Source organism: Phlebotomus argentipes, unplaced genomic scaffold (genome assembly GCF_947086385.1).
Source record: "Phlebotomus argentipes unplaced genomic scaffold, Phlebotomus argentipes genome assembly contig_15, whole genome shotgun sequence".
NCBI lineage: Eukaryota > Metazoa > Arthropoda > Insecta > Diptera > Psychodidae > Phlebotomus > Phlebotomus argentipes.
In genome coordinates, this window is record NW_026776181.1 from 14,709,336 (window position 1) to 14,769,864 (window position 60,529).

Below are 60,529 nucleotides of genomic sequence, written 5' to 3' on the forward strand. Positions count from 1 at the left end.
GAGAGTGTACAGAACTTTCACACCCACCCAATCTGGGGATGGTTCGACGCTCTCGCAGAAAAGGGCTCGTTTATGGCGCTGAGCAAACCTGTGCTAATCCCTCACCCGTTAATATCCACATGCAGATTCTCAAAGCTCTGAGCTTCATACATAATTCACAGTTAATGCCTCTATTTCTTCATTATATGCCACTTGGCATGGGAAAGTGTCATCCGTGCTAAAATTTGGGCGATTGTAAACAATGCCTATTACGTGAATTATTTATCTGTGAACACACAATAAAGGCGAAGGACGAGGGGAAAAAAAGGTGGGAAATGGGGAGAAATTCTGTGTTGGTTTAAGATGGTTTGAGGGCAAAACTTTATCTCGCTTCCAACCCTGTGTGTGGATTTTAAAAGTGTTTGTGTGCTCAACGCACCAACCTTCGTGCATTTTGGGTAAAGATAGTTATGGAAAACCCTCTTCGGATATCGTGTATCCTTAATATCATTTAATTTTATGATCTAAGCCCTAAAAGCTCTTTAATTGGATACTGTTAGAATGTCAAGCTGAATAAGTTATTAGATGTGGTTCCTTCTCATTCGCCTTGCACCACAAAGTCTCTAGTCATGCGAAATGGGGGGTGTATTAAAGTTTTGCATTATAAATATTTTAAAACTTTCACGTCCCTTGACAGTAAAATTCTCTCTCGCTCCCACGAGAATTAACATTGAACTTTCCTCCTTCGCCACAATTGGAGACTCACGATGTTTCTCACCATGCATTCAGAGAAATTTTGCATTATGCGAAGTTTTGACAGTGCATTGACACGCTCTCATAGACAGACGTCAGCATAAACCCACTTCTCCACAACTATTGTTCACTGCCAATTCACATTCGGCAAATACAGTGCAGCACTTCATCTTGTTTATTTATGCCTCCGATGGCAAATTCCTCATATTGCAACAAAAGCATGCCTACTTCTTCGCAACTCGGTTGAATTTATGAACAATTCCTACACAAAGATAATAGAAATGTGTGCATAGTGCAGTTCTCCTAATTCAAAGACACAGCAAATTCGGCATGAAAGCTTCCTCACTATTATTCAAAGTGTTCACTGCCAAGAGACTTAAAAGTTTTTAATTACCCAATACATACAGTGGCGAGAGTTTAAATAGCGCTGCGAATTTTCACGTGAAGCTAGAGGTTTGAAATTTGCCACCAATCTTCCCTCATTAATAAGCAATTATTATGCCAAGTTTGAAGACATTCGGCCTAATTCTTAATCCCTTTGTGATATCAAAACCGAGCTAAAGCAGAAAACAAGCTGAGATTTTCAATAGCGCCGTCTCAGAAATCCTCGATTATTTGCCCATATATATTTGTTTTGGGTTCTTAAAGTGGTTTAAATTAATCCGAAGTGTCTTCAGGATAATTTTCCTGTTGATTTTCATTTTTTATCTGAACTTTTTACATGTTTAATATCAAAATTTGATGAAGTGAATAATACACGATTTCAGAGGATCGTACGGAGATTTTTCGACTGCGCATGAAAGGACATTTAATCAGGAAGATGACCAGAAGGACCTCTTATTCCAGAAAGAGGGTTTTGAGCGCAATTCACCGCGTAAAAACGTTTGATTTCGCGGAATTGATTCCTAACGTCCCTCTAATCCTTTTAATACCACGACGAATAGATTTCATGAATCTAGAACTCACTGCATTTATAAAAATTGATTTGAATTATGCAATTCCAACATTATATGGAGAATTCATTCGAAAAATGCAGAGCAGAATATTTTCCAATGCTTAACTAAAAGTCCATAAAAACAGATTAAAAATCTAGCAGACTTGGCAATTTCCTTTGAACATAAACTTTATTAAATGATTTGACTCTTGAAATTGCTTTTTTTTTATTATTAACATACTTATGAAGTTTCTTGAAATTGCACTGCTTCTTTGAGTGTACAAATTATGGATAATAAAAAAATTATCAATGCACTTTTTTCCTGATTGAAATGTGAAAGAGTTAAAATTCCCTCCTGAATTCAAAGTTCACTCCGGAGTGTCGCCAGTTCGGCATCGCAGGAGGCATCATCAGGGGGATGATGTACAGAATGGCATTGTGGGGCTGAGAAGAGTGGGTGGCATTTGCAATTCATTGTGGAAAATTTTAAAGGAGGTTAATAAGTCGTGCGATCCAACGTACTGTTGTCATCGTATTCATCCCAGTGTAATATCCATTTACCATAACGTATGTAAAATTGGTTGTTCAAATTAATTCATAAAGCTCCATTATATAGGAGTACAAGTGTATTATCTTCAAGTGTACACTCACCACTTTCAAATGCGGCAATATGTGGAGAGAGAGACAGAGAGAATAGGACGAGGAATTATATGGTTGCCATTTAAAAACATTGTGAGAATCCTGCCAAAATGTAAATACATCCCATTTGAGGTTTTGCCCCAGACACATTTCAAACTTTCACCGAAAGTGGTTCTCTATGTTAAGATGAGAGTGGCAATATGAGCTCTTCTCTACTTTAAGGATTAATTGTGTTAAGCTTGCATCCAAATAGCACACATATATAATTAAATTTCCAAACTATTCTCATTCATTTATATTTCGTTGACACTTTTGCTGTTTAATGTTGTTTTTATATGGCGCACTTGACAGCAGTTGGCAAAAAGAGGCGAATATGCACGACTCGCCACTGAATCCATCGTGAAAGTCGCGCAACAAAGGCAAAAGGAGCAAAATTCACATTAAAGAAATTGCAGGGAAAACTTTTTCCGACTTGTTTGTTCATCGTGTCTTGTCACTGTTACGCTTTTTCGCCCGTAAGTCGGATGATAATGATAATGCTATTAACTTCTGTGAAGTCATTGGGTGTATTCATTGGGAATGTCCGCAGATTAATTGGCTAAATTGTGCTGAGGACAGACTTGGATATTGTCACTTCCATCACAAAAACCCAGAGACTTGCTGCAATGCGCTTCTTTCCATCTTCGGGCGGAATGATGGTGGAAAAAACTATGTGGTAAAAGTTTTTGGGATAAATTAACATATGATGAGAAATTCATATGAACGAGACGAGATTGCTCAATGTTATTTCTTCTGGCATTTCTATTTGACTTGACAATTTAATTCAGCACAGCTCGAGATGACTTATACCCTTGTCGCTTCATTCCCAACATGTTTACTTCTTCTGCCACTGGCCATTGGCATTCTTTCATTCGCAGCAAGACATGATGGAGTTTTTATGCATTATAAATCATTAATTTCATCTCAAGTTGCTTCCATACAGCTTCCAGCGGAGCAGACAGACTTCAACTTGCACAAATGCTTGTCTAACTTCTCAGAGAACATTGTCACACAGCACAAGGTGATGAGCTTTTTCCTTGCTCGCGAGCTTTTTTTTTATAACAACAACAACACGAGAACAATGCGAATTAAGAGACTGTGCATTTTCACGGTTGTCTCTTCATTCGGAATTCATTTATTTATGTTGTACGTTTAGCAAAAAGATTTACAATTCAATTTTTCAATAAAGGATCGTTGACTGAAATATGATAGAAAACCCACACAATATTCTTCTTTGCCATTTATTTATACGACTTTGATACATGTTTTCTAGACTGATTTGAAATTTAATAAGGTTTGCTCAAGTAAACTGTTTGCGCAATTCTTTTTTGCGAAGCTTCAGAACATATCTTCTCTGCAATGCAAGTGCAAAAATATTTTTTTTCTTGGCACATTCTGCAAGCTTTGACAGGATGTGGAAGTCGTAGGAAGCACGTTTGTGCTTGTGCCATAAAATTGCCACAATGTAAAAGGGGTAGAATTTTAATGTTTGATGTTAATGAAGTCACTTTTGGTGGTTTTGCGAATGTGTGTAACTTGCACGCGGTGCTGAAAGTCAGTCAAAAGCACACATATGCTGAATCATTTATAAATCGCATGAACTTTCCTAGGAGGATGTCGTGTTCAGGAGCTTGTATGTATACATAATACGCCTTCAGTTTACGTGAAGTGAGAAGTCATACTTTATTGCAGCAACTACCACGAATGCCGTCAAGACGAATGGGCGAGAGTCTTGGGGTGGTGGGCATGTCAAAATCAGTCCAAATTCACCAAATTTTACGATAAGGGAAATACGTTACCATATTTGCTAGAAGATTACAGCTCTGCAAATGCCACCAAGTCACACACCATAGACCCAATTTGCGCTTAGGAATTTATGTGGCAATTAGGCACACTGTGAATTTTCACAGCCTTGCGAATACATGACATGGATTAACAATAGATGCTCATTAGCAAGTTTGATTGCGTGCACTACCTTGCATATTGTATTAGCAAATGCTTATCAACTGAATAATGGCGTATATCGATGCCCATTGATTCATCTTATGCTGACACACTAGATGGAAAGTTAGAAGCTCCTTTAGTTTCAATCAAGGGGGACATAATATGGCTAAACTGTGTACACCACTTTTTGTCACTTCCACAATTTCTGTGAAAAAATCAGAGAAAATTTCCTACACTTTGACAGTGCTTAAACATGCCTATTTCTTATTTTCGTCACACTTTTTTGGAAATTTATTGATTTTCCCAACCGCCCAAGAATCATAACCTCAAAAAAAAACCTATGGAGAAACAGTATTTAAGGAATATTTGTAGTTTCCAGTGGATAGTTTGATGTGATTCTATTTTCAATCGCTCTTTTGGGTGCACTTTGGATCATAACCTCAAAATTATCTTGAGAGATTTACAAGAAACCCTGAAAGAAAATTATTTGGAATGTTTTAAAGGCAACACATGTGTTGAAATTTGCTCTTTTAGAGTAGAAAATCAAACTTAGCAGTTCTTGAAATAGACAATTTTGTAACCTGAAACAGTATTGTTGAGGTTATGATCAATCTTCCCGTAATTAACACATTTTAACATTGAAAGCTTGCGATATTTAGACAAATTTCATTATTATTCTATCAATAAATGCAAATTACACTAGCTTAGGCACAAGAATGAATGAATTTGGAGGTTATCTAGTGACAAAGTGTCTCTCAAAATCATAACATAACCTAGAAAAATGCTAAGAACAATTCTTTTTCTGCAAGTATTGCGTTAATGTCTTTTAAAAGTGACATTTGAACACACCATATTGAAAATATATTGAAACACTTCCACTTGCAATTGCTTCTACTGAGCTGTACACCACCTTTGGCCATATTATCTCCCCCTTGGTCTTAACCACCAAATGACAAGTGAAACTCATAAGTTTTCCGCATAAATTGAAGGAAAAATATCGTTCATCCTTCTCTGCGTCAGGACAATATTGAGGGAGGATGTAAAACGGCTTCCCCTTAAAAAATTTCATCTTTTAAAATCCACTGGGGTTAATTGAATTATTTTACAAACTACGCCGTCGGGTTTTCAGTGTAGTTGAGAAAAGTTTTGCGAAAAAAAAAATTCTCTGAAGAAGTAAATGAAATTTGAAGTGATATGCAGAGGATGGAAGGATGAAATTTTTGAAGCGCCATAAGTCACTCTCGTGTACGACAATTTCCTTAAATGCTGAAGCGGTTTTTATGTTGCCATAAAGGAGCTTTTTCCCCACAAAGTGCATGCGGCACAAACTATTTAATACTCGCATACACTAAAGTGGAATACCTCGTCTCATGTACGAACATTGTGTGAGCTTATAGAAAAATAAACTTTTATTTATTTACGTTGTGAAATGGGCGAGCTTTAGTTTCCCTTCACTTTGCACAACATGAGAAAACCGGGCGTCTTGAGCTTGAAAGTGGCTATTTTTTTTTGCTCCTTTTGCAATTTCCTACTTGTCACTGTGAGAGAAGTTGTAAATAAATTAGAACAATAAGCTGGAATTTCATTCAATGCTAATTGAACTAGAGTCATAGTCTGAGTGTCGACAGCCTTTCACCAATTATTGATGCTCTTCTCCTAGAGATACTTGGAGAATTTTTGAGTCTCATCAAAATTATCTCTCTGCTGTAATGCTAGAGTTTAATGGGAATAACTGAAACTCGACAACACAGTAAAATTAGTATCTTATGAAACATACGCTGGGCTTAATTGGAATTCTCGAGCATTATATTTAGCTCTGGAAGATATTACACACTGTGCTCATAACACTTTTAATCTGCCTGGCTAGAGAACTTGGCTCTCTCAGTCGAGACAGCAATAAAAGTAAATTTAGTGTGAAAAATTGCATTGCGATTTTAATAGGACAGAAAAGCATATTGTCTGCAATTTTACTATTGCATATCTTCGACTACTTCGCATTCTTGCGAAATACTGCGCAATGTAGAATAGCTAGAAATGTGATGAGATGAGAAGCTAAGCAGGAGAATTTGTCCAAGTCAAGCACAACCCATTTTCCTTCGCTTTGACAGATTATAAACATCGTCGTGTGGGTGATTTTCTCAAGACACGCGCGAGTGTGAAAATTTCTCCTGTCTTCATATTTCAGCAAAAAACATAGAGAATTCACCACTTTTCGCGATATAAATCTGGTGGAATTGCAAATAGGTAGTGTTTGGGTGTCTCGCTGGCAAATTTATCTGCCCTCCTGAGCTTCCAGACAGCCTCACCCCTCGCCCAGCAACCCTTAATACGGTGCAATTCATCTGAGTGTCAGTGGAAAATGCCAAATTCGTGTGAATAACGCAAATCGGCCCTGAGATTGCCTCCAGAATTCATCAATATTTCCCTGTGCCGCTGAATAACTCATGGCGTGAACCTTGCGAGCAACAGGATCAGGCTCATCCTTCGCCAATACTTCACGCTGCGTGTCTCCTGTATAATGAACGTAAATTTGCACAAGGGGCTGATAAGTTGATAATTTCACTCAGACTCCTCGTAATTATCCTGGCACTTTATGTCTTTCATAATTAATTGCCGTATTATGCCCAAAAGTGTGCGCATCCTTTCGTTTTAATTAAATGACAATAAGGGAATTATTCAGCTCAATTGCGCACAAGAGTGGACATAAAGTCATGGCGTTTAAAAGCGCAAATTAGAGCTTTTTTTTTACGATCCACTTCGTCTTTACAACTTCATGTTGCAATTCATTTATGATAATCAGTGAGTAATCTAGTACTTATGTTTGTATTTCCTTTTTCGAGCACTTGTCTGGGAATTTTTGGATCAAACCCGCTCAATTAAAATTTTATCACTTTCTCGCATTATTTCTGGTGGTGATTTATTATGCGTGAACCAGAATTAATAATTCCCAGAGCGAAATTACCGACTGAATGCGTGAGAGCATTTATAAAATGTGGGCTCCTCGTCAGAATACATCATATATGAAGTGACGCAAGAAGTTTAAACTATGAGAATGAAACCCAATTGCCCTTGGAACATTCAATATCGCAAGGCGACAGAGCTTTCACCGTGTCGTGCCACATAAACTCATAACTCATCCTTTTTATAGTGGAGGCCGCTTTTCAAGTTATCACAGGCACAGGAGGACCGGATTGTGTGGGATTCCTCCAACGCCCAAGAGTGTCTTTCGCCCCAACATTGGAGCCCGACCCTTACAATTTCACTTTTTGCAACGTAAGACTAATCTTCCAGCATATGTGCGAGTTTATACTGCGGGAGTTTGGGTACTTGTGTCATTTTCCCCTCCTGAGATGGCGCAAAATGTATTTAGGTGTGCCGTTTCATTTTCCTCACAACCCCCAAATGATGCCATAGCGAGACGATTTTGCACTTAAACACCCGACAAATTCACCGTGAGTAGCCCCGAAGGATGGGCCAAGGGGAAGACAATATGCCTTAAATAATGTACACACTACCAGCACTTGAAATTCTTAGACTGTTTCCACGCTTATTCACAAATTATAGTCATTTTTCTAGATTTCTGTCAGATATTTTTGCCAAAAAACCAGTGAAAAATGATATTTTGTGCATCTTTTCCGACCATAACCTAAAAAAAGCTCTAAGAAATCTCTAAAGTCATCGTTTAGAAGCTTTCTAGATTACGAAATCATCTGTTATGATTTTCCAATGAACTTAAAATTGCTAATTCAGAATCGAAACTGCCCCAGGAAGTTCTTTAAATTGGACATTTTCCAAATCCACATTATTCTTTTTGAAGTTATGTTCGATTTTATTGCAATTTGCAAGTGTTTATTGGCATCGACGGTGCTGAATAGGAATGTTTATTGCATTAAAATGCAGAATTTTGCCGATAAACATAAGAATTGATGTGCTAGAATGGGAATTATTTACTAAATCCATGCTTAATTCATTACATAACCTAGAAAAGTATTAATATGCCTATTTTTCTGTAAAAATCAAAAGTAATCCAAAATAATCAGGATAATTAATCAATAAAAAAGCATTCAGGAACACTTTCACTTCTTAAGTACTTCTGCTGAACTGTACACCACTTCTGACCATATTATCTCTCCCTTGGAATGGGCGAGAGGAATAATTGCGCGGAGCTCACTTAAAAACATCCTTGTCATACAAGGAGCAATTCTGTGAAGTGTTTCCTGGCTTCAGTACGAGATGATTAATGGTGAATTTTTCATAAAATTCATCACTATCAAAGCTCAGCAATGACATCATTTCGATGTCCTTATAATATCTATATAAGTTTCAGCATTTTCCCACAGTTCGCTTTTCTTGTGTGTGTGTGTGTCGCGTGAAACAAGAATAACAAATTGTCTAGCCTGTTTTTCCTTTGGATGTCGAACGAGTGTTTTTATCACTGGCACAAAACCAACTCAAATTTCTTGTTGTTAAGCTCCACAAAGTATCTCTGTGAGCAGTGAAAAAAGCTCAACACGTTCCATGCCAATGTATCATGAATATGTGACACTGTGGAAATATGTGAGACTCGCCGTGATAGTGGAAGTGTGCCCGAATGAAACCATGAAAAAGTTGTTTACTTCATTTTACTGATTGTTTAGCTTTCATTGCTTCCAATCTTTGTCTGCATTTCCGCAAATATTGTGTTGGCATCGCCCATATGAATAATACCGCGGCTCTGCATTTGAATTGCACACATCGTTCGAGATTTATTCACCATGTCAGTGAAATCACAACAAAAATCTCATCAATTGCAACGTTGCCAGGATGAAAGGAAGAAAAAAAATGTGAACAAGTAATTTTCATGTGACGCAAAAGTCTATAATTGTTAGTTTCAGTTGCAAAATTGAGCTGCTCGATTTCGACAAAGCTCTTTAGTATTCATGCGAGCTTTCTGAAATTGGTCGGTCATGCATGACATGGAATGAAAATGTATGAATTTACACTATTCGTGTAGAATGGACAAAATCCAATTTCCCTTTAGAAAATTAAGTTTTGCGCAAAAAAGGCTTTATTAAGTTTGTCATTAAAGAGTCGTGAAAATGCAGCCACTTTTCACCGTCCAAATCGCTGCAGCTTTAATTATGGAATACAACAAGAGGGCCTATAAATGAATAATTAAGTCTATCTTATCAGATATTATCGGCAGTGATGAGTTATGACCGAACTCTTGATGATGCTATTCAGTGAGTATTATCTACAGGGATTTGATGCTAATAAATTATTTCCGTATTCAATGCTCGAGAAATCACGATTTTCTCCATGTAATGGAATGTGCTTATACTTGACTAAAGCATAAGTGAACATCCATTAATATCGCTTAATAGTTGTGTGGTGAATTCTTGAGGTTTCAACTGTGCATTGTTATTAAAGTTTAAATATCTGTGGGAAGTGTATAGTTATGCATTCTCTCGAACGTTGCAAACATTTTTAATATATTGATGAAACAAGCACCCTTTCCGAGAATACTCTTGTGTTTTGTGCAGAAATTTCATGGGTTCGCTATCAAATACAGACTTTGACCACTTGAATGTTAAAATGAACTTTCGAACTCACGTTCACACCCTTTTGTTGCCATGATATGAAACCCAAGAACAAACTATTTATGTAATAGTTATTAAGTTGAAAGGAAAACTTGTTTCACAGGTCAAGGGATGTAGCGCCTCTCTTCCCCATCTCTGTCTCTGGCTGTATTAGGGCTGAAGGGGGAGAGAGAGTGGAACTTTCCCAAAAGGTGTGCTGTGTAGATGTGTTGATTATATTTTCAGTGCACGCAGGTGAGGGTTGGGAAATGTCGGGGAAATAAATAAAATTCAATGAAGCGTTATATGTGGTTCTTAATCCGTGGGGGTGGCGAAGAGGAGCCCACTGCCATTGCAGTGGCGGCAGCACTTAAATGAATGGCTCTTTCGGGCCCATGTGAGAATGCGAGAGAAAATATTGGACATCTCCAGAATTGGGTAAGAAGGCGCATATAAAAACTTTCCTCCCACACACAAACACAGAACATAATTATTACAATTCAGAAGATTTACGGAGGACTACTCACTTATACCTAATTACTGCCCTAATTCACACACAGCATGAGAATAAGAAGGATCTTTATGTATAATACTCATCGCTCGGCAAGACACTTGCGCTCTGTGCTCATTATAATTGCCTTATGTATACATATTGCCTCGCTGTTTCGTAAATAACTCAATATGCCGGCGGAGAGCAAACACTTCTTGCGGTGTATGAATTCAAACAGGGAATCATGCATATTTTGATTTCTACTAGACTAATTAACTAGTACTCCATTTCACCCGTTTCCAGCACAGTTCCAAATTAACCACTACTTATAGGCATTGTTCCTGAGCTTCCAATAAGCTTATCAAATTCATATATTACAGTAGCGAAAATTACGTTAAGACACCTATGAAAATTAGGCCAATTTTCAGAATAACTATAAAATTCACTGAACTGAGGACCAATCAATGGTAAATTTCAATGCATTGTTGAGTGAAATTCCTGGACAATTCTGATTGATCAATGAATTTTAGTCATTCGGAATATCTTTGTGTGCAATAATCGCCACAATGCTGGATTTTGTGGCATGGCATGGGCATTATTTACCACATTATGAACCCTTGTATGATATAGACAAAAAGCTAACGAAATTAGAACCATTTTCCTGCCATGCATCAATAGTAAATTACTGATTTTCTTGACTCTATAATAAGAATTTGACTAAAAATCACCCTTTCTAAAGAGCAAAATGCTGTAATTTTCACGGCTACATGATTATTCTTGGACGATTAACTTAGACTCCTGTTTCACACTCCATAGAAATCCTGTGAACGTGACTTGGAACGCGGTTGTACGTAAAAATGAAGATATCGTATAAAAAACATATAAAATGCAATTTGACAAGTCCAAAAATAATGTAAATGTCTTCTCTTCGCCATTTGAAAGACCATTAAATTCTAACCATTTTGATAGGTGTCCTAATGTAATTTTCGCTACTGTATATAACCCGAGTTGAGTACATTTCGTCTTCAATAAATTCACTTTTAATTAATCCACCTACTCACAATAGACTAACTCCTTTTGCGCGCTTACACACAAACTTCACTAGCGTTTCTATAAGAAGAAAAAAGTGCCATTATACATGAACTTTTAATGGAAGTAAAGAGAGCAAGAAGAAAAAAAAAAGAAAAGTTTACGCAAAGTTCCGTTGGAGACAAAATTAGCAAGGAGAATAATAGCAATTAAATTAATTTAAACAGGCAAAACGTGGAGGAAATATGAAGGAATTGCAATTATATTTTCAATTAAAAAGCATAGTTGGGAGAAATTAAGTTTCATGGGCGATGTTATTCTTGGGGAGAAGCTCCACATCACTGTAGCAATTTACATTACATTCTCGTTGCCGTAAAAAAGTTTCGCATCTTTATGGGTTGGGTGTGGGTTTTGTTTTTCATGCGGGTTTGAATGGTGAAGTTGAGCGGGAAGTAACATGTGTAGATATCGCTCCAGCCAAGCAATAAAAATTATTGTGTGTACTTTTCTTGAAAAATCTTGAAGCATTGTTAGCGCATGGTCATAAAATGAGTCCGACTGGCGTCTCACAGTCTAAGGCAATTGGACAATTTATTGGACCCGTGAATGTGACGAAAACGCAACTTTTATCACTTTCCTGAACACTCCCGGAGCCCATTGGCTCTGTCTCTGGGCTTGGGAATGGATAATTTGATTGACACGAAGATTGAATCTTGTAAATGCGTCATTATTGTCGCTTCCGCCAATACAATTTTATTCACATGCCGCGATAAGTGCGCAAAAGCTGAAGAGAGCTTCGAGAAGAGAACTTTGCATATATAGCAATAAATGTGGAAGTTATTTATAACCTTCAGTTTTGCCTATTGGTCGAGAAACTTTCATATTTATTGTATATAATACCTTTATCTCAAATACATTTGTCATGTGTTTCAACTTCCTTATACTTTTGATGGAATTTTTCAAGGAGGAGAAAAGAATTGACTTGCATTTCTGGCACATTTCGAATTCCTCTTATGCAAACTTCGGCACACTCAAAAGTTATTTTAGAGATCAGGAAGCGTGATTTCGTATGTAAATTACCATGAAATGTTTTTTTGGAGATATTTGTGAACATCTCAACAGACGCATTATTATAATTACAATCCCATGCAATAAAATTTAAATAAATTCTGCAGGTTGAGCAAGGAAAATGCAAAAGATATTTGCATAAAACATGAAGTCTTTTGCGAGAAGAATTATATACGTTAAAACAATAAATGAAAGGATCAAATGTAATAAAAGTAGTGAAAATAAAACTTATTCTTTGGTTCAAGGATTGAATCGATAACTATGGGCAAAAATAGCTGAAATATCACTGAAAATATTGCTTCTTATGACTTATGTTCTGCCATGAATCCGTATTTGTAAGAAATGATTGAAATTGTAGAGCATTTCCCACAACAATATTGAGAAGAGCATCTCTGGAGATGCTTTTCCCAAATGAAGAACAAAAAGCTCCCCGTCTTTATTGTTCTACTTTTGACAACAATTTCTCCATTCCCATCTCAGCGCACTCGATTTTTCCGCTTTTCTTTGTGACAATCCCAATGGGATTATAATGTTTCCCTCGTCTTCCTGTCATAAATCGCAAAAGTCCCTTTGTCCATTTAATATTTAGCTTTTGAATTGACAACGATTGTGGTGGAAATACTTTCCTAATAACACTGCGACATCAAATTGCCATAAAGCACAAGCAAACAGGGGAAAAATTGTGCGAATCTCTCGAGAGGAAGAAGCAAATTGTGAGTTTTTCCATCCATTCATGGTAAATAATTGAATTACGAAAGGGAAAAAATCTTTCACATTGAATTTAATGAGTATGAAAAATATATATACTGAATGTCTTCTCAAGTGAGAAAAGCGAAGAAAAGTTGCAGTGACTTTTTAGGGCTGAGAATAGGGAGGGAAAAAAAAGTACATTTTTCCACTCAATAAACTCCCAAAGATAGAACAATAATTTCTTGCCCAGAAGAATGACCAAAGAAGTTGCCGGTATATTTTTCTCTTTCTTCTGTCTCATGTTCAAAAAATGCTCTGGAAAAAATGGGTGGAAAATCTCTCAGTAGAAGTGTGCCGCTTGCGAAGTGAAATGAAACACGCTCTTGTATTTTATTTTACATGAAATTTTATTTATTGTTCTAAGTATTTTTTTTTGTATAGATTTGCATTTATACTCTTTCTCTCTTTCCCTTTCGTTTTACACTTTGGTTTTACATAAAAAAATTAATTTATGAAGTTTGATTTCTGACAGATCTTTCATTTTTTTTTACACAGAGTGACAGTTTTGCTTATCATTTTTCCTGTTAAGAGATAAATGTACAAAAATTTTCGCTAAGAGTAAGTATTTGTTTATTATAGAAACTATTTACTATTACCTTGTTCTTACTGCGCTTCTGATACTTCCTTCAGTTGCAACAATCTCTTAAAACGCATTTCACTCTTGAATAGCTCTGCCCCGATTTTTATCTACATCATTATAGGTCATATTTCTTCCATAAATGTTTTATAGATTTGTTTATGTGTGATGAAAAATAGGCCATCATGATGAATGCGTGAATTACAGTGAATGATTTGGATGCGAATGATTTTAATATTCTCAATACAGTTTTTAATTCACTCTCTGCCAAATTATTTATTCAGCACAGTCCTTCGTCAATTTCACGTGTTAAATGAGATTTTCATAGCGAAGTTATCATGACAAATAAATCAATTTATAATAAACAGAAGCGCTGCGAAATAACTCGCTGAATCTGTTTTTCAACTGTTATTTTAAAGCCAATTTAAATCAACGCGCCAGTTTAAACATTTTTCAGTATATATATTGCGTGTAATTTGCACTGAATTGACAGTTTTTCAAGAGCGTTGATTATCCTGACACTTTTCAAGATTTTATGCAAACAACTAAAATATAACAAGTGTCAATATAACAGCAACTATATACGGTTTATTTAGCAACAATGTGTGTCAAATGGGAATATTTAAAGTGTATAAATAACGAACTGCATTACTGGTGGTTAAATAAATACATAATATGAGATTTTCTGGGTTTGCGTAACAGATTTAATCGCACGATTGTTGCTGTTAAGCCACCAACATTTCCAATATGTCATTAGAGACAAATAATCAACATTTCCTCCAGTGAGAAACTTAATAGGAGAGTTTGGGGAAATAAACACCACTTTGTTTTGCTATTATTTATCTAAGAGAGAAAACTTAACAGTGGATAAAGTTCTTTGTCACCAATAAACGATATTAAAGATGAAACAGAATATTTCTAAGCGCGTAATAGAAAAACTATGATTATTGTTAGACTTATTGATCTGTTTTGAGGCTTTGTCAATTTGATTGCAATTAGCCACGGAAATGGTGCAAGAGTTTAGGCGACAATACTGAATTTGGTCAGCTTTTCCCAACATATTTCCATACCTGTTTGGGGAGGAAAAATAACCCCAAAACGCCATAGAGGAACTGAATTGTGTCAGTGCTTCGTCTGAGTTCGCTAGGAGGCCCCAGCCTCCCCTATGACAGAGCCAATTGTCCTCAATCTCCACCGTCCGCTCGCCTGATATGGTGCCACCCGTGGGCGCGAGGAAGGAAGTATCGGGGCGGTAATTGAATACTGAGCACACACTCACTCCTCGGCCGCCTCGATGATCACTTCCTGCACGCTGTGGCCGATGGGGTAGGAAGCGGCGGGGGTGCCCTGGGCGCCGGGGGCGTGGGCGACTGGGATGGTGGCGACTGCGGAGGTCGTGGGCGCAAAGTGGACCGTCTGCTCGCCCTTCCGCCTCACGGGCACGCTCTCGGGCGGCGTGGCCGTGCGATTGAGCAGGTAGTCGAGGTCGTGCGATATCCTGTCCAGCATGCCCTCCATCGCGGCGTCCTCCTCGTGCGAGGTGACCGTGATGATGGGCAGCGGCGGCTGCGGTGACGAGGGAATAATCACGGCGTCTGGCGCGGCGCGGTGGTGGAAGTGATGTGAGTGATGGTGCTGATGGCCAACACTGTCTGCCGGTATCCGCGCCCTGATGCCCACAATTGTGTCTGTTGGGAGAGATTAGTGCAGCAAATGGGCTTTTTAATGGGCTCCGCCGCGGGCATTAACTGCGTGCAATATTGCATGAATTTCACGCAAAATCGCTACACTTGTGCACACACACAGCTTGGCAACACAGGGCGATTTATGGTTGTGGAAGCATTTCGTCATAATTGTGGGCCATGGGGAGGAATCTTAAATCAAATTCTGCCACACGTGTCTTGTAAACTCTGCGAGAGGTGCCAAGAGCAATTTATGGGAGCGTCTTTGCTGAGAGAGAGAGAGAGTCGACAAAATATATTATCAATGCTTTTGTGTCAATATTTCACGGCTTCCTATTTATGACTCAGTCGTGAATTCTAAATTGATAACACTGGGCTTTTTTTTTGGTGTAATTTATCGACTGTATGTTGATTTACTTGAGAAAATAGCATTCAATTACTTCTATAGAGTACAAATCAACTCGTAAAAGTATTTACAACACCGAAAATTGAAATGTTCGCAACAATACATGATATCTGAGCCGAAATGGGGCGCCTCTTTTGCTAAGTCCAACCACACAAGAGCTGTATTGTTGGCTCTCTCGCAAAGCTTCCCAAAAGTCCTCCAGGAGAGCAACATAAATTTATGAAATATATGGTTTTTCATACACTCACGAGCAACATTAGAGAGAGAGTGTGTTGAAGTGGGAAAGCGTATAATAAAGTGTTATAAATCAGGAAGTAGGTAAGGAGGACAAGGAGTGCTTTTAGCCTTTTTCAATTTAAGGCAAAACAATGAAGCAATTTGTTACACCATCGCCCAGTGCATAAAATAATGAGCGAGGCAATTGGCAAAAATTCATATGTCGGGAAAAATGATTGTTTTTTTTGTCATCCCTGCACAGAATTCATTGTCTGCAGTCGCGAGCACTGCAGATGGTGAATGTGTTGGTCCAAGGGGCAGATATTATGTCTGGAAGTGGTGTACAACTTTACGGAAGTGTTTAGGAATTGGAAGTGGTAAAATATATCGAATATTTACACTGCAAAACCTTCCATTTCAACAAAATGAGGCATTTTCTACACAATTCTGTTTAAAAAATCATTATTATTGCTTTTTCTAGGTTATGTGATTGATTTAAGACAGTTTCGGGTGATAAATCCTCTAAATCATGAAAATTTTGTTAATTCTAGGATTATTTTACTTTTTCTTGGCAAAATTGAGCTTTTCCTGTTTAAAATAACTTCATATCAGGAAAGAAAAAGCTTAAAAGTCAATTATAACCTCAAAAATGACATTTCAGTCTAGAAAATTGTCTGTTTTTGCTTAAAAGTGGTAAATTTATTGTCATTCTCTTGTAGAAATATTGTGTTCCGGTGTAAAAAGGTCAAATTAGGTGAAGAAAGATTTTTAAGTTGCATTCATAACCTCACAATTTGATCAAAATATTTTTAACAGTTTTCCAAAACATAAAACTAGAAAATCAAGACAGAAAATTTGGCATGAACGAATGAAAGAACAATAGAATTAATTTTTACAACCCAAAATCTAAGCATTTGAAGAGCTTAAAATTCTTGAGACGGAAAAACCTGAGTTAGATTTGTGATAAGTCAGAAATTCGTGTGGGAAATAGTTGAAGAAGTGTAAGAAATGCTTTGAAATACGTTTAGAAGTGCCTGGAAGTGGTGTACAGATTTGAGACATATTATCTCTCCCTTGTGTTGGTCCGTAATTCGCAGTGTTTCAGCGTGCGAGAGTCAAATTGGATGTAATTTTCACGTTTGCCGCAGTGCAACACGTGTCACAATGTGTTGCACAGGAGGGGAGGATTGACTCACCTGGTGCAACGCCCTGCAGGATGTCCAGGCCGCCCACACCCACGAACTCCGTTGGCTCCGGGATGAAGCACTTTCCCGGGGAGACTTGGTAGTTGCCGCACGCCTGGGACGAGTGGCTTTGCAGCTCCACCACGGGGAACTTGCCGTCGCTCTGCTCCCTCAGCTTCGGCGACGCGTCGAAGGCGAGCACCTTGCCACCCTCGATGGAGGGCAGTGGCGAAAAACTGCCAGCACTCATGAAAGTCTCTGCACTCTGACCACTCATCGTGGCGAGGCGATCCAGGGGACAGCGCTGCTGTGACTGCGACAGGATCGCCATGGGAACCTTGCCCGACGGTGGCACCCCCTCATTGTCCTGCTCCACGTCTTGATTTGTGAAATCTGCCCGCGAGAGAGAGAGAGAAACACTCGCGCCACATCAGAATCCCATTCATCACTCATTCGTATAAATTTCACAGTCAAACTGGGTCACAAACTTACAGCTCAGTGGACTATTTATGGATCCTGTGTAGTAATTCTCATCCAGGCTGCCGTTTTTCAGCTTCTGCACTGGCTCAAATTTAAGCTTCTCCTCGGCTTTTACAACAAAGCACAGCAAAATTGATGAACCCTGCAAATGCACACAAATCTATAGCCTTATTGGCCCCACTGAATAATCAATACATCGCAAGGTAAGAGCCTCAATATAGGGAGCTTTTGCATTGCAAATCCTCAGTCCTTGAAGGAAATATGAAGGGCTGAGGAGCTCTTGCAGAGTATTTGGAACATTCGGAGCTTAAAAATACTTCACTCACCAATATAAAACAGCTCAGTCCGAAGATGCAACTGTTGATAAATTCGTTATAATTAATGTAGATAAGGAATGAGACAATTGTGAGTAGTTTCACAATGTAGAGGAAGGCCGATCTCACGAGCAGTCCAATTCTGTGGGTGATTCCAAAGGAGAGAAGATGTATTTAACATTTCGCCTTTTGTACAAGGCGCGACGGAAACTTTGCTGACCCCACAATTCATAACTCCAAGTGATATATAGCATTAACTATGGGTCGCTGCATGAGGAGACTTATTAAGGGGTTTTCTCTCTCTTACCTCCGCATAATCGATGAATTATGTTTGTCGCTCTTTCGACTTAAATACACGAGCTTCCTTATCAACGTGAAGAATAAAAGGGCAAACAGTATCACAAATAGGATTTCCGTTCCAACAAAAAGCATAAATCCGAAACTTCCGACTTCTTGCCACCAATTGTTGGGCCACATTTTCACGATGCTGTGTACCAGCGGGACACACATTGCATACAAAATAGGCAGAAGCCAGCTCAGGCCGATGGCACCGCGCAGACCAGAGGAGATGTTCACTGATTGAGCGCGTCGCAGCTGCTGTCCCACCTCGTATTGGACGATGAGAATTATGGCGATAAGAGTTGTGGATCCCATCAGCAGGAGCCCAGCCAGTGTTGAGCTAATCACGCCGGACCAGTCCTGCAAGTGACAGACAAGCTTAAAGCTCCGCTTCTTGCACACATTTAGCTCGCTTTGGTGTTAAAAAGCACGACCATAAGTGCTGAGACAAGATGTATTTGGCTCGCCTTAATGGCTCGCTCGTTTTCAATTGCTCTGCACGTTATACAAATTGATCCTGTTTTGCCACATAACTAATGATTTCGTGGGTGTTGCGCAAACTTGGAGAATTATTCACTTCAAATTGCTCGCAATCAAATTGAGTTCATTCAAGGGGTAAAAATGTGTCACTCTGAATGAACCTGAATTGCGAAGATTGCGTAATTACGCTCAAAGATTGCGTTTTAGCGGTATTCGGATCGTTTCCGGTTATTCAGCATAATTTCGGGTATTAAATGGAATATCACCGGAATTCAGGGTGGTTTTTCTGGGAATTTTGTGAATATTCTACTATTGACAAGTTCTAAAATTATCTAAAGGAACTCAAGTAATTATTTAAAAGAAAAGAGGTTAGATTGTAACAAGAGGATAGATTTTCAGTAAACGGTCGTTAGATTTAATAAGATCCTTAATAATGTGGAAAGATTTGAGCAATTTTTTCTACAAAAATTGCATTTTCTCAAAATTAACCTCAAATATTCTCAAATATATCTTCAGATTTTCTACTAGGGATTGTGAATTACGCTTGAAATTGCTGTGAATCGCGATTGCACCACATATTTACCCCTTGACTTCATTTTTCTCGCATTTCTCTGTGCGGGAATCGCCAATGGTGTGCATTTAGCGAGATGATGGCCAAATGTGCTCATTATTAATCAGCTTGCAACTTGACTTACTTTTGGCAGAAGCTTCACGAGTCCCAGAGTAAAAATGGCCATCACAGTCGATGTGGTTGTACAAAACTGCATCTTCAAAAAAGTTACGCTACATTTACGATGGTACAGCACCGGAAGCAGCACTGCGAACGCCGTACATGATTGAATGAAACAACAGCCACAGCAGAGGATGACAAACATTGGTCGAGTTGTTGTTTGAACAGCGGAAGTCTGTGAGGGAAAATGAAATCACATTCTGAAGATATTTATACAATTTGTACTATTCACACGCCGGAAAAACTTTTTCCACCCTTCCTTCTCACTCTCTCTTTGGCCCAGCGCAAACAGAGCGAAGCGATAAGAAAAGCTTCGAGAGACCATCGAAAAGTTTCCCCTTTTGATTTTCGCCGGGAAGAAAAGTGTTGAGGGAAATAGTGAGTGGCCAAAGGGAGGGAAATCACAGTCGATGACAGTGTTGGTCATGTGAGGTGATGGGCAAAAAAGCTCCCTCGTGTGCTGAAGCACATCGCCATCGACATTGGCAGAGACCTCAGTGGAATTTCCGTGGCAAATTAAATACTGCCATTCCCAGATAAGCGCACAACTCCGCTCTCTCTCTCCCACATTGAATAATTGATGTGCACATTGTGGCGAAAGAAAAACTATCACTTAAGTAAATTCCCAGCGCCAAGGCAAATAATCGAGTTTAATTTTATACAAAACACACACACCACATCTAATGGAATAACTTTGCAGCGATACACAACTTTGATTCGTCGTGACGTGGATGGATTTCGTCATTAGTTTGTATCACATCTCCTCTAACTTTGATCAACATAGCGAAGTGTTTTTTCCCCACACTTGGCATCACCCCATGATGAATTAGTGCCGAAAGCGAGGCTCTTCCCAAGGGGGAGACAGCATGGCCAATCAGTGTACACCACACTTCCTGACACTTTCACAATTTCTCTGAAGAATCACAGACACTTTCACAACATCAGCACTGCTTAAAACATGTGTTTTCCTTGTTTTCTTCACCTTTTTCGAAAATTTATAGATTTTTTCAACAGCCTAAAGACTCATAACCTCAAATTTGGAAGTCTTTCTCTTAAAAAGACCCAATTTTTTACTTGTATGATCTTGAAATCTTAGGGAAAAACAGAATATTTTGATGTGATTCAATCTTAAATCGCTCTCTTGGATGCACTTTGGCACATAACCTAAAAATTACCTTCAGATATCCAAAAGAATCTTTGAGAGAATCCTATTTGGAACGTTTTAAAGGCAAATTTCGAGTAGAAAATCAATCAAAAACCTCTTAAAATAAACTATTTTGTACCTTAAAACAATATTTTAGAGGTTATGATCAATCTAAGCATTATTAACACATTTTAGCATTGAAAACTTATAATCTTTATCAGATATCATTAGTCTGTGGCCAGTAAATAGCAGATCATATCTGCTTAGGCGCAGGAATAATTGATTTAAAAGGGTTTTTAGTGGCAAAGTTTGTCTTAAATTCATAACATAACCTAGAAAGATGTGAAAAATAATTTTTTTTATCCCAGTATTCAAATTATTTTTGTCAAAAGTTACTTTTCAACGCACCATATTGGAATTGGTCAAACACTTCCACTGATCTGTACACCACTTCTGATCGCAATGTCTCCCCCTTGGCTCCTCCCTGGTTTGATTTATCCCTCCAAGTTTCCTCCGGTTGTTCATCTGTGGCATTGCTTGAGTTGTCCTAATCAAGATGCAGAAGAAATCTAAATTGCTTATTGTCGCAATTTCTGAGCTGGGCTTTCCGAGAAATTGGGCACAACGGCAATCTCAAATTTCCCCAGCAACTGCTACATATATTCTTAAGGCTAAGCTCTCTATTTCACCCCCCCTAAGGCCACGACAAGAGATCAGCCACCCCGAAACACTGCCTTCGATCGTATTTCCGACAAGAAATTGAGCTCACAGACTATTAATGACAAGTGGAATAACCTGAGAGTTCCAAGAACTGAATTAATTACATCCACAGCACGATTTGCAATGCATTGTGGCAATTGTCGTACTTGACATTATATCTAAAATGTACACTCTTCACATCCTGCACAGAAATGGATACATAAAAGATGTTTCATATGTGTTTTATGCGCTCTCTTTTCATCGAATGTCTTCTCGTTACTATTTCAATATTCCATTGTTTGGACATACTCTGGAATACACTCAAGTTGCCCAATTTCATGTGAATTGATATCCTCGCAATGAATTACGGCAATTCATAAAACAAAAGTATAATCCTATTTTGCAGTTGAAATAACTTTGAATGGCACTTGAGTGTCCCTTTTTCCCAGAGGCAGAAATCATGCATTCACGAAATTTCGGGGGATCTTCGACCTTAACTTTCCGCCGTGGGTCTGACTTCCACCGTTCTCATGCATCAATATTTTATGACTTTTTTTCGCCCTTCAGCTCTCCTTTATATACATAAAGGATATAATTTTCGGGGAGGGCAGAGGGAGGGAGAAATATGACAATGTCCCTCCAGAAGACAGTGGGAGTGCCAAGAATGGGGGTCTCTCAGGAGAAACGTGAATACGTGTTAATAAATAATACATGAGAAGAGACAGAAGAGTTGATGTTAGACAACACAACTTACATTGTAATTCTGTCGGGCGAGCAGGACGACATATGTCCCGGAAATGGGACAAATGCACCGCGTGATGTTTTCCAGGAGGTTTTCCGTGAGGCACAGGTCAGTGTTCCACGCTTCCTGGTTGTTTGTCGACGAATCGTACCTGAATGTGTGTGTGAGAGAGAGAAAAATGGTGTGGAAGTGTTATTAATCATGAGATTCTTCATTGTCATTGGTGCATTTCAATGAATAAATTACACTGCCTAGGCAGGATGGAGGGACGTGATTGGAAATTCTAAGTGGCCAGACGGAGTGCGGGGGAGGAAGTGGCGGAAAAATCGGTGAGATTTGACTGTTGGGTGTGTGTAATGCAAGGACTCAATTACCCGCAGACGGGCACCCACTCAGGTGTTGGGGCATGACTGTGCTGCAGAATCATCTCCACGCGCGCCGAGTCGAAGCCCATGGGAATGGTCTGCTGGCCGCTGGACTCCTCCACTGATGATGATCGATTGGTCAGAAATAGTCATGAAGAAATGATGCGAGATGCTGGAATGTAATCAATGTCGATGCCTTGGCTGAAAAGATATCACATTATATCGCTCATCATGAGAACTATTAGACAAGGCTGCAAAGGCAGAAGGATATTCCGCAGGAGTGTGTTTTTCACACATTAAACACATTTAATTGCAACATCCAAGGGGAAAGTCACTCGCTGGTTTTCGAGGAATCTTTATGCTTATTTGCCACGTTCAACTGCAAACATTAAGATAATCAAATTATCTGGTCGTTGCAACTTTACAGATTTTGTATTTCAATTTGTATCAATTATGAAACTTGGTTGCAACTTTAAGCTTTTCATAGCTGAAATGTGCACAAATCGTCAGATAAATCCAATCAAATTGTGATAATTTACCTGAAAACACAATTACTGTCAATTTCGATGGGTTTTCTTGTGTTGAAACTGATTCAAACGTTTCAGATCTTGCAAATAATAAATTTCTCACTTTCATAAAAGTTACGAATCGCAATCTTGCAACACAGTTTTACGAAGTGTTGTAACTTTAAGACAGTAAAATTTTCTTTAAATATTTGATAACGATCAAAAGGAGCAAAAAATTCCCAAAATTTGTCACAAGCTGGATTCAAAATGATAAATAAAAGTAGAAATGTCTTTGAGTAATCAAGAAATGACTGAAATTTACAAGGAAATTTGTGTAAAAATGACGAAAAATAAAAATTTTATGGTCTGTAATCACGAGTGATTTTCCCCTTGGCAAAATCTTGTTGAAACATAAATTAAAAACATATTCACAAATATTTTCACCATTACAAACTATACGAGATTATCCGTATTTTTTTTGCTATAAATATGAAGAGAGATTTATTGTATGTATTTAAATTGCATGGCTTGTTTGTGTCTGTCCTTTTTTTTATGCTCCGATGAACCACACAAATGTCAACAATATCCGCCAGAAAGCCGAAATCCAATAGTCAATAGGAAAAAAAGCGTAATTGCACAAAGTCAAAATTTTATCGAATCTGTCATTCACGGGATTAATTGAGTATCTATGGCGAATACTGCCGTCGAATAACCTCCTAAATAAATCCAGTTGTTGAGCAATCAAATTTTCCAATATCTCTCCTCGCTTTTTTCCTTGCGTTTTTCCGTTTCGTGGCGATATGCGGGTTGAAGTAAAAATGGGAAAAATCTAATCTTGTGCAAAATCTCCTCAGCTGCCATCATTTCGCAACCACTCTATCCCATCTTCATTGCGATGGTAGCATCGACTCGCACGCATCTGCTTTAAATATTTATAAGTCGCGGAATATGAAACATCGAAGAATTCTCTAAATGGTAATCTTGTGCCAAAAAAATGAGATTCTGGTGTGAAGAAGGTTTGCGCGCCGCACTTAAAGTTTTTGGGCTGCTTTAAGAAAAACACCATTTTACTTCGGTTGGGATTTTTACCCCGCGATTCTCTCATAAAATAGAAGATAATTGTGTGAAGCCAAGCAAGATTTTGCCTCAAACTCCGCGTGCAAAACCTTGAAATTCAACCTTTTGTCATCTCCATAGCATGGAAATTTGAATATATTGTGTAGCAAGTGAAATTTTCTCATATTGCATAACTTCTCCACACACATTTTGCCTCCAGAGGTTCTGGAGAAAGATAGTTTAAAGTCAAATGTCGTGAAACGAGATGGGAGGAAATCAACATCTGTAAAATTGCTGCCAGAGAAGAGAGAACTATAAAGAAACTAATAAAAGTCTGTTGTGCTTTTCTTTCCCCCCTAAATTGTCTCACTTTTTCCTTTTTTTTTGGGGGAAAGAGAGAGCATTTTTCAGGATCATCGAGATTTTCAATTATATGTTTTCGGGTGTGTCTGAATGAATTTTGGGGGAAATCAATTTTATTGCCCAGCATTCCACGAATATCGCTTCCAATTTGGTTAAAAACACAATTTTGGCACACGATGAGCTGTTTTAGGATCTCTAAAATCTGCATAAAAGTCCTGTGAAATTGGAGAGAATTAATATTCAACTGACCTCTTTCTCTTGGGCTTCTGTCTGAAATTTGTAACAATTCAATCCATTTATGAAAGCAATAAGTGTCAAATTTCATTAAATTTCCCATCACTGTCCGTCTTTTGCATCTTCTCTGCCATATAAAATTGCAATTTTTCTCCTAGAAAATTCATTTCCTCCGCGCGCGCGTCTATTATCTCGCCTTAGTATACAATTTTTCAAAGAAAATACTACCAGAGCATCGCGGAGTGGCTGGAAAAGCCGAATGAGGTGCACTGTGAGGTTCTCTTGCTCGCCTAGGAACAGCCGCAATGTACATTTCACCCATTCTCCTCGGCGCAGAACCGCGGATGTGTGGTTTTTCTGTTAAATAAAGCTCGCCACCCTTTTTTCCCACACCCTCTCCCTCCCTGAGCGCTTTTTCTCATTCACCATCGCAATGGCAACAAAGTGATATGGCAAGTGAATTTTTTTTCCCTCTGCGCGCTGCTCATTCTTTTCACTCTTCAGCCAAATACAAAACCACTCATGGTGCAAATATTTGTTTGTAATAAACGAATAAATAAAGCCTGAAATGGTTTCCAGCATGCCAACGCGCGTCGAGCCGAAGGCCAGCTGGAAGCTGTGGCGGAATTCAAGGGGTTAAGTGCGATGTACATTACCTATTCCGAGTGATGTACATGTGTGGCAGAAAGCTCGTGAGGTTCCTGTATGAGATTACAGTGACGGAGAGGGATGAGTTGCCGATGAAATCGAGAAGGGACGTCGTGCCCTTGTTGATTTCCAAGTACAATTGATCCGAGAACAGCTGATCCCTGTTATCAGGTGGCATTTATGCCAGAGAAGAGATGGAAATGTTGAGTCAGTGCCAAAAAATTGTGAGAGTGAAAATTAAGGCGTCGTTGCAACTTTACGTTTTCATAACTTTATTTAATATGAATTTCAGGTGTCAGAAAGTCACTTTATTGCGGATAGTTTTTAGAAGCGGAAAAGTGCGAGATTTTCTCTTTGAGGGTGTTTTTAGGGTAGAATATTTAAACTTCTGCCCAGTTTCTGCCCATAAGTTTCCATGGAAAGGATGTCTTGAAGGACATAACCTCAATTTGGTGCATTGAAATGTGCACAAATGGCCAGAAAACTGCAATAAATCTTTCCTGATCAACCTAGAAATTCAATTATTGTCTATTTCCTTGATTTTCACGTTAATTTTCCGGCTTATCTTGTCTTTAAGCGATGAAATATATGAATTGACTTCACTTTCAGATCTCGTAAAAGTTATAAATCGTAATCTTGCAACGCCTTTTTTTACGGATTCCTATTTTTAACAGCTTATTTTAAATGCTATGAAAGTAATCTTGCAACGAGGCCTTTGTTAAGTTCTTGGAAAAATGTTATGGATTTCATCAACACAGAGTTGAATAGTCCGCGATAGCAGTTTAATTATCATTTTCCATTCAGTGACTTTGCTATAATTCTCCTTTGAACCATTTCCCGAATCTCATGAATTTCTGGGAAAATGCGCCGGGAATTACTCTCGTCACTGGGAAATGTGTTTATCATGGGTGATTTATGCGTATCCAACTCTGCTCACATGGGTGAAAAATGTGGCTGGGAAAATCGGGAAATTGTGCCATGATCTATGCATGGTTTACCTACCCAGATATTTGCAATTCGAATGGCAAGGCCTTAACGGGCGTGTTGTGCAAACGAAATGAGCTCAATTGGTTGGACGTTGATGCGGCCAATTTCGGTCCTGACGTTGCCACACTTTCCCGATTCGATGCCGCCATGAGGAATAACCTCTGGACATGTTTCACTTGCTGACGTTGTAGGAAAAAAAAGAGAACAGAAAGGGTCAAAATAGATTGGAAAGTGCCACAAGTCAATTATCCGAAGAGTGTCACTGCACAATCTACACACATGCATATGATGAATAATTTGATGAAATTGAGCAAATTAATAATTAAATCATGACTGAAAATCCACATTATATCCATAGCTGAATGGTAATTGAATAAAATATTTAGACATCGGGCATCGGGACAAATTGAATGTTAATTTTTAATGGAAAACGAAGTTCACAATATACATATTTTCGAGCTGCTTCGACAGCAAATTGCTGCGCTCTCACTGAATAATTGTCATTTTCAGTGACATTGGAAAAGGAGTGAAGAGTAACTGACCTGCTGATTGTTGATGGAAAATTCATTTTTCAGTATGATGTCGAGAATTTGAAGAGTCGTATCCGATGCAATGTCACGCTCGCATTGCGATCCAACTTCGTCCAAATAATCGTGAATCTGTGTGGGGAAATATAAATCAAATTTGCATTTTACGACCTTCGCTTTTCTCGCGCAGTTTCATTGCATTGACATGCGAGAGATTGCGAGATTGCTGGATCAATGCAATCATATTAAGGACTCTCTCTCTCTATCTCTCTTTCTCTGGACAAAACACTTTGCAAAATGCCACATAAACTCTGAGCCTGAATACCAGTCTTCGAGTCTATTTTGAGACTTTAGTGCTGAACATAAAGAGTGAATTTTATGAGGACGACCTCAAATTCTTTTTGCAATTTTGTCAACTGTAAATATCTCTCGAAAACACACTCTGTCTCTCGAATTGTCAACAGCAATTCCAGGTGGACATGAGTGGGACTTACCTCTTGTAGCATTTTCAGCAGAAAAGCCGCCTCGCCGGGCAGAAAGTGGATTTTCCTGTTGATGGCATACTCGAGGGTGTTCTGCAGAATGACCGACGTATTCGACCTCTGATAGCCGAACGTCACTTCGAGGAAGTCATTGTAAATCGCCCCCAAATGCTCTGGCACACACTGCGAGAAGTCCGGCTGCAGCCATCGGGGCTTGGCGAAGTCCGTCTGCTCGCAAATCCTCTTCGACTGGCCGGCGGCGTGGTCGGGACAGTCGGCCAGGACGGCCGGCCCAGGGGCGCTGGCGGGCCACTGCACGCCGAACTTCTTGTTGGCCGGACAGAGCTCCACCATGCCCTTGTCTATCACCGTGATGTACACGCTCTTGGACACCGGCGCCACCATGTTGGACACCACGCACGAGTACTCGGCGGACTTCTGGATGTTGCGGATGTTGAGGATGCTGCCGTCCGGATAGAGATCCTCCCAGAACTCCGTCGCGGGGTCGGACTGGAAGAGCTGGCTGTTCTTGGACCAGCTGTAGCCCAGCGGGCCGTATCTGTGATCATTGTTGGGCGACAGACACCGCAGTCTGAGCGACTCGCCTCTGTACAGAGTCACGCTGGGCGGATCGATCCTCAGCTGCGGCGCTGGCAGGACATAGACCAGCGTCGACTGGCACTGCTGCCGCCCCCAATCGCCCACCTACGGATAAGAGCATTACGACGATGGACAATTGTTATTCAGCGTGCGAACGTGCAATGCATTATTCAAGTCGCTCCTCCGTCAGCTCATATAAATACACACCATCTTCTGAGAATGGCTAAACTCGCCCCGCGCATTAAGCAATCCATCAAATATGCATTTTATGCGCCATTCGACGGATTGCATTCGAAATACCACCACGCGATGTGTCGCCAACAAAGTCTATCGGCTCCGCATGAATATGTTTCAATTTACAAGTAATACAACTTTGCGAGCGCGTTCAATGAAAATTTTCTGCCAAAGAGCTTTCACACAGCCACCGGTCAAATTGCATTTGATATTTGACTATATGTCAAATGGCAGGGGAGTGAAATGGCTCTTGCCAAAGCACTTTTGTGGACAGAATTGCATTTAGGAATATTCATCAATCTCACTATGCAAATATTAGAAAGTTTGTATTTCAAACCATCTATATATAGTTCGGTTTGCGCTTCCAGATTTGCTGCACCGCATGCTTTTATAGGGTGTCATATCAATTTTCTGTCTCGAAAGGTTGCTGAAGTTTATTGAAATTGATGAAACAGGATAACATATATTTAATCCTGGCAGAGTGAGAGTTGCAACAGAATTCTCTTGTTCAATTCTGTTTATTCAGAAATTTTGCATCCCTTGTTTTAATTCCTTGATAGTGAGTAAATCCCAAGGGGGAGATAATTGCTCTCAACGTGTTCACCACTTCCAGCACTTCAAATTTTTAGACTGTTTCCGCAAATATCTTAAGGTTTCATGCGATATTTCTGAAAAAATCCACTTAAAACTACTTTTTTCAGCGCATTTCCGACCATAACCTCAAAAATATCACTGAGAGATCTTAAAAGATTTCGATTGGAAGCTGTTTAGATGGCAAAATCGTCTCCTATGAGTTGCCAATTAACTCAAAACGTGCAGAAAATGGCTTAAACAAACAATTTTTAAACCCAAAATATTATTTTTGAGGTTATGTTCAACTGTAACACAATTTGCAGTGTTTCTTGACACCAAACGGTGAGAGTTTCGCATGAGAATTGTGCTAGAATGCGAAATATTCACTTAATCTGTCTGTAATTCGAATAATTCGTTACATAACCTAGAAAAGTATTGTTTCTTCGTACAATTCGAAGGAAATCCCAAGAATCTGGATGATTAGTCAGTATAAGAAGCACGTAGGAAAGGAAGATTGTGAGTTTCTGAACTGTTTCCACTTCTTAAGTACTCCTACTGAGTTGTACACCACTTCTGACTGTATTATCTCCCCCTTGGTAAATTCGAAACTTTATTTCTGCGATCTTGTAGGTGAAAGTTTTGTTGGGAATGCGATATAAAAATTCCTGTTATGCTCGCTTCAATCTCTGGCGGATAAATTTTATGCTTTTAAAACTCTTTTTCATTCCTCCGGTTTCCCATTTGTGTTCCACAACGCAGAGACTGAAGCAGAACAACAATAGTGCCATTTCTTGCAACTAAAATTTATGTACATGTTGCTGGAAAAATTGACTGTTTTCATGGTGTGGATGAGTTGAATTTTTGCCACACCAGCGTCAGAGTGTGTTTCTGTGAAATAATAAATTGTTGTAGTGCGAATAGCGCATAAATTGTCACCTGGCCATTAATAAAGTCACGCTATTAAGCTGTCTTCGGCCGAGAAGCCGGTGAACATATCTCAGGTGTTACTTTTTACTCCCCTTGTAGATGGGGTGAGCTGTCCTGGGGTGGTAAATAATTGTGACTTCACGTCACTCTCACATGTGAAATTGTACAACTAATTTTGACGGTATTAAGCATTTAATTATGTGTTCTCTATTAATTAAGAGATAAAGCACGAGCTATTGACTGAGAGTGAGAGTGAAAAAGTCAAATAAGCGATATCCTCGGGACTTTGCTCGCCTGCATTTGGAGTCTTGAGGTGGCTGTTGAAGATTAAAGTTGCACGATAACTACGTGCCTCGCGCTAGAAATATCTTCCATCACACTTTTGCAGCACAAAAGTTAAAACTGCGAGTCAGTGGAAAAGTTTTCAGTCCATCATTCGGACTTTTGACTGCAACCATGGCGAGAAGATGATTGTACAGAGAGTCCTGGTTTGAATTTATAAGGAGGAAAAGCGAAAATTTCCCTCACTCTCTCTATATATATTTTGTTCAACATAATGAAGTTGCACAAAAGTATTTCTTGTGTCTCATATAATTGCTTTTTCCTCCAACGGTTATCATTCCTCGAATATTCTCAAGATAGTGTCACGGGATATCATTAGTGCTAAAATGAAAATTTATCATCGTGCAGGAACATCTATACGACTTTTCTGCCACTTTCACTCACCCCCAATGCGATATATTCAACCCCTTTGGGTGGATTTTCGTGTGACACGTGTGCAAAATAACAAATTCAAAAGCTCTCGCCATCTTCGCGAGATTTCCCATCAAAACACCCTCAGTTTTTCGCGTGGGTGTCTGAAATGAACATTTCCTCATGGCCCTAAATGGCACGTCGCCATACATTTAATAGTTAGTAAAATTTGCAGAACCAACAACTAAAGTTGCCGACTCGGTAATAAATGTCTACGCAATATGACACATAGAAAAATTAATGGACTCTCTGACATGACCTTCTCGTATTCCCCATACGGACTTGCGAGACGTGAAACGCTATATGGCCGTAGGATTAAGACTCCATCCAGTGGCTATAGTGAGTTAAGCACCATTAATAATAAAGTCACGGACATTTCCAGGGCTTCCTCAAGAACCAGGGCAAAATACTGTCGTTTATAAATTTTCAATGGATCACCATAAATAATGTATGTTATCTGTCGACATAAAGTTAATCGTCTGCGTATGATGTGCGAAGGAATAAAACAGCAGAGACATTCCAATTCTCCATTGCGAATAAAATTCCAATGTGAGCGCGCCAGAAATTCCTCCCAAAATCAACCTTTTTCCGCCCACGCGTCATTCCGTGCATCAAATGGACAAAAAACCGCGCATCGAGAGTTGGTAAACAATGCTTTCAATTCCCTCTTTGCCCGGGTTTAGCGCAAAATCCTATTACGCTAGATACTCATTTAAATGAAGTATGCACATATAAACACCTAACAAGTGATCATTATTTGCCATGAATTACATTCAAATTACCAGAAATTTCCATGCATACATCAGTGAACGCAAGGTTGTTCAGGGATTAATTCATCTGAAGCGAGAGCTTCGAGAGCATTGTGTAAAATGCTTCTGGTTTTCCTGGGAATTGCAATAACTGATTGATTAGCCAATCGAGATATCTTGTTATGCAAGTGTTTTGAAAGGTCAATTTGGTCGAAAATATTGACCAAGGGGAAGATAATACGGCTGAAATCTGTACACAACTTCCTAACACTTCCACAATTTGTATGAAAAAGTCCTTAACATTTTCCAGGACGTCAGACTTCTTGAATTGCTTAATACAAGACTATAATCAACCACTAACTGAAATCTTACAACAATATGACTATAATCTAACCTAAATCTAACCAAAAACTAACTGAAAACTTTAAAAATTACGCTTTTGTACTATATTTTGTTTTTCTTCCACTAAAATTGCACTTTTGCGCATTTTTCTTGATCACAAACGAAAAAGTTAATTAAGAAAAATTGAGGTTATGTTTGATTTTAGCATTTTTTTCCCAAAATCACGATTTTCATTCATTGAGTGAAAATGCGCAATTTTTTTCCTAATGAAGCAAAACACTTTCAGTTTAGGCGCCTGAATTACTACTTTAAAATTTAATTGTGTCTTAAATCAGTCACATAACCTAGAAATATTTGACTAAATAAAGACTTGGACAGAAAATTAATTTCTGAGGGTAAATAGTCAACAGAACTTCAAAATTGTGAATGAAATATGGCATAAATTGAAGCACTTCCACTTCCTAAAATATTTCCTGATCTGTAAACCACTTCTGACCATATTATCTCCCCCTTGATATTGACTCAAGCTCACATTGATTTAATTAATACGGAGCTGTTTGTTTTTAAATCTCCAGGCTTTTCCCTTATTAAGAAAAGGATTCTACGTGAAAAGATTCATATATTATATTTTCCGTGAGCCCGGAATGAAATTTATAGTTTTCATCTGCAAAATATTGTAAAACATTACCATACAAATATTTACACAGACGGATTTGCAAGAAAGCTGGCGCGCTGTTTCAAAACATATCTCATATTCCTTAATTAAAACATCACCCAGAGCGTGGAAAAAAGATATTTCTTTACCTTTTTGCCACTTGGGTAAGAATGGTGCAGCGCAGAATTTGCCAAATCCCCTTGTTATGAAAAGCACAACTTTTAAATTAAAATATGGAATATACATTCTGCTCATGTGTGTGTGTGTTGAGCGTTATGCAGAAAGCAATTTCCATGGAAGTGTGCTGAACAGGAAATTGTTGACCATACATATGTAGCACTGAGGATTTATTCATTAAAAATAATTATAGGGCAACGTGGAAATCATACGAGGAGGTGAATAATTTGGCCAAGTGAAAGCTGCACACACAGAACTTTGTGAAGTGAATGGTTTGTGGCAAAAATTACTGCTCTGTCGCTGCTTTATAGTTTATGGCACCTTAAATGAATATTCCACAGCTCCATCAGCAATCTTCAAGCTGCACTTTAGAGAGCTTTGAGTGTTTAATAAGTCATAGCGGAAAGCCTGAAGATGCACTCAGAGAAATGCGAGGGAGATTGTTTTTAATAAATGAAGAAGTGTTACATTCCAAGGGGAAGGTTAATATGCTTGGAATCTGTTTCTTTCCAGAATATTCAACACTTCAGACATGTCTGAAGGTCTATGAAGGCATTTTGCATCGGGAGTTTAAACATCAGAAAAATTCTGACCGAATTGTGAGGTTATGAATCGGTCGTAAAAGTCATTCTTCAACTAATTTTAATCATTTTAAATCCGGAAATGAATAAATACAGCGAATATTACAATGTTTTTACAGAATAATGAGTTTGAATTTGTCACTTTAAAACGCAAAACACTGAAATAACCAAGAAAAGAAACGTTTTCCGCGACTGAAATGACGTTTTGAGGTTATGGCGGGTTTCCAAGCTGATTTCTACTGTAAATTGACCATTTTTAGAACACAAATGCTCAAATTTCGAGAGAGAAAGTGAAATATTCCCAGATTAAACACTATTTCGGTGATTTTGAGTGTTATTTGAACACCCAAATCTGTTTTAAATCCATCACATAACCTAGAAAATCAATAAAATGGATTTTTCTTAGCGAAATAATTTAGAAAATGCCCCAATTTGTTGAAACAGAAGCTTTTGGAGCGCAAATATTTTACCACTTCTAGTTCCTAACACTTCCATAAAAGCTGTACACCACTTCTGACTATAATATCTGCCCCTTGTTTCAGTCCTCTGTTAGTCCGATTTATTCAAGTGCATACTTTTCGCCAACGTACTTCTCACCCTCCGAATGTACCCCATTTGGCAGTGGTTTTGAGATTCATAGGTGAAATTCATGTGGTTCAGTCATGTCTTTCACTTTTCCGTCCCACCGTGCGAATGATAGTGGCACGTAAGACGCCTTTCAGCGCACATGCCAAAGCGAATATCTCTCTCAAGTCGTCTCGTTTATCTTCATATTCCGGCCACGGAAATGAGCAAAAGCCCTGGTCGCTGTATTTACCTGACAAGTGTAGAGGCCCTCATCCAGGCGACTGGTCTTGGATATTCCCAGTAGGGCTGTGTAATGGTTTTTCGAATCCAGCGGGAGCAGACGTGTCCACATATTCCTGCGAACGATGAAAAAAAAAATGGAAAAATCAGATGGAGTGGAAAAAATCAATTTGGCAAAATATTGTGCCGTTATTAACTTTCATTCTGCTCCAAGCCAAATACTTTTCTTGATTATTTTCCCAAGTATTTTTCCCTTCTTTGTAGTTGACGTGCAGCTATCTGTGTGGGGAGTGGAAATGGGGGTGGTTTTTTGGCTTTTTTTTCTCTCTCTTTCGCCCACTCACAAGCCAAGGTTGCGGTGAAGATATGACCAGAGACTGTAGTCTGAAGCTCTTAGATGAGAGAATTAACCCGAAAAGGCTTTTTTCATCTCTGAAACTTGCCATTTGGATTTTTTTCTAGTGGCTATCAATGATGCTTATCTCCACTTTAGCCCACTCGAGTGGAGCAATATCATGCAAAATTAATTGCATTTGCGCCCCACTGTGACTTTCATGTGAATTATTTCGATGGCGAGGGGGGGGAAATATGAAAAACCTACACAATTAATTGTTTCCAAAAAATGTGGGTTAACATGGGAGAAAAGTTTTGCGCGCCGCCCCGCAAACGCGAAAAGTTCAGTCGGCACCGCAAAAGCTCAAATGCGAGAACATGAGAATGTGCGAGCAAAGCCACAGATATCATTTTTTTTTCTCCCCCGTCTGACTCCGGGAGCTTTTTGGAACTGCGGGCAGCGAAAATCTCTTTTATCATTATCCACCTCTTCATCCCTATTTAAATTATCCGGAGAGTCATTTTTTTTAAACACAAACAACTCTCCACCACTCAAAAGGAGGCCCACTTGTGCTCCTCATTTATTCATAAATATTTGGAAGACCCCCCGAGGCAGTCAATCACTCGTATACATGCCAATAACCTTTTTAACCTTGAGCCACTGATTTTGGGTGGGTTTCAATTTATTTCTGGGGCTGCCAAGTGCCGCGACGCCATCAGAGAAGTCCGAATCATCGCACGTACAGCTTTTGCCTGAGCTTTTTGCCAGCCAATTAAAGCTGCCGATTGGCTGCGGGAGTGGAAAATTTGCATTTAAAAAGCTGTGAAATGAGCAATTTTAGCAAAAATGCTCACAAACACGCACAGAATATGGTATTTATTTGCCTTTCAGTGTCATAAAAAAGTTACATCTGGCAGATTTGTCTGCCAATGGCAGGAAAATTAATTTATATTTACACTCTTTACAGAGAGTCCTTCAGCAGGACCTTTCTCACCAATCTATCACATCCATTGGATGCTCAATAGTGTGTTATACACATAGTTTTATGACTCAATTCTTGAGCGACAATATGTGTTTGATTTGACTATATTGTGAGTGGATTTTGAAAAGGGTGCGAGACTTTTGGTAACTAGAAATTATTTAATTAAATGTAACGCACTTTAGGTGAAAACACCGCCACATAAAGAATATTTAATGGCGCGAAAGGGAATCTATCGTGAGATTATACAGAAAAGAAGGGTCATTAAAATTTATAACATTACACTCTGTATGTGCAATAGAATGTAAATGTATTTAAGCACTTCTGAAGGAGAAGGACGAGAAACTATGCTGTGCGCTTGATTCTTTTGTTGTGAAATATACAAGGCACCACCCTTAATTTATAATTCCATTTAGCGTTCATCAGGACCATTGCAAACACTGTACGGGAGTTTGCTGGAGAGTTAACGCTGCTGGAGAGGTGAAAAAAAAGCCAGAAATTGGGTGTGGGGCAGCACGTAAAACAGTCTAATAAAACATAAAACCCATATTAGAGGAGCAGTGAGTGGTGAGTCCGGGTGGAAATGAAAAGATGTGCAAGTTGTCTTCTTCTGTGCTCCTTCATTCACCCTGAGCGCTTGCCTGGGGTGCAAATTACACCTTTCAACTCACCACTAAATTAGTGCTGTAAAGGACAGGAGAAACCGCAATAAAGTGCTTCTATATATATATAAAGAGGAAGTTATACCCATTCTGGTCATAGCTTTGAGCATTGCATCCCTTTTGTGACTCTCCTCAAGATACACTGGAATTGGATTAGATTTAACAGAGACTGGAGAACTTGGTGGATTTCGACAATTCTGTCCGTATAATGTATGCTATTCACAATTAAGGAATTTTCTATTTTTGCCGAACTTTTATCGTAGAAAGTTTGAAATAACTTTTTAACTGAATATTCCTCGATTTATAGTTCACGTAGAAGGTGTTCCACGGGAGTTTATTTCCCATTTTAACAATGTAAAACTTTTGCAAATTAGCTTTTTTTTCTTGGGAGAAACTGACTCTGTGTGTTTCTTCTTAATTGTTGAAATGTATGCCGAAAATAAGTTTGAAAACTTGGCCGAAAAGGATTAAAGTATTTCCTTAGTTTTTGCAAAACCTAAATAAAGTGTGCATGAAAATGGGTGAATTTTGAGTATTCCACAATATTATGGACTTGCATTATTAAGTGTTTTCCACTCTGCAAGAGCTCCATTTATTCTGCTTATCATTGTCTAGAGGAAAATACTTTAATACCATGCATTCCTCCCAACACTGGCAAAGTCCCACCTTTTGCTATCAGCTCTGGGAAAATCCCCACCGAAACTTTTCCGAGTCGGCTGAGAGTTGAGAACACGAGGCGCTGAATTTTTAATACGGCCACACAATAGGGAATCAGATTGTGTAACTGCGTGAATGAATTTAATTAAACATTTTCGATTTTCCCTAGGAATGTGTGTATAAAGGGTGGTTTTTGACATAATTCGATCTCTTAAGGGTTTATGTACATAGGTGAGTTTTAATTAGTAGATTTTGGCAAAACTCTGTTTACAATTTATACGCAATGTCATGTAATTAGGGATAAACGCTGTAAGCGTGTTATTTACGATCAAATGAATTAACATGTGATTCAAAATTAACGAAGAAATATATCGGGAATATATAGCGCATGCATGGTAATTTGTACACCCAAGCCTGATCAAATAACCTCACCTGCGACACTCTCAAACCGATTAGCTATACAAAATTGCTGCTAAAATTGACTTAATTGAAATAACGCTGAGATATTGTGCGGCACTCGAGAGGCAACGACGGCGAACTAAAGTGTTATCCTACGTGGGAAAAGGGATTTGTCACCAAAGCACTCGCATACGTGATAGCATTATGAAGGTGTCTCACTAAGGCGGTTACGCAAGAGGACTGCACTCTGTGGACATCGTTTTTCAGCGGAGGAATTTGAATTTAAATGGGAATTTATCAACTTTAAGCACAATAGTTGAAAAGCTTTCCCCATTGGTCACTCCATCACGGATATACTGAACCCCATTGGCGCCATACAAGAATGGATACACAATCCAGGGGGTTTCCAATAAAGATTTTGAGTGCCGCAGCATATTTCGTCTTCGCTTCATCGTGATTCCTTTCGTCATTTTGAAGAAAGTTCTATTCAGAATTCAAACATCTTAGAAAATAGGATCACAATGAGGAAAAGGTGAAAAATTAAGGAGAAAAAATATTATTTTTAGTTTTGAATTGTGCAAAGGAAATATATTCTGAGTGACTAATGTGCAAATACTTAAAGAGAAAAATCTAAATCGAAAATTGTGGTAAACTTTAAGAAGAACTTATAAATACTGAACGATCAAAGAACTCTTTGCGATTTTAGCATTTTTACAGATTCTCGTTTTTGCAAAGCTTAGGAAGTTTTTCCAGTGCCACATACGTTTTTAACGTATAACCTTGCATAAAACCGTAAATATTCGATTGAAGATTAACTGTTTAAGCAATGTTGTCTATTCATTGCGGTGTTTGCAAGCTTTTAAGTTGAGAAATTCGTCTTCTACTCTTTCAAAATGTTATACAATAATTTTATAATTACATTTTGAAAAAAATTAAGAAAAAACATCTGTTTTTTTTTTATTGAGAATGCCGAAATCTTTCTTTAAAATAAATACGAAAATAAATGAAGATTTTGACACTGTATATTAGCAACCCCTTGCGACCAATCTGCCACACTCTTGATTAGCAGTGGTTGAAAGGAAATTTCCTTGTAGTCCATTAGTATGATAAATTAAATTAAAATCGCATTATTTGCTGGGACAAGTCTGTGACAACGTCCGCGTAACCCTGTCGCGATGTGAAAATATGATACTCGCAAGTTCGGTGAGGAAATTAATGGAGATGTATTTATTGACTTTGGTGATTTTCCTCCGTTTCGACACTTGAAAATTGTCCGTCAAAAGTTTTGGTAATTGAAAAAGCAACAGATCATTAATCAATTAAGCGCTGTGCTAAAAGCATTTAATGGATTTCTTCGACAACACTTGCGAGTCGAATCATTAATTTGCTTGTTTTTCGCCACACTTCTGTTTTCTTTTCGTTAAACAATTGTATATTAGATGAAGAATCTGTTGCACAGCCTCTGGATGAGTGCGACTTTAAAATGGTGGAGAGAATTTTGCATACAAATTTCACCTTTAAAATTAAATGCAATTTGAAGGGAGAAATTGTTGCAATTTCACAGCTATTTCACATAAAATGTTGTCTACCCAGAAAATTCTCTTCAGCATGACAATGAAGATATATTGTTGATTTGTGGCGACAGAGAAAAGTACCCCCAGTATTTTACATATTAAATTTATTTTCCCACTAAATACCGAGAATCCCCTTTTGGGGCTCTCGTGCACAGTGACTCTTTTCGCTGAGACCCATTGTCATGGAAATGCCGCTCTTTGTGATTTCTTGTCATTTGAGAAACTTGAAATTGTACTTTTGAGACAGTTTCTTCATGCATAGTGAAATTACTTCGGGGATTACATTTCTTTGCTTACAACCCCAAACAACATTACATTTCCGTAAATATTGCAGGATTATAGTCGCTTTATGCAGTACAGTGGCGTAGTGAGGATGGAAAAATGAAGATGGTTTCGATTTGTATATCTTAATTGAATGGATAAGCTGGAAGCCTTTTTGACTGCGCCACTGCCCTAAACGGGGGAGAAAAATCGTTTCACAATGGAAGCTTAACTACCCATTCACGGGAAAATATTTCCGGAAAAAGCACACATTGAAGACGGAGAGCTTTTGGCAATATATAGGGCATGAACTCACCTTGTTGCCCTCGTAATGTTGATGAAGACGCCGTTCTTGTACCAGCGGAAAGTCATCTTGGGCGATCCTTGAGCCACACATGATAAAATAAATTCGGATTTTTCGCGAATTGCAGACTTTTGATTGACCACCACCGACTGGAAATTACACGAAGACAAGAGAGAGAGTGAATTAGTGAATGAAAATCGCATGAAAAGCCTCTCAAATTTCACTCTTTTGCAAGAATACGCTTGATCACATTGAAAATTCCAACCAATTCAAACTCAATTATACCGAATCTGTAATTTTATGCCACTGATAAAACATATTGATAGCGTTGACAAATTCTATGTTCTGTTAATTTGATACCCTTTTTGAGGTTTTCTGCAAATATATTTTGAATGTTTCGCTAAAATTGTGTTGTGAATCTAATGAAAATTTGCTAAAATACGTAAAACATTTTCGCCGAAATTTGCAAATTAGATTCAACTTGCTAAAATTCAGTGGAAATTCTAACATAATTAGAGTGATTAAATGACAGCAAATTCATGTTGCGGTGCACTCTGCATGAATAGAAATTTTATGAGAGAACATCACATTTTACCACAGCAAACTCACCTGCAGTTGTAAGCCGGGTTCTTGACGAAATGATTGATATGTTTGAACCAAAGTGAAGTTCCCGATTCGTCCTCGTTCCACTAAGCGATTGACAGCATCGCGAACTCGCGATCCGTCCATTTCACTCCCGAAGAAATGGAATGTTACATCTGCTCCAGTTGATCTGAAAAGCCGCAGCAAAGACGTGAAATGATGACAAAGAATAGCGGAAAGGCTTCACTTACAATTCCTTGGATATCGCCAAATCAGTGACATTGGTGATGTTGGAATTTCGCAGGAATCGATTAATCTGCAAAGAAATCAACTCTTCAGCTTATAAATGTCAGCAGGATTGACCAAGAAGGCGAATTTGAACTGAAAGGGAACTTGCAGACAAGAGAATCGCTTTGAAGGCCTCAAGGGGGAGATATTATGCCTGGAATCTGTACACTACTTCCAAACACTTCCTCAGAAATGCCTTTGAAGGTATTTTCCATCGCTTTTCTGACTCTTTCAGCTGTTTCATGATATATTTTTGACTGTATATCCTAGATTTGTCTTTGGAAAATGCTTCGAAGAATTCTAACTAAATTGTGAGGTTATGAATTTGGCTTTAAAAAATCCTTCTTGGACTAATTTAAAGTCATTCATGGAAATGAGGATGAATTTCACGCTTTAAAGCACAAACCACGGAAGAAACCTAAGCAAAGAAATATTCTTCTTGGCTGAAGATGATATTTCTGAGGTTATGATTGATTTTTAAGCTTTTTCTCAACCAAAATGGAGTTATTTTGAGCATAAATACTCAAATCTGCAAGGATAATGAGAAATGTTTCCGGTTTTAAACACAAATTTGATGATTTTGATAGGTTTTTGATCATCAAAATCAATCACATAACCTAGAAAAGCAATAATATAATTTAGAAAATGCCTTAATTTGTTGAAACAGAAGCTTTTGCAATGCAAATATTCTAAACATTTTACCATCTCTTCCAATTCCCAACAAAAGCATCTTCCTCAAAAGCTCTACAGCACTTCGGACCATAATAATTGCCCCTTGGGAGGCATCTGATGTGAAAGAAATCCAGGGGAGATTAGGAAGCACCCTTCTCTTTCGGATAAAATCAATATTTAGAGCCGACGGTGGGCGGCTTTCACAGAACTCTTCCACTCTGGGTCGGAAGTTTCAACCTTCCTTTGCTGGTGGAAAATCGGGGACGTATTACAATCCATTCCATTGTAGTGCAAACAAGAAAATCATTACACCCAATTCTCTATGACGCTATATTGTTCGCAAAGTGTGATATGAATCCCAATATTGTGTCAACAATCATAATAAATGAATGTTGATTTTAAATATGGGGGGGATTTGGGCGGGGGACAAAAAGGTATTACACATGGGGCGAGAGTTGATACTATCAGTGGCATGATAATGGGGAAAATGTGATATTTTCGCACTCGTTATTTGTTCAAATGCGCCATAAAACAACATTTCAATAATAAATCACAGGACAATATGGCCACAAACTTCTTCAGCAAATATACATATGGATCTCTTGCCATTGTCACACACCTCCGTGGGTGTTGCTTAATGAAAAATGAACTTTCCACGAAGTTGAGAGACAGCTTTAATGATGAACAAATACAGCCAAGATAGGATTTTCGGGAAAGTTTTCCCCGGGAAAGTGTAAAGCATGAAATCATTAACTTAGAAACTGTCTTCCAGTTTATTTTCAACAGGGATTTAAGAAGTTCCCAAGCAGTGGATAACAAAGAAACCTCGCGCTATGAATTTCCTTTGATTACATCAGCACGGAAAAAAAATCATGTGCAAATTCTTTTGACTATAATGATTATTCTTACACCTTTTATCCGCCTTTGTATAATTACAGGAGTAACTTATATGTTAGTTTGAACTTGTTGCAAAAATTCTTTCTGATAATCTCTCGAGAAACTTAAGAACACATTACACAGAGAAAGTTTCTCAAAATTCTTGAGAATATAAACATTTCAGCATGAATTTTCTAACAACTTTTGAAGACTCTGAGAAATTTCTACGACGAAACTCTCAACTCAATCATATTGCTCGCATTATGGCTCGTCAATGTATTAATTTCAGCTCATCTAATCAAATTTCAATATACAATGATATAGATATATCGGTCGGAAGCCCGCCATCAATCTCCGCCAGCATAACGAGATATCGTCTTGTTTATTCCTCGATGCTCCGCAATGACAGTGCGAATTGTTTTCCGGCCAAGGCGGGCATTGGATTACAGGTAGATTGGGAGAAACAGGTGGCCAGAGGATATTGCTTTAATGTGTTGTGGGTCACAATGAGTAAACTTCCCTAATTGCGAGGCGAAAGTGTGAGATTCAGTGGAGTTTCTCCTAATTTTCAAGGCGCTTGCCAAAAGTTTCCCCTGATTTATAAGTTTGAGCTCTTTGGCTCAGCACCAAAAATAGATGTGAGATTAAAAATTGGTGCTATGTTTCGGAACTTTAGAGAGGTCATTCACCCCAACTCCGGGAGAAGATGGTGGGAAGACATTGTGCGACGCAGAAGTGATAGAAGAGAAGAGATGTCTAATTAAGATTTGGTATTTGTACGACCCAAGGGGGAGATAATATGCATTAGACACTTCCAAATTTGCCTGACACTTCTAGAGCATGAAATTTGTAGTCTGTTTCCACATTAATTAAGGTTCTATTCGAAATTTGTATCAAAATCGACTAAAAACCGCTGTTTTTAGACAACTTTTCCGACCATAACCTCAAAATATCACCAAGAGATCTTTAAAAATTCAGTTTGAAAGGTTTCTAGATCACAAAATCATCTCTTATGATTAGCCAATAATCTTAAAATTGCTGATTCACAGTCAAAATGACCCAGAAAGTTGTCTAAATGGACATTTTCCAAGTCCAAATGACTATTTTTGAGGTTATGTTCAATCTTGGCACAATTTACAGTGTTTCTTAGTATCAAAGGATAAAAAAGCACTGTTAATTGCTTGCAAATTCTCAATTCTGCCAAGGACAATGCGACTTATTCAAAAAATCTGTCTTTAATTCGTTACATAACCTAGAAAAAGATTATTACGTTTGTTTCTGTGTGAAAATCAAAGGAATTTCAGAGAATCTGAAATGATTATTCAGTAAAAGAGGCACTCAGGAAAGGAATATTGTAGGTTTTTCAACACTTTCACTTCTTAAGTACTCTTGCTGAGTTGTACACCACTTCTGACTGTATTATCTCCCCCTTGGCACGACCTATTTAGGACTTTTTCTTATCCAAGGTGGAAATACGATTATAACACCGAATTCTCTGCTGTAATCCTGATTTACCTTCTTAATTGCCAAACACACAGACTTTGTCGGTGAATTCTTTTGGGGTGAAAATTAAAATTCACCGCTACATCGCGGATTTTCTCTTTTGACTTTCACAATCTTCATGTTTGCTGTATCAAGTGTTGAAGTATCTGGAGTTGTTAATGGTGAAATGTGTCGGAGAAATGAACTTTTTAGAGGGCAGTTTGTATTCTCCGATTGAGGGGAGATTTGCGAAAGAAATTGTATAAATATAATAATAAAGGGCGACATAATTAAAGGGAAATAACAATAATGGCAGCTATAAGAATAATTATACGGCCTGGCGAGTCTCTGGGTGGCAAAGTATGGTGATGAATAAGAAAATTGATTATCTTTCAGCTCGTCTAATTGAGAATTCCCCCCTTTTTCTATTTGCCAAGGAAATCAATATGGACGTGGCACCTTCTAAACTCAGCCCCTATCGCATGGTTTGAGGATATTTAATTTAATTAAAATTATCGCGAAGAAAAGTGTTTAATTGGGGAGTCTGAGGAAATTAAATTGAGGCACAGAGCAAAGATTCGCGATGGGAAATTACACTGCGAATGCCCATGAATGGACTTGGATGTTGTCCCTTTTCCGAATGTATATTAGACTGATTTTTTTTCCTCTGCCCAGAAGAAGAGAGAGACACCCTTACGACTGTCTGATCTCGGGGTGGAAGGTTAATTCTTGCAATGCGCCGCGCGCAAAAAAAAGCGTAATCAAGTTGCGAGCGTCATAATTTCATCCCTGAAAAACAGGATAATGTGCTAATTAGGATTGAATGTAATTATCTTCCCTTTTCTGGGTGTGAATTTCCACGGAAAATCGCTTAACACGCATTTACTTTCACAGAGCACACGGAGAAATAAAAAAAAAGTCCACGACGAGACGGAATTCATGTGGAAATTTGCATACGTTGGAACTCAAATTGTATTTCCAGCCAAATGTACCAGTGTCCCTTTTGAGTGGCGGCGCTCAATGGAAACAGGATTAGACGTGAGAGTTGGCAGAAACCGGAATTTTCAGATCTCAGATAGAATTTCAAAGGGATTCTTCAGCTCACGAATGGCTCTGCTAAATGTTTTTCAACTTGAAAGTTTTTTCAAGATATATATATTCATGAAATGATGGTCAAACTTGATGGGGGAAAAAAGTTTCAAATTGAATCAAGTTTTGAATAATGCGCGCACAGGATTAACTATCAGAGGAGTTGATTGGGGGTTTTTCCATTGCGGTGAATTTTAAAAATGCACTCTTCAAGTGTCCTAAATGGCCTGTCTCTCCTCTATCTTTGCAATTCTGCTCACATCTCAAGTCTTCGGGTCATATTATTTCCTCAGCGTTGGGGACAGTCTTTTTGTGCTGGCAAAAAGGAAATTCTCAAGGAAACGTAAAGCACGACAGAGACAATTTTCTTGGAGTCTCTCTTGGCGAAGGGGCAGGAGCTGCACAGAATGCTAAGGCTTCAATATAAATTATACACTCAGTTATGATTTCTCATCCAGCGCCGCAAGTGAAATATAACAATTTCGTCATGAGACATATTTCAACGGGGAGGGAAAAGGTGTATCTTCTGCTCCACGTTGTCATCCAATCGACTCAATTACCAGCCATGGCGGGAGACCATTGAGAAATATCTCTCCCCTGACGATGATGAAACCCGTCCCCAGCGCAATTTGCAGCGCGGTCTCTAAGAAGAATTTCTTCCACCTTTTTTTTTCTTCACCCCCGCGCGCGCACACAATTACTATTATCCCTTACCACGGCAGAAAGCACCACATCTCAATTCTCTCACGAAATTCCGTGTTTCTTCATTTGCACGTGACGAATTCTGCCGGAGCGTCTTTTCACATCAGCCCCCCAATTGGCATGGAGGGGATCTTGAGGTTTTCAAATTTCATATGCAGACCTAATTTAGCAGGCAGGTGCTTTCCGGAATATAAATTTATGCACAATCGAGCTCACCTCCGAACACAATCAAATGCTGACCCCTTGTGAGTTTCCACTCAATCAAACCTACCCTCAAAGCGAACCCCAGAGCCTGTGTACAGAGATAATGTTATGTTAGCAATACAATAATAATACCAAAGAGCTAATATCAATTTATAAGATAAGCAATCTTTACCAATAGTCCCCATTACATGAATGTTATATTTTGATTATGGCCTTATTTGCTTTCTTTACGGCTCTTTGACGGCGATGGGGACAGAGATGTTGTTTTTCTTGCACATGATTTTTCTATTGACATTTCTCAGCTTTTGATGAACTCAACATAAACATTTGCCCCTTATCGCTATGCAAATTCCTACTTCTTTACTGTTTTTGTTGATTTAAAATTACTTCAAAAAGACTCTCTCTCTCTCTTGACTTCTCTTCTGGCATTCAACGAAGAGGTAGAATAAAAAATCGACCAAATTTGATGGATTTTTGAGCATAAAATCAACCTATAAATTCTTATTAACATACGGATTAGGCAAATGTGTGTTTATTCTGGAATTTAATTGCTCTTGAAAGTGACCAATGAGATGGAAACTGTACACGTGAGAGCTTATTAGATTATTAACACATCTTGTGCGGACGATAAAATATCTTGAGGTATGAGTGTAAGATTCAATGGCATTAAGACAAGCTCAAGACACTCGAAATAGTGATTAATTCTACAGTCTATAGAAAGTTCCCAAAGCATCTTCTCTGAATTCTGTATTTAATCTATTTGCCTGACGACAGGAGAGATTATATAAATCAGGCACAAGTGCTAAATCTATTCTATTTGGAGGAAAATGAAGATTTATTTGCTGGTTCTCTGGTGATGCAAAAAGTAATGATGCCGGAGATTTTGCCTCTACATCTGCTCTCTGTGACCTTTCAGTGACAGTAATACAAATAGCTAAACTATTGAATAGGACAAATGACGCAAAATTATTCAATGCTTCGGGATATTTTGAGAAGTGGTGAAAATTCTGGGACCACTTTTGAATATCAAAATAATCAACGTGAAATATTTCATGTCCGATAATTATGGAGAATTTCATTTTAATGTAAACATTTCCAAATTCTACCTACACTGATTTTGTTTAATAGATTTCCAATTTAAAATGATTCGTCCCAAAATTGCCTATTTGTAGTGCTTAATAAGCTATTAATATGAGTGAATAAATACTCATTTAATTACTATGCTTAAATCGACCAAATAGAATCTACGCAATTCTAATACGCTCAGCGTTAAATGGACGGAGAAAATTAATTTTTTTTTTCCATGTTTGTGCTGAAATATTGCCTAAAAACTCGCCTTTTCCCGTCAATTTCACTGCCAGAGTGAAAAATAAAAAAAAGAGCGCCCTCGAGGGGGAAAATGTTGTGTGAGAAATTCGCACGAAAAAAAAAGACTCGCAAGATGGAATTTTCTCATTTGAATGGTTCGCTTCGCCACCAGAATGCTGGGTAATGAATTAAATGGTATCATTTTCTATATGATATGTTCTGGGCGAGCGAATGCTCTCCTGTTCTCTGGCTGAATATTTCAAGTGGATTGTTCGAAGGGAAGACATTTCATTTTGGGTTTATTCGCCCTCAATGCGAGCGTGGATGCCCTGGTATATGGAGACATCCGGACAGAGCGAGAGAGCATGAGTGTATGATGACAATTTATTTTTATTGCACCAAAAAGATTCCACAGAGTCAGAAATTTTATGGGACAACGAGGACTGAATTGGGCGAAAGCGTTGGCTTTCGAGGGTGGTTTTGGAAGCGCTCAAGAGGGTTTGAGAGCCATGAAAAACGCTGAGCGCTTCCGATAGAAGGGTTGCTCCGCTCTGCGTGGCGATGGCCCAAAAGGGGGCTGCAATGGGTGGGCCTGGACAATTTTTTGTCTAGCTGTGAATTTATCTGCGAAAGGCCATTGTCGTGCTTTTGATCCACCAGAGAAAATACACAATATACACTCAATATGCCATGTCATGGACTGAAAATCCCTTCGCTCGTTAAATTAAACTTGTAAATCGCACACATTTTTGAGATACACTGGCGAGCTCTCTCTCTCTTCCTGGTGGGGCACAAAAAGTCCTTTGAACTTTGCTCGAAACCATGTAGGAATTGGATCAGGGCGGAGCTGAAGAGGACACATGAGAATGCAGAATACATTGATTTATCAAAAGATCATTAACCTACGGCCTTTTCACCGTTCAGGGCTTTTGTATAGAGTTTTCTTTGGACGCTCTTCAGTCTCAAGTAACCCCAGAATGCCTCCTTCGATTCGGATTAATCGCATTTTAGCGCAATCAAGAAGTATTAAAGAGGAGAGGTCAGCTTAGGATGCCAAGATCTTTCTCATCTTATTCATCAAGCGCCCACTTTTGTTCTATACGCCAAGCAATCTTAAAGATATGAATTGCTTGCGATCCAGAGTTTCTGATGCCCATCCTGGGCAATGAATGTGACCCTGAGAATGTGGGTGGGAAGGAAAACACACCCACAATTTTTCACCTAAACAGCGTCAAAAGGCGACAGATAAAGACGAGCAAGGAAGCAAGAAGGAAAAAAAACTCACGTATTTCTCCAAATGGTTCGAGAGCACTGTATTGATTCTCTTTGTGGATGTCGTCGAGATATTGTTGCCCTTATCGCCTCCAAGAAAAAGTGATGAGTTACCGAGTCGAATCGTCACCTCGTATCTGTCCTGGCGGCGATCTGCAAGGAAGAAAAGAAAAGTGGGCGGATGAAGTGGGTGAGAAAGGAATTATCCACACTTCACGGTGAGCGCGAGAGGTTTGCTGGAATTCTCTCTCTCTCTCTCTCTCTCTCTCAAGGTATATTGTTGTGTTTACTCAACGGAAAATAAATTGGCACTTGCTGAACTTAAATACTCAGCGGGTGGCGGAATTAAAATCACAGAAAGGAAGTGGATTTGCCGGCGAAGAAGAAGAAAAAAAAGAGCAGAGAAATCCGTTTTTACGTGTGAACGCAAGAATGTCACTACTGCACGCCCACCCCATTCTCGCCACTTCATTATAATTATGCTGTAATAACCACCGCCGTTTTTCCTCAAACTACGGGGCGTCAGAAATTTAATTACTGCTTTGCAAACTAATGTTCTTGTTGAGAAAATTGCAGACATGGCTTTGCATAGCTAAACATCATTAGCCCACAGGCTCGAGGTTAATTAATTCAATGTCGCTGGCTGTTGTTTATATGGTGGTTTCTCAACGAGGCGCCCTTTTTTCCCCTGTTGCCGAGGTCCAAGAATTTCGGATATAGTGTTTCGAGGGGGAAAACTCAATTCACAACTAGCGAGACAAGCTGCAAATGTGTGAAAGCTCACACAACAGAAAAAAAACAGAGAGCTTTTCCCACAATTTATTGCCAAATTGAAATGCACAAGTCACAAAATGCCTTATCCACAAATAAATTAAGCTGAAAATATTATGCAAAACTAAAGCATTTTCCTTGATATATGTGTGACTTCTCGCATGATGCTCAACATCAGTCTGAATGTTGTCCAAGAGATAAATAGCGCAAGTCATCCCCGAAATTGAACTCTATTGCTGGCCTCATTTCAGCCGGAAATGAACCGCAGCAAAAACATTAGATAAACAACATTTAGTTAAATTGGATAAATTTTCCGTATGTACACACTCTGTGACGCAAAAGCGTCCTCAAGAGACTTTTATTGGCAATTTGATTTGATTGACTGAAAAATTAGGGCCACAAAAAAATTCGATGAACAAACCTTTGGCAATAGAAACTCTGGGGGGTGGAAAGCTTTAAAGGAAAACAGCTCAAGTTTAGCCAATTAGCGCCACGGACGCGGTGTCAGTGACTAAATCCACCTGAAGATGAATATCTTATGACGCCAATTCATTTATCTCCGCTACTGGAATGGAAGTGCATTCACGATCTGAGGGACAGGAATTTGTCTGCTTCTATACGGCAAACTTTAACGTTAATTAGTTAACAACTTAGAACAACTTCGGGGCACAAATTGCCAATGTTAATTGCAGACGAAGTGAAGTCCCGAAAGTTCAAGATGGATTTTAGCAACTCAGGTGCAAATAACAATTACCACTTCACTGACAAATGCGCGAAGTGCATAATTTATAGGTTGCACTTTATCCAAATTTTGTCCAAGGGAGATTAATTTGCAATTGGCGGGGAAATATTGAAAAATCATCACCAGAGAGAGAGAGAGACAATAAATTCGATAAAACAATACAATTTGCTTGACAATTTTGTAGAGTCAGGGGGTGGGAAACGAGCGCCAATGAGGCGAATAGTGCGATTTTGGTGGAGTGACGAGAGTTTGCATTGATATTGTGGAATGGCGTGGAAAACAAGCATGGGGAAGTGCTTGAGGAAAAAGTTGTAATACTTACGAAAATTTGCTGACGAAGCACGGCATTTGCAAAATTTGTCATCACCACCATTGGATACACATTCTCGATGGCAGTTGTCAGCATTTTCACTTCCACACTGACCTGAAAGAAATGTCGACAGAGAGTGGTTGTAAGAATATAACCCATGAGAAAATCACAGTCATAAACTTCACTCAGCACTCACACCCTCGGGAACTGCAACCCCTCACCCCAAAAATGACTTGATAACGCGCCAGTCCCTCGATGGAAGGGCAGAATTAATCGCACCCCATAATTTTGGGTGAGAACAGGGATGCGATGGGGGGAAAAAAAGGACTGAATGAATTTTGAAATTCATGAAGCGGTCATGCAACTCAGTTGCACAAAAAGCACTATCGCACTTTCGGTGTGATAGAGATGATTTATATCCTCCACAATGTGCAGTTGAAAATTGTATGGAAATCACTCAAAGGTTAATTTTTGCGCTCATGAGCATTATGAGGATGTTAAATGGGGGGATAATTTGAGAAGTTCCCACCCATAAAACTATTCGCATTGCAGATTTTACCGTGAAATTGGAATCTTTTCATCCCCCCAAGTTTATGGTATTTTCATTAAATCAATAGCATCAGGAGGAGTATTGGAAATAATATTCCTCTCTGGTGTATAAAGAAACGCGCAAAAGGATATAAGGAAATACGTAGTAATCAAGGGGTGGAAAAAAATTGAATTCATTGAATGTGGAAAAGCAGAAGGATTTTATGCTGTTGGAATTTTATGTTCTGCCATTGATTGGTATTTTACCGAATTTTATATCCCACCCAAATGTTTCGGCATCGAAAATTGTGATTTTCCCATTGGAGATGGCGAGATGAGGGTCCAGCGGAGTGATCCAATTTCTGTATATCCCGTTTCAGCTAATGAACCCATTTTACAGGTCAATTACAATCCAATTATCGATGATTTGGCGAATTAAATGGGGGAAAATAAAACTCACCACTAACTGAATGTACTTCTGGTACATCACACTTATTTCCCTTGAATCCATTAGGGCAGAGGCACGTAACTGCCGCATCTCCGATGTGCCTGAAAATGTACACAGATCGTGAATTTGCTATTTCGCTAGGCCGCGAAGAGGAGCATTAAGTGACAATCAAAATGGGGGATACAAGTGGGGCATGGCATGCTTCTCTATCTGATGGACTAATGTTGTATTCATGCAAATCACAATTTTATGACTTAGGTGGATTTGTTGGGCAATTCATCAAGTCCCTACTCCTGCGGGGAAAGGCGCGTCTTATCGGCCTAATTTTGCATGACAACTTGGGGAAGTGTCTTCAACTCACTTGCAAATCCCACCATTTTCGCAGAAGCTCCTGTTTGACTCCTTGCAGAGCGGCCCAAAGCCGCAGTCAGTGCCACTGAAACCGGGGAAGCAGGAGCAGTAGTAGTCGCTGGAAGTGATAAAGGGAATTGGATGGTTAATTTATACACAAATGGAGACGCCTGGTGGTTTCAATTCAACCTATAATCATGCAATATTACACGAAATCCCGAAAAAATTATCCCACTTGTCTTACAAATCCAGTACATTTCTACTTATTCAGAAGTCTCCAGAGTGGGAAAACTTTTGAAGAAACTTTATTGAAGCCTGTGTGTAAAGTTTTTCCACTACAACTTTACGGTTCAAAGATCCTCCCATGCACACAATGGTGGTTTGGAGTGTTAGCGATACTTTCCCGGGAACATTTTGTAAACAGAGACGCGGTCTTTGTCGGAAATTCTCGGTGCGGATAATTCCTACGCATTTAATTTCACTCTAAATTCCCTTGATTTCATGACACACACTGTGTCAACGTGGAGCTTTTCCACCCATATATGGACATGTATATAAAAGTGAAATGCGTCGCTTTTGTGTTCCCTTCAATGATGGACTTTTTATCGTTTCAAGTCGAATAGGAAAAGTTTGACCCAGAATGAAATTTTTCCACCACAGCGAGATGTTCTCTGGGACGAGTGGTGTGTGTGTGTTTTTGAAAGAGAATCCCTCTTATGTCGCATTCAAGATATTATAATTTTTGAAAAGCTGCATGGGAAAAAAAACTTTCTCATTCACAACATGATGAATATTAAGTTTGGTGAATGTTGCGGCGCAAAGAATATATGTTAGAAACAAGCGAATGATGGTGTGTGGATTCTTTTACTTTTCAGGCCCATCCATATTGCCGCGCCACACAGAAAAGTTTACTTAATACTGTAAGGATTACTATAAACTTCCTTGTACATCATAACATCCTCCCCGTACATATTTTATCGCGAAATTATTATATAACCTCAATTTCTACTCCAACGCTTAAGAAATTCATCTTAAATCTGTCCCTTAACCAAATATAATGATTTTTTCCTTTGTTTAAACAGCAAATACACCGTCTTTGCTTACACGTGTACAGACATTTTGCGTGAGAAGCGAGAGTGTGACTTTCGCCAAGGGGGAGATAATATGCCTTAAATCTGTACACAGCTTCCAAATACTTCGAAAATTAGACTGTTTCCACATTATTTCCCAAATTATAATGAATCTCTCAAGTTTCCATGCGATATTTCTGACAAAATCAACTTAAAAACGCTTTTTTAGATATCTTTTCAGACCATAACCTCAAAATATAACCAAGAGATCTCCAAAAGCTCAGTTTGCAAGTTTTCTGGATAACAAAGTAAAATGGTTATGAACTAGAAATTACTGATTCGGTGTCAAAATCATGCAAAAATTCGTTTAAATGAATATTTCTCGAGTTTAAATTACTATTTTTGAGGTTATGTTTGAGTTCAATACAATTTGCAGTATTTTTTGGCACGAAAATATCTAATTCTGTCAATGACTAGCAATCTTGGCGACTTTAGCATAAGAATTGATGCGCTAGAATGCGAAATATTCACTAAATCTGTTCGTGAATCATTACATAACCTAGAAAAAGAATTTTTATGATTGATTCTGTGTAAAAATCGATGGAAATCCAAAGAATCGAGATGATTTGTCAGTAAACACTGCAGTTTCTGAACACTCTTTCCACTTCTTAAGTGCTTCTGCTGAGCTGTACACAATTTCTGACTATTTTGTCTCCCCCTTGACTTTTGCAAGCTTTAAGCTCTGCTCATGAGAGTGACACAGTCAAGTTGTTAGTTTCTCAAGAGCTGTAATGCTATTTGCTTCCATGTCTTACATTTTTTCCTTTGTCTCACGACATCTCGTGAGTGCACATTAAATTTTTACGGTCACTCTTGCTTATATCGGAAACATTGTAAACTTTCAATATCATGTGTGAGCGGAAGTTTAGAAGTTGTGGGCAACTTTCCCGGGGAAAAGCGAGATGTGCTTTGAATATACTAGGAATCAATATGATCTATTTATGCTCTCTTTTCTCTCTCTCCCCCACGGAAATTGAAGACTGATAAGGTGGGAGTGGAATTGACGCAAATAAAGGGAATTTGCAGCGTTGCTTGTCAGTCAGAATTTTTACGACCATGTGAGTGACGTTCGAGGAGCTTCTCTTACATACGCGAAAATCAAATTGAATATCGATAGATCGTTCCTTAGTGACAAATTGTTTTAAATTTGATATTTCTTTGGAAATAATTATTTTTAATGGGAAATTCTTCATGTTAAAGCTAGCAGAAATCTAAGCATTTTTTCTTTGGAGAACTCAAAACATCCCACACATTGAGATGAAGGAAATTATAAGGAGCATTTTCCTTAAACGCTCTCGCGAATTCCCACTGTGAATCGCTCATGAATAAAATGCCCAATAAAGTTGGCGGAGAAAGCATATTTATCGAGAAATTCTTCTAAATGGACTTTTCATAAAGTCTTTTATACAGCAATAAAATTGCAACTTTATTGAATGTTGCTTTTATTATGCGTATTTTATGTGGGCGCCTCGCGGGAAATCAGCGAATCCCCGCCAGTGCGGGAGATATGTGAATTCGAGGGGTGTTTCGGGACTCACCTAAAGTTGTGTGTGGCGAAGCAGTGGCCCAGGAAGCGGCACTTGAGTGCGTTGCACTGGTAGGTCTTCACGGGCCCCACTTCGTAGGTGATGTTGAAGCCGTAGACGTCCAGGAGGCGATCCAGGGCGCGCAGGTGGCTGCCGTGGATGGAGTGCATGGTGAATTTGACCTCCAAGTAGGGACTGCTGAACTTGAGCCACGTCACCTGCGTGACGTTGTCCTCGCTGATCTCGAACGTCTGCGGACTGGGCACCTTGTAGTCGGCACTGTAGTACATGTACTCGGTGAACTTGAGCCCGTTCAGGGCGTACATCTGCGTCAGGTAGATGACGATGGACACATTGGCGGAGGGATTGCTCGAGGCGTCGATGATCCAGACACAGGTGATGGGAACGGGGAATTTGCTGGGGAAGCTGGGCGTCTGGATGACGCCCTGTGTTGCATTCAAGTAGCCACCGCATAAGTTGTGCTGCTGCTGCTGACTTGGCGCCTGCTGCTGAGCCCGAACGCCACTGCGCCTGGCTATGAGAATAGCCATGAGAAGCAGAGTCCACAGGTATGATGGCATGGACAGCAAATGCGGTGGGTAAGGGATCAAATGTGTTGATGGAGGTATCATTCGTCGACGAGCATTTTATATACTTCAACGCTGTTTTTTACACACTGCAGCAAACCCTGCAAAAAAAAACCAGACATTCCGGGATAAGAGACGAGTGATTCTCATTAAAAAATGACGGAAGAGAAAAAGTGCCAGTGAAATATATCACGGAATTAAAAAAGAAGTTACACACAGCTCAAAGTTTGCTGATTTTCCCTAATTAATTCCGCCAAAGTTCAAATGTTGCAGAAAAGTCTGCTGAATAATTCACACGATTTGTTTGACGACACTGCTGATTTTCTCATTTCAATTCCACTGCCTTGTAATTTATTCACAAGTGCATTTTTATTTTATTCACTTTGATCATGGTGAATTTTTCCGACTTTTCCTTCACTCTCAGGAAATTGTGTTTTAGAATGAGAGGAGAGGAGAAAAAAAAACACACATTTCTGTCGAGTTATTCAAACTACGAACTCACGAAGAAATATCATGAATATGAAGCTTTTTGCTACTGAATTTTTCGCTTTTTCTCCCAGGTTAAACGTGGAAATTATGGTGATAATTGCGATGTGTGAGAGTAAACATATAATCTCATTTGACACCCACCCAGATAAACATTCGTTCAGTTGCTATATAGTTTCTTATCTGCTCCGGCTATAACTTAGGCGACATTTATGCGGGCAATATTGGAAAGGACATTCCCAGCTATTCAGTGGTGGGGAGAGTCAAAGATGATAATTGAATTTCTCTAATGAATTCCACATGCCACTGCTGAAGATAGAGGGAGAAAGAAGTCCACCTTTAAGACAGTCGCAATGTCCATTAGGGGCGCAATTAGTACATTCTCAGGGGCACGATGTGGACAATTTATGACAATTAAGTGAAATATACGCCAGAATTCATACCTCTGCGACACAGGAGTCTCCCCGACATTAACCCTTGACATTATTAATAAAATCGTCACAGTGAGAGAAACTCGCCTGGCACTCAATCACCAATATATAGGCTGTGATACATAAATAGACACTGAGATTGGATTCAATCTTGATGGTCCGGAAATTGATTTTTTTTTGGATTATATGTGGTTAGTAAAAGGCGCACACGGAATGGTAAATTGAATCTGTATATATGTGGAGTGGCAAAAATGCGATGATTCAACCCACTTTTCCCATCTCAGCTTTTCTCCCTTTTACATGCCCAAAATATCTCTGTATTTAGTTATGTATTGCGATATGTATAATTTTGCAGTTAGTGTTAGCGTTGTTGTACAACTGTTCTGCCGTATTCTGCGGTGGTTGGAGAATGGCACAATTTACTTCCTGCCACTGATGATCGGACTTGAATGATTATTGACAAAAATTGTGCCATTAATCACGAAGGCAGCCCTTGTGCTCACATTACCATCAACTTGTTTTTCGGCCCAAGTGAAGTAAGATGTTGCTTTTGCCACAGTCTCTCGATTCCGACACAATATTTTGCCACGGACAAGAGGCAGATATTATTGTCGGAAGTGGTGTACAACTTCACGGAAGTGTTAGGATTTAGAAGTGATAAAGTATTTGGAATATTTGCACTCCAAAAGCTTCTTTTTCAACAAATTGAGGGATTTTCTCAATTATTTTGCTTAGAAAAATTTTTTTTTGCTTTTCTAGGTTATGTGATTGATTTCAAACAGTTTCTAACCTTTAAAATAATCAAAATAGTGTTTAAACTGGGAGTATTTCTCTTTTGCTTAGCAGAATTAAGCATTTGTGTTAAAAAAAACTTTCAGATTCGTTAAATTTCGGAAGTAATAAACAGCTTTAAGTCAAACATAACCTTAAAAAATTCATTTAAACCCAGATTAATGTCTCTTTGCACGAATTGTACTTTATTATCCAGTTGAATTATTGTAATATTCCCTCAATTTACTCATTTCCAGGTTTGAAAGGACTTAATTTAGTCCAAAAATGTTTTGAAAATGGTTTTCAAAACCTCACAAATTGATCAGACTTTTTCTAGGCAACTTCAAAACATGAAACTTCTTATAAAGCGATTGAAAATGCCTTTAAAGACGTTTGTCTAAAGTGCCAATGATTCCGCACAGAAGCTATAAGGAAGTGTTGTACAGATTTAAGGTATATTAATCTCCCTTTGGCCACTGATTTACCACAAAAATCCCCAGTGTATAAATCCGTGCATGCGTAAATGGGAATGTAAAAAAACATATTTTAATACTTTCATTCCCACTTGACCACTTTTAATACTATTAGCACTCGCCAGCGCACAGTTGAATGTTTTATTTAATAGTTGATATTCACAAGCGAACAATTTAAATTTTTCAAGAGGCTTACATAGTTTATAATATACCGAACTATTTTCACAGCTGTGGTTGTGAAAATTGTTGCAATACAGCAAAATAGCAGGAAGTTCTATGCATTATTTTTCCCATACCGAATTTCATTATTCAAATTATCATCTCTGGTTTTGAAGTGGAAATCGCGGTGAATCTCACTGAAAGCAGTGAAATAACCTTCAGAGAGCATCACCTGACAATGCGCAAATAAAAGTACATTTCCAAATTGAATTTTCACAGCGGTTTTCCCTGGTATAAATCTCATACTTTGATTATTGAGTATGAGTTAAAAGTTTTCTTTTCCTCTTTTTTTTCTGTACAAACGTGAAACTCTGGGTTGAAACACACAAACATTTTTCCATTTTTATCTTCGACAAACTTTTCCGAAAATGTTTACATTAATGGAAAAATCAATATTTCCACAATTTTTTCCGCCTCTCCTCGTTTTTGAGCATAGCGTATGAGCATATAATTGGCATCAAAAGGCGAAAAGTTTAAAAATATGTAGAAAGTTTGTGAATTTCAAAAATGTGCTCTAACAATGATAAATTTCCTCCTGGAGAGGTTTTCAAAAGTTATTGACTTTTGTTACTCGTTTTCGTCCTGAGCCAAGGACTCTCTCGATATATGCAAAATGTGTTGCCATGGGAAATGTCACATCTTAAAGGTCTCTTGTGTGCAACTTCGGCATTGTCTTTAAGACATTCCTCGCCATTGTCAAGTAAGCCCACTTAATGCGAAGAGTCGCACATCAACTTTTCATTCTCGTACGCATTTTTCATTCATTTGCCGAGGATTTGCGTTGGTAAAAAAGCCCACAGACTTCGAGAAGCAAATTAAAGACGTATAAGAAAAGTGTATCAAGTGAAGCGTCTGAGGGTCTTTTTGATTAATATCTCGAATGAGTTTTCTGAATATTTTAAGCTATGGTGTGACAAAGTTTTTTCCAGACACACAAGAGGGACAGACACAATTAGTCAAATTTCTTTTCTCCTCGCACAGCAGCTCATTTGAATGTATGTCACACAGTCTTGTGTGTGTGTGTGTGGGAAATTTAATAATTTACATTATATTTAAATTAATCTTGGTCTCGTCACAAATTGGACCGCTGCCGAAGATTTTCGTCAATATTTTTTGCCCAAAATCCCATGGAAGGACGACGTTTATAACTTTGTCATGCTATTCTGTCACAACTAAGGAGGGGATTTACTCAACAATTTGAGCCACGAAAGCCCTCACATCACTTGCCAAAATGTGCCTATGCAGAGCTTTTGCCGCCCGACATTTCCATAATAATGAGACAATGACAGATAAATTATTTTGCGGCGATATTCGCCTGAGCTGTGTGTAATTTCGCTCCACAGTGCATCACAGGTGATCGTAAATTACTACCAAAGATTTATGAATACACCTGCCAATGAGAGCTTACGCGGTGGGAAAGCTTTTTGATAAATGTAAAATCTCATCAAGATTATATATGTGTCTGTGCACATTGGAAAGTCGTTGAAAACTTTCAATTAGTTTCTCCGCTCATGTAATTTGCATATTTCATTGCACTGCACATTTGCTCGGCTTCACTGATTAAATTACGGCAACATTGCCGCTAATCCTACACAAAAAGCATCCTTGCCATCGCATAGATTTAAGCAAATCACATTGCCAACTTCACAGGATTCACAATCATTGACGAAGTGAAATATGCTTTGGCTCTTCATCCATCAATATGATTATGGTGGAAATCTTCGAGACGTGCTCTTAAAATGATGAAATGGATATTCTCTGGGAATCCAATGCGATAGATTAAAAATTATATATAGGAGTCTTCGTTGATTAAAAGATTGTCTTTGCTCTTCTTAAGTGGAATCTTTACAATGAAATAATTGTTTCTCTATCGGATTTTATGACTAATGCAAGTGAATGGAAGAATGAACGCGAGAGAAAAAATGGCACAGAAGATGGGGGAAAAAGAAGTTTCCATTGCGAAAAAGCCCTCAGAGTAATTGAACTATCGATTACACTCCTTGTCTTATTATGTGAATCAACTCCAAGTTTCTTGTGATAAAACTGTCCTATTTGCAATAAAAATTTTCACTATTCAATTAATAGCACAAGCAGAAGTCCTCGCGATATGTTTCTCGCGATATTAATAGGATTAGAGGGACTTTAGGAAACCATTCTTAATGGAACTTAGAAGCAGATATGACAGAATTCATCTAAAAATGCTGAACAATTCCGCGAAATCAATCGATTTTTCGCGGTCAATTGCGCTCCAAACTCTCTTGTTGGAATAAGAGGTCCTTCTGGTTAGTTTCCTGATAAAATATCCTTTCTTGTGCAGTCGAAAAATCTCCGTACGATACTCTGGAGTCCTGTATTGTTCACTTAATCAAATTTTGTTATTAAAAACTTTTAAAGTCCAGATATAAAACGAAAATCTACAGGATAATTATCCTGAAGACATCTCGGATTAATAATCAAAGGTACTGAGACCGCGCTATTTTAAATCTCGGGCTATTTTCTGCTTTGGCTTGATTTTGATAACAGAAAAGGATTAAGGATTAGGCCGAATGTCTTCAAACTTAGCATAGTAATTGCTTATTAATGAGGGAAGATTGGTGGAAAATTTCAAACTTCTAGCTTCACGTGAAAATTCACGGCACACATTGATATGTCTCAGAGTCGCGGGGGACGCTATTTAAAATCTCACCACTGTGCAAGTTTCTGTCATAAAACTCTCTTTTTGCAATAAATTTTTTCACTATTAAATTAATAGCACAAGCAGAAGTTATCCCACTGATGTATGATAGATTGATTCAATTCACTCAGTCAACAAAAACACAAGAGTCATGATATGAAGTCCAATAAAAAACTTTCGTCAGTTCTCCAGGGGAGGAAATTATGGTCATTCAAGAGGCGGTATTTTCCGTTTCTAGGTGTAGCTTTCCATGTGCGATGTTTGCAAGTGACTTTCAATGCTTTTCAGCATTTTCAACATTTTATGACATGCTTGTTTACGGTGTTAGCTCCTGTATATGTACATTGGTGCTCACTGGGGGTGGAAAACCACGAGAAATTTCACACAAAGCTCGTTGGAGAAAAGCAGAAAGGAGCAAAAAAAATACCCTCAATAATTTATATTGTGTATTTTATAGACTCTTCACAAGGATGTATGTTTAGCGAGTGAACGAGGAGATTCAATTGAGAATTTCACTCTATTTTCCCGGCTTCTCTCGCACTTCTTATATGGCAAAAAGAGGAGTTGAGTGGAGAAAACAGCCACGACTCTTTTCAGCTTTTTTATGCTCTTTCAAACTATGCAGTGAAAATTCAATAAGGACAATGGAAAGGCATTATTCGGAAATGAACACTATGGCCGTAAAGCCGTCTTCACAGCCATGCAGAGCGAGACAGTTTGAGGGTATGTTTATGTTGCGGCACAGTTGGAACTATCAGCAGAGCCTGTGTGCTGAAGCATCTCCGATGAAAGGAGAGTTGAAGATGGAATTTACGCAATTTTGCAAGCTTTGCAAAGCACCATTTTAGTTTTTCAATTTAGTGATAAATGATCAAAGTGGTGAAAAATTGCTTCGACGCCCGTCATCCAATCCACTCTATGGGTGGAAATTCAGTGGCTCACATCGCTGGAAACGCTGGAAACTTTCTAATTTCGCTAATGCAACTCTATATCGCTCAGGCTCAGACAATAATTTCAGGAATGCCATGTGACGAGGCGGTCTGGAAGAGTGATCGGAAGCATGTCCGCAAGCGGCACGAGAGGAGGAAAAAGACGTATAGAGATGTGTATAAATGTTTGCGCCGAAAAGAAACTTATCCACTTTGTCATTCCGACAAACAGGAAAATGACAATTTTATTCAACCTTTTTATACGTGCCTGGTGTGACTGTATCACTCTCACCACCGCTCGAGAGCTTTCAATACAGAACACAGAGAACTGGGCCGAGAGTTTATTGTATATATAGCAAATGTTGATACATTACATATGTGCGTCATACAAAGGATACACGCTCATTCTTTCTGGCCCTCCTCCGCCGTTTGGATATATTGTGTGATTTTCTCCAAGGGTGGTTTTCATTGGGCGAGGTGTAAGTCCATTTGCTACACTTTCTCACCTCTCGCCGTGGGGCACAATTGGCCCAAACACAATGCCATCCAGAGGCTGACGGGATGGGGAGGAAGAGTGTTGAAAAAAAAACCAGGGATGCGTGCGGACCTCAGAGGTTACTCACTTTTTTGAATTATTGCTCGCATTCCAGCGAAAAAAGCGCCGTGAAATGTATGATGAATGGGCGTACTTTGAAAAAAAGATGGGAAAGTGCTTTTCAAAGAGATGTGCAGAGAGATGTGTGTGTGCTAAAATAACACTATATAT

General features: G+C 38.7%; 1 protein-coding gene across 1 annotated transcript; it reads right to left on the bottom strand.

Annotated features, from left to right (window-relative positions):
• Window positions 1–13,594: 13,594 nt before the first annotated feature.
• Window positions 13,595–53,825, bottom strand: LOC132262489 (uncharacterized). The gene is given in 21 exon segments (XM_059761770.1): window positions 13,595–15,448; window positions 17,168–17,641; window positions 17,741–17,870; window positions 18,055–18,184; window positions 18,350–18,741; window positions 19,557–19,766; window positions 22,189–22,327; window positions 22,551–22,742; window positions 25,357–25,509; window positions 26,351–26,514; window positions 26,878–26,994; window positions 27,357–28,049; window positions 33,753–33,858; window positions 38,925–39,061; window positions 39,522–39,684; window positions 39,746–39,810; window positions 47,401–47,540; window positions 49,223–49,324; window positions 50,199–50,287; window positions 50,548–50,655; window positions 53,206–53,825. Coding segments are annotated over 21 exon segments (4,737 nt in total). The 3' UTR covers window positions 13,595–15,035.
• Between the last annotated feature and the right edge of the window lie 6,704 nt (window positions 53,826–60,529).